Genomic DNA, 71928 nt, shown 5'->3' with positions numbered 1-71928 from the left:
AAGTTTGTTCAACTCATCAAGATCTACAATTCTTGTTTTGGTCAACTTTCCATTTGAGATAGTTTGGATGGTTCAAATTTGTGATTTTTAAATTTTGATGCTTACAAACTAGTTTTCGGAACCCTAGATTGTCTCAAATTGAAAAGTTTTGAATACCAAGTTTGTTCAGCTCATCAAGATATACAATCCTTATATAGGCTATTTTTCATTTGAGAAAGTTTGAACAAAATGTAGTTCAAATTTTACAAGTGTGTGACATAGTTTCAGAAAGTCTATATGAGATTCAAGAATTTGTGACTAGTGTTTGATAAAACTTTCTCAAATGGGAAAATGAGCTATGTAACAATTGTATATCTTGCTGAGACGATCAAACTTGGTATTTAGAGTTTTTTCATCTGAGGTCATTTAGTGTCTCATTTGAGCAAGTTTAACCAAGTTAAATTTGGTCAAATGAAAAAACAACACTTTGACTCTAGTATTATGAACTCTAAATGACTTCAAATTGAAAAGTTTTGAATACCAAGTTTGTTCAACTCATCAAGATCTACAATTGTTGTTTTGGTCAACTTTCCATTTGAGATAGTTTGGATGGTTCAAATTTGTGATTTTTAAATTTCGATGTTTACAAACTAGTTTTCGGAACTCTAGATTGTCTCAAATTGAAAAGTTTTGAATACCAAGTTTGTTCAGCTCATCAAGATCTACAATCCTTATATAGGCTATTTTTTCATTTGAGAAAGTTTGAATAAAATGTAGTTCAAATTTCACAAGTGTGTGACATAGTTTCAGAAAGTCTATATGAGATTCAAGAATTTATGACTAGTGTTTGATAAAACTTTCTCAAATGGGAAAATGAGCTATGTAACAATTGTATATCTTGCTGAGACGATCAAACTTGGTATTCAGAGTTTTTTCATCTGAGGTCGTTTAGTGTCTCATTTGAGCAAGTTTGACCAAGTCAAATTTGGTCAAATGAAAAAACAACACTTTGACTCTAGTATTATGAACTCTAAATGACTTCAAATTGAAAAGTTTTGAATACCAAGTTTGTTCAACTCATCAGGATCTACAATTGTTGTTTTGGTCAACTTTCCATTTGAGATAGTTTGGATGGTTCAAATTTGTGATTTTTAAATTTCGATGTTTACAAACTGTTTTCGGAACCCTAGATTGTCTCAAATTGAAAAGTTTTGAATACCAAATTTGTTCATCTCATCAAGATCTACAATCCTTATATAGGCCATTTTTTCATTTGAGAAAGTTTGAATAAAATATAGTTCAAATTTCACAAGTGTGTGACATAGTTTCAGAAAGTCTATATGAGATTTAAGAATTTGTGACTAGTGTTTGATAAAAATTTCTCAAATGGGAAAATGAGCTATGTAACAATTGTAGATCTTGCTGAGACGATCAAACTTGGTATTCAGAGTTTTTTCATCTGAGGTCGTTTAGTGTCTCATTTGAGCAAGTTTGACCAAGTCAAATTTGGTCAAATGAAAAAACAACACTTTGACTCTAGTATTATGAACTCTAAATGACTTCAAATTGAAAAGTTTTGAATACCAAGTTTGTTCAACTCATCAGGATCTACAATTGTTGTTTTGGTCAACTTTCCATTTGAGATAGTTTGGATGGTTGAAATTTGTGATTTTTAAATTTCGACGTTTACAAACTGTTTTCGGAACCCTAGATTGTCTCAAATTGAAAAGTTTTGAATACCAAATTTGTTCATCTCATCAAGATCTACAATCCTTATATAGGACATTTTTTCATTTGAGAAAGTTTGAACAAAATATAGTTCAAATTTCACAAGTGTGTGACATAGTTTCAGAAAGTCTATATGAGATTTAAGAATTTGTGACTAGTGTTTGATAAAAATTTCTCAAATGGGAAAATGAGCTATATAACAATTGTAGATCTTGCTGAGATGATCAAACTTGGTATTCAGAGTTTTTTCATCTGAGGTCATTTAGTGTCTCATTTGAGCAAGTTTGACCAAGTCAAATTTGGTCAAATGAAAAAACAACACTTTGACTCTAGTATTATAAACTCTAAATGACTTTAAATTGAAAAGTTTTGAATACCAAGTTTGTTCAACTCATCAAGATCTACAATTGTTGTTTTGGTCAACTTTCCATTTGAGATAGTTTGGATGGTTCAAATTTGTGATTTTTAAATTTTAACGTCTATAAACTAGTTTTCCATTTGAGAAAGTTTGGACGGTTTAAATTTTGAAGCACTAAATGATTTCAAACGAAAAAGTTGTAAACAACAAAGTTTCATAACTTTTTGAGATCTATAATTTTTATTTTGATCATTTCTCCATCCAAGGTCGTTTGAATAATATCCGGATAATATCCGTTTTTAAATATCCGGATATATCCGATACTTAACCGGATTATCCGATATCCGCCGGATATCGATGATATTACATCCGTATTTGATATCCGCCTAAGATATCCGTTTTAGTATTCGTATCCGAAAAAATTTACGGATATCCGAGTAACTATCCAGATAAGTGTTCATATTTGTTCGGTCGAACGGACGATCGAATAAATATCCGTACCGTTTTCATCCATAGGTACGGGGCAGGCTAGTTTTATCACTTGGCTAATAATTAATGGTGCCTGTGTTATGGGCTCAATCAAAGGAGATGTAATTCGTGTAGAAATATTACGCTGTGGTTATTGTCTATTACATGGAATGACGTTGAGTGACACCTTTTGATAAATGGTAATGCTGCTTATACTACTGTCTCCAACAAAGAACCCATATGGGCACCTAAACTCAAAATGGGTAGCAAGAGACCCAAAATCAGCCTCCAACAGAGTATCTATACAGGAGACCTATTTTGGGTTGCCTGAGAGGCACAACCCAAATATGGCACTACACCATGACACACTTTTCCCCACTATTATCTGTTGGTAAAGGGTTAGTATCGCGGACACTTTATCTGATGGCAAAAGAACGATCTTTTGGTGTCATCTCATCTGTCGGCAATCATATAGTAAGACTACAAATTATCTGTCGGCGTTTCTCTGATGACTGATAAACTGTCGGCCAAACTCAGTAGACAGACTACTTGTCGGCGTAGCCATAGCCTAGCTACTGGTCATCTGTCGGCCAAGGGTATGAGTACGAGTCCAGCCTGCACCCAGAGCACATGGTGCCATGACACAGAGCAGAAAAAAACGCTTCTCGCTGAAACGAGGAGACGCAGGAAGGGAAATATTAGCCTGGTGCGCGCGGTCTTTGCAAAGGGCGGCGATGAAAATTTGACTCCGTGCCACACCTTCCCAAGTTCCACCTAAATAAATAAATAAAAAAGAAAAAGAATCACTAATCAGACGCTCAACGCCGCCGCCCGTCCGTCGTAGCAGCAACCCCGCGGCCACGCATGTGTTCCCCGGACTCGCTCACACATCCCCGATGCTGAGCCCCAGCCGCCACCCGTGCAAGCTCAGCATCTAGCCCCGCTGCATCGCCACCCACCGAGCTCCGCACACCTCGCGCCACCCGATTCCAATCCCGTGCTCCCGCCCTCCGCCTTCGCCATCCTGCCCCGGCCACTACCAGTGCACTCCGTCGACGTCCGACACGGATCCCCATCGCCTGCAGTTCCTCGTCGACGCAAGATGTGGCCCATCCTCGCTCCCCATCGGTTGCAGCTCCGGATCTACGCGCAGGATTCGTTAGGGTTTGGAGTTCCAGCGGCTGGCACCAAATCCTCCCGCCGCTGCTCGTGCGCTGGGCTCCACTCCGGGTGCTCTCCTTTGTTCCAGGTAGGGATGAAAACGGTACGGATATTTTCCGACCGTATTCGAAACCGAATCCGTTTAGAGGGGTTGAGATCTGTCCGTATCCGAGTCCGGATATCCAACATCCGATACCGTATCCGTATCCGAATACTCAAATCGCATATTTATGATGTCGATATCCAATCGTATCCTATCCGATATAGTTGACATTATCCGTATTCGAATTCGAATCCGGACAGAAATATGAAAACAAATGTAATATCAGTGATATCCGTCCGTATCCGATCCGTTTTCATCCCTAGTTCCAGGTAAGAGCCCCCTGCTCCTAGAGGCCGCACTCTCCTCGATTTGGCCCCTTTCACCCGATTCTAGGATTTACAATATCCCTAGATCTGAATAGATCCCTCTTTTCAAGGAGGTATATATGTCATAGAGGATCCTGCTACTGCCTGTGCTCTCGAGAAAGCTGATAATGCACATGAAAAAAGACAGAAAATTTAACAAATGGCTTCACTGGAAGTGCGCTTAGCCTTTGTTTTTTCTTGCCCAATGATTTTGGAATTGACTTCTATCCATCAGCATAACCTAAAATTCTAATCAAACTAGAGATTTTATAAAATATAGTTTTCAAATTTCTATCAGCGTGGAAGGGGGGCTCTTTTTTCAGCATTGTTTCTGAAAATACTTTGCAGACATAGTCTAAGTAGCGTACCATTGTTTCCCTTGTACTGCAGTGGGTCAAAGAAACTGGTAGACATGAAAAGCTATGTGAAAAGCTTCTTAAGCAAAAGAAAGGACATAAACTTCCAACATTTATACCACCAAAGGTATTCAATTTTTGTCTCAGTTTTCAGTTCAAGTGGAATGTCTAAGTCCACTAAGAAATTACTGCCTTTATTCCTGTTTGTCTCAGCAATATGATTTGAACTCTATGAAAGAGATGATAAGGAAAAAAACCATGGTTGCTGCTAGGTACTATAAGCCATAGTCTTCATGTCTGCAACAAAATAGGTAATGGCCATAGTCATGTCCGCAATAAAACAACTAATGCTTATCCATGTCTATTTATTTTTTTATAGATGCTGATCTCAAATAATTTCAGCCAGACGTGGAGTAGATAAACTATGTGAAATAATATGTTAAGGCCATTAAGGCTAATGGTTGCTGCTGCACTTTTCATGTGTGAAGCATGTTCTGAAATGTACTATCTTAATTTATCCTATATATTTCAGTTTTAAGTTAATGCTAGATGGGAATCAGGTGTGGGTGGTCATTGCTATGGCTGTCATTGAGTAAAGATCTCAGGAAAAAAAAAACATCTGAGCAGCTTCAGAAATTTACCACTAGGATTTTTTTATATATGTTGGCTTCCCTTAGAAAACAATCTTTAGCCATTATTTTTTAAATCATTGGTTTGGCTGTGGCTGTTTGACATGATTTTGTCTACTGTTCCATGAACTCGAGTCTCAGTAGTTTTGCCAGTGAAAGCTACTTGTATTATCTCTATACAGGTTCTTGTTTTATCTCTGAACAGGTTCTGAAATGTAGTATCTTAATTTATCCTCCTGGTGAAAGTTACATTCCTGAGCCTGCTGATGAGTATTGTGATGTTTTCGACTAATTCTGATAGCAGTTTTGGTGTGCATTCCATCATGGAAGTGATGTTGTCATCAATGACTCCACTGCTATTTTCTATTCCTGATTAGTTCATAGATCACATTGTAGCAAAAGACAAATAGTAGGTTTGAGAAGTTCATATTATATATGCCATATCTTGAGATGTGTTACATTATGGTATGATGTTCACAATAAAATTGTCTTTGCCTATGACTTTTAGTTATTTATTCTTTCTTTTCTTCTAGAAGTGCGGCTATGGCTTAGCTCCTCAGAGTGTTTAGTTGATGGTTATGTGGTGCTACTGAGAAAGTTAGCTCATGTTGAAATGGTACCACTCTGCCTTTCGCTAATGGCTTCAAAATATTGGAGTTACTAATGGGTGGGAATTAGCCAATGAGATGTTTGGATGACTCCTTGCACTGTCAGATTTGATGTGTGCCACTCAGTCACTATAGATCATTGTCTATGCATGCATTCTCAGGTTTGGGTGTTAGGATGATTCATATCTGCAACTAGCTATTCAGTGCAATTGAAAGTTATTTTGTTTTTCCAATTAACCATTGGCAACTAGGCTTTACAAATCAAAAGATGCAGACTGATTCATTGTGAAGTTGTTAGACTTTGTTGGCTCATAGTAGCCCTTGTTTTGGTACACTTGGAACAGATTCTCATGGGTTTGGAATTTTTAATTTTAGGAACAATTGAAGGAGAAACACATGATGCTGATGATCTGTATAAAATTTCAGTAAAGAGAGACCAAATGTTCTATAAATTTTTTTCAGTGTTTCAAGATCAACAATGAGTTAAAAACTTTGATTTTATCATTACTTGGATCTATCTTATGTTTCCACTGAGCAATCTAATAAGTGCTAACTGAGTGCGAAAATGACATATTCCTGATCTTTCTTATTACCTATGTGGCCTTTGCAAAAAATTGTAGCAGAAACTATATGGCCCTTGTTAATTTATGTACAAATTTTAATGATAAACCGGGACATATATGTATGAAACATACTATCACCATTATCTTTTTTTTTCCTGCCTTCTAGATTTCCGGATCTGTTATTTAACTTTAGAGTTTTGGTTAATGCTGTAAGACAGTACGTGTTGTATACATACCATCTTGCCTCCGAGATCGGCAGGATTCTGATTATTTCAAATGCCCGAATATGACCATGAAGTTGAAAGGTTAGCTATAAATAAATGCAGTACTTATGACAATTGTTTTAAGTCTCCAAAATCATGTATGTTATGTAGTGTTTAAAATTACTAATGGTGTTCATTTATGTCATTATGAGATATGCAACCTGATTTGATTTATCCCAGTTAATAATACTTTGCTTATGTAGGACTTACAAGTTACAAGTGCTTCACTACAAGGGTGCCATAGCCTCTGACTTCCATATCAGCATGCTAAGACAAGGACACCTATTGCTGAACTTATTCATTTTTTTCTTGAATTTATTCTAGTTGCATCTATGTTGATGGGATGTAAAATTAGAGTGGGCTGCTCATGCATTGATGACACAAAGGGTTGGCTCTTAACGTGTGTGAGATCATGCTTTGTTGACTCAAAAGTTCATGTCTCTATGTATTTGTTTTGTTTGTTTAGATATATTAGTGTTGAGAGATGTACATGGATTTGCAGATAAGACATTGATGTGTGTATTGAAAATATTTAATATGTTTTGCCTATAAAATCAAATGTATTTGATGACGTGATGTTTTCTCTGTATAATTAAGTGGATTTCTAAAATTATCTAGATTGTATTAATATGAATATCTATTAAATAGTTTTGCCAACAGATTAGTTGCCACAGAGGACATCTTTCCAACCATGATATGGAAAAGGTCTCACAAACATATAAACTGTCGGGAAATGTATTAACTGTCGGCGTATGTCTTACCTGTGGGCATAGGGTTAACTGTCGGCGTAGGTTTTGACTGTCGGGAAAGGTATACTATTTAGCTACACCAAAAGTGTCGGCGATTCTTTAAACTATCGGCAAAACTTTCGCCGACTGCTTCTACCGCGACTGTTTCTAAACTGTCGGCAAAACTTTTCGTGGCAGGCTATCTGTCGGTAGAAGTGCCCTTTGCCACTGTAGAAAGTGTCGGCAAAGGTATGTTTTGTTATGGTGTGGGCATCCTATCTCCTGGAAATCCATTTAAAGAAATGATTCTCTTTTGGGTCTTGTTGGAGAGGATGCCGAATATGTATTGAACATTTTGCCTGTAATGCTACTGAAAGGACAAATAGGTCTTATATTTTGGGGGGTGCAGTTGAGATAGCCTAGACGGACTACTGTTCACTCAGCGTGTTGTGCGCCTCTGCTCCAGGGTGGACCCTGTCCTCAGCCTTGAAAAAACTTTATGAGGGGTTGTTTTGAGAAAAAAACCGTCTTCTTCCTCTCATCCAGTCTGCGTGGCACCGCCGCTTGGGCGCGTGCGCATCGCCCTCGCTTGGCCGCGCGAACTCATCATCACCTCCTGGGCGCGTCATCACCACCAACGACGGCGCCGCTGTCTGCCATAACAACGACGACATGGTGGCGACCGCGTGCTAGAAGGCGAAGAGCCATGAGGCGTACCACTACCGCGGGCTCAGGCTGACAGCGCTCACCAAAGAGTTCTGCGAGACAACGCTCCGGTCAGACACGCGGAGTGCGGCGGCGAAGGACACCCAGGAAGCTGGCGCTGGTGGCCACGCAGTGCGCTGCGGTCCGGCGGCGGCAAGGGGAGCAAGGAGTAGTGGCGCGGCCAGGCTTGGCAGCGGCTCACGCGCTTGCCTGCCCCTGGCGCGGCAGCGTGGCCCGTGGCCCGCACGCGCTCTCGCTTCCCCAGACGCGACGGTGCAGCCCACGGCCCGCGCGCTCGCCTTGCCTGGTGTGGTAGCGGCGGCGGCGCACACGCGTGCCTTCGCGGTCTCGCGCGCTCTCTCGCTTCCCTCGACGCGACGGCGCAGCCCTCGACCCACGCGCTCGCCTGCCCGGCGTGTAGCGGCGGCGGCGCACGCGCTCGCCTTCGCGGTCTCGCGCGCTCTCTCACTTCTCCGAAGCGACGGTGCAGCCCGTGTCCCGCGCGCTCGCCTGCCCGGCATGGTAGTGGCCCACGCGCTCGCCTTTGTGGTCTCGCCAATGCTGAGCTCTGGTGCTGCGGCTTCCCCGGCGCGACTGTGCCGGCACGGGGAGCAGCGCAGGGCGAAGCTCGTCGGCGCGGGCTCGCTGGTGACGAGCTCGATGTGGCGGCTTCCCATGGTGAACAGCGGCGCACCGGCGAGATGACCATGGCCGTGAGAGAGGTGAGAGATGAGAGATAGAGCTGACATGTGGGGCCAAACCCGTTTAGACAAATACTGAGACCCAAACAAAATTTAAGGACCAAAACGACACACTTCCTGAGTTCGGGGGCGGCTTGAGGACCGGCCATGAACTTTACTCTTTTCAAAAATTTTATACTATCCCAGATGGAGTCAAGCCCCATACCAAAATTATTGTAGTCGAAAAGATTTAAAACTTTATAACTGAAATGTTTTCCATTTGAAATTGTTTGGGAGCTAAAATATTAAATACAAGATTCTAAAAAAGGATAACTTCATATTTCTTGTCATAAATGAGTGTGTAGCGTAGTAGGGAAGTGACGTGCAAGGCATGAACTCACAGGTTCAAATCCTAGGTGTTTGTCTCTGTTAATTGAATTATAGATGCGGTTCATCCTACTGTCTTTATAACTGGCCCATTAACAGAGACTATTTGACAGACAGTCAGGCGGTCCACATCTATAATTAAAAAACAACCACATGTGAAAATCACTTTTTTTTTGTAGTGTTAATATATAGTATGTCAGAAAAATACACTATCAAAATATATTCCATGGCAGTCCACATCTATAATTAAAAAACAACCACATGTGAAAATCACTTTTTTTTTTGGTAGTGTTAATATGTAGTATGTCAGAAAAATACACTATCAAAATATATTCCACCGTGTATCGCATAAACCTTGTTTGATGTTGCAAATATTTATAATTTTTTCTATAAATTTGGTTAAAACTAGAGAAGTTACCTCCGATAAACCTAAAATGATTTACGATTTGAAATGGAAGAGGTACCTTCCTCTATAAGAACAACCGCTCCAGTGTCATAATCCCTCCAGGCCTCCATGCAAGCCTCACGTCCCGTCACGTTTCATCAGTTTGAGATTGATGTGGGGTTATGTTTTGTCTTTTTTATTTTTGAGACGGGTTATGTTTTACTATACTATGTATTATTACATTCTACAAGACTGTCTTACAAGTATCACACAGCAAACTATATGTTTATCATGTTCCACCATAAAGATCGTGGTTTAATAGAATTAGAAGAATGCAATGTCTTACTCTGGCTCGATACACCTGCCCGAATACATTAATTTCTACATTGAATCTTAGATAGCATTTTCTGAAACTTACATGAATACATGTACCCAACTTCTAAGCCAGTGTCGTTGTGGCCACGACTGCGCGTTGTAGCTTGTCAGATGAATGCACAACCCACAACTTAGCAGGTCCTGAGACACCTGCTTCCATTGTTCTATGTCTTGCTGTAGAGTTGCCATTCTGTTCTGTGCATGTCTAGTGGCTTCGTGTTGAACCATAACGGCTGTTTGAATTTTTACGCTCGACTTCTCCAAGCAAATGTGAGCAGTACCATGTCTAGACTTCAAAGACATTTGTAGAATGTACAGTGCTGTACTAGCGATTGCTGGCTTGCTTCCGCCTCTTGGTATGTCTCGGATTCAGAATTCTGATGTAGGTACTCTATGGCCTTGGGCAGTAATTCCTCACCCAAGTCCCGTAGGTGTGCATTGGTGTGTATTGTTGGTCCCTCGACTGCCCTGCACAGGTAAGCAGTAAGCTTACCAGCACACTCACTCACTATGACTAGAGGTAGAAGAAGATATTGAGAACAGCTCACACACAGCACAAGCCCAACGCTGGCTGAAAGCTCTGCTGCTGGATGTGGCAAACTGAACTGATTTGTTGTATTGCATTTGGATAGAATATATACAACTCTAGCTGTACCTCTACTAGGTACATAGTTGTTGATGAGTACACTAACTACCTACTACCGGAGTACAAGAGTAGACCAACTATCTACTCCTAAAGTACAATGGTACACCAACTACCTACTCCTAAGATACAAAGCTTAGCTCAACCATCTCTACACTACAAGGCTGAAAGTAAGCCATGCTGGCAGTAGTGAGTGGTCAGCCGAGCCGACCAGTTCCATCTCCTGAACCAGAAGAGGATAGCTGTGCTGACCAGTCAAGAGAGATAGGAGCAGCAGATTATGTCTAACAATTCTTTCCCTAATCCTGCTGCTAACCTGATGCCTTGACCTCATCCATGCCAATCATCTTCCTCAGCTCCATGAACCGTAGGCGTCCGAGTGACATGGTGAGGATGTCAGTGAGCTGTCTGCCGATCTCGACAAACTCGATGACGATCTACCCTCCATCGATGCAGTCCCGGAGGAAGTAGAACTTGATGTCGATGTGCTTGCTCCGGTCGTGGAGGACAGGGTTCTTGGCGAGGGCGAGGGCGGGCTGGTTGTCTACCATCAGAGCTGGCAGGTGAGCTTCCTTGCCGGTCAGCACGCCCAGTAGCCGGCGTAGCCAGACAGCCTGGCACGCCGCCGTGGCCACTGCAATGTACTCCGCCTCACACGTCGACAACGCCACGATCTTTTGCTTCAGCGACTGCCAAGCAATGGGGGGTGCTCCAAAGAAGACGAGCATGCCAGAGGTGCTCCGTCGCCCATCAATGTCGCCCGCCATATCCGCATCGCTGAAGACAGTAAGCTCCGGCTCACCTTCCTTTGCCTTGGGAGGTGCCTCACTGAAGACCGTGAGCCGCAACCCACCCTTGCCACCACTCTTGGGAAAGATGATCGCTTGATCGAGCATCCCCTTGATGTAGCGCAGCAACCTTTTCACTATCGACCAGTGATCTTCGCGCGGGTCCTCCATGAAACGGCTGACGTACCCAACCGCGAACGCAATGTCCGGTCGGGTATGAGTGAGGTAGAGCAACCCGCCGACGATGCTCCGGTAGCGCGTCGCGTCCCGCTTCGCCGCCATGCTGTGCTTGGATAGCTTCAGCCGCTCCTCCATTAGAGTTGCGCATGTCTTGCACTCTGCCATGCCGCCGCGCTCCAGCAGCTTCTCCGCGTAGGCGCGCTGACCCAGGGAGATACTCTGCTTCCCCTGCTTCACCTTGATGCCAAGGTAGTAGGAGAGCACGCCGAGATCGCTCATCTTGAAATGAGCCGCCATCTCACGCTTGAAACCGTCGATATCCTCTGCTCGCGCTCTAGTGACGATTAAGTCATCCACGTACATGTTGACGATGAGATCCTCCTTCCCTCGTCACCGCATGTAGAGCGCGTGCTCTGTAGCGCAGCGAGTGAACCCAAGCTCACCCAAGGTGGCGTCGAGCTTGGCGTTCCACGCCCGAGGGGACTGCCGCAGCCCGTAGAGCGCCTTGCGTAGCTTGAGCACCTTGTGCTCAGCGCCCTTGACGACAAAGCCTGGAGCTTGCTTGACGAAGACCGTCTCCGCGAGCTCACCGTTGAGGAATGCAGACTTGACATTGAGGTGGTGGATGGGCGAATCCTTCACCGCTGCCATGGCCAACAGCAAGCGAATGGACTCCATTCGCGCCATAGAAGCAAAGACTTCCTCGAAGTCGATGCCCTCACGCTGCATGAAGCCACGGGCGACGAGCTGATCCTTGTACTTGACAATGGCACCGCGCTCGTTCCGCTTCACCTTGTAGACCCACTTCAAGCCCACTGGTGGATCTACCAACTCCCATGTGCCATTGTCCTTGATGGCCTTCATCTCTTCCAACATCGCCCGTGGCCAATTGGCGTCGCGTTCAGCCATTGCAAACGTTGGTGGCTCCTCGGCACTAACAAGGAGCAGCTCTGGATTGTCGAGCTGCCGACTCGCTAGGCCTATGGCCCCTATATTTCTGATGATGTTGTCCAGCTTGTGGAACCGCACCTCCTCGTCATCGTAGAAGGCATCCACGAACTCACTGATGTCGCTTGGAGGAGAGGTGAACTCGATCGGTGGTCCCTAGCCTCCCTGTTCTGCCGGAGTGGTCGGCATCGCTGCTGGACCGCTCGGCACTACTGCCGGAGTGGTCGGATCCACTGCTGGAGTGGTCGGCACCACTCTTGGAGTGGTCGGCTCCACTGCTGGAGCGCTAGGCACTGTTGCTGAAGTGCTCGGCACCCCTCCTAGAGTGCTCGACACTGCCCCAGGAGTGCTCAGCTCTATTGCTGGAGTGGTCGGCACCTCCTTTCCAGCGTCTCTACCACCGTGGATGACCAAGTGCTCGATGACGAAGGTGCTGGTGAAGCCACCAGCTTCCCCCATGCCCAGACTATTCCAGTCCTAGGCCGCCTTCTCATCGAACACCACATCCCTAGAGATCACCACCTTGCCTCTCTTGGGATCAAAGAGCCGATACGGCTTGGTGCCCTCCTCGTAGACCAAGAGCACCATCAGCGTGCTCCTGTCTTCCAGCTTGCCAAGGTGAGGCTTGGTGTTCTTCACATGGCCGATGCAACCAAATGTCCTGAGGAAGGACACATTCGGCCTGCGTCCATGCCAAGCCTTGAACGACGTCTTGCCCTTCAGGGCCTTGGTGGGTGCACGGTTGACGATGAACACCGCCGTGGTCACCGCCTCTCCCCAGAACTTTGCCAGCATGCTTTTGGCCTTCATCATGGATCGAGCCATGCCGAACACCGTCTGGTTCCACCGCTCCACCACGCCATTCTGCTATGGCGAGTACGGCATGGTGTGGTGTCGCACCACACCCTGATCCACGCAGTACGCAGTGAACTCCACCGAAGTGAATTCACCGTCGCGATCAGTCCGCAGCACGCGCAGCTTCTTGCCGATCTCCGCCTCCACGAGCGCCTTGAACTTCTTGACCGCTTCCGCCGCATTAGTTTTGCTAGTCAGAAGCTACAGCCACATGTACTAGCTACAGTCATCCACCAGCAAGATGAAGTACTAGCGCCCGTCGGGCATCGCCGACGTAATCGGCCCACAGAGGTCACCATGGACCAGCTCGAGTGCCTCTGCCGCGCGGTACCTCGCTGTCTTCAGGAATGGCAGCCTTCTTTGCTTCCCGATCAGGCAGCTGTCACACAGCTCGCCTACGTGCTCTATGTGAGGCAGCCTAGTCACCATATTCTCTGGTAGACCAAGAGTGTCGAAGCTGAGATGTCCATACCGGCCATGCCACAGCCACGGCTCCTCTGTGTGCCGTGCAGCCAAGCAGATGGGCTGCTCCACCTTCAGGTCGAGCAGGTACAACCGGTTCCGGCACCTCTTCACCTTGGCAAGAAGCCGCTGCTCCCGGTCCCTGATCCTGAGAACGCCGTCCTTGATCAGTACCTCACTGCCGCGCTCATCCAGCTGGCCAATGCTGATCATGCTTGAACACAGCTGTGGGATGTAATATACATCTGTTAGCATGCGGTGCTCGCTGTTCTAGCACCTGAAGATGATGGTGTCGCACCCTCGGATCGCCACCCTTGAGTCGTCACCAAACTTCACCATGCCGGCCATGTCGCCGTCGAGCTCGGAGAAGGCTGCCATGGAGCCCGTCATGTGGTTGCTGGTGCTGGAGTCTAGGTACCACCGTTGCTCCTGCTCGCCGCCCACACGTCCGAGGTGGACTTGGGCGCGTGGTTCGTCGAGGTTGACAGCCTTCAGAGCCTTCCTAGGCCCTTCCACCGCCATCATCTCTCCCTTCTCCTTGGCCTCAACGTTGTGCAGTGCACAAAATGTCACCATCAGGAGAGTGGCTTCATCATCATCATCAGCCTACGCCAGATGAGCCTCAGGCTTCTTCACCTGCTTGTGATTTGGGCACTCCTTTGCTCAATGGTCCGTCTTCCCGCAGCGTCAGTAGGTGTTGGGGTCGACCTTCTTCTTCTTCTTCTCCGAAGAAGCCTTGCCGCGGCGCTTGCCATCGCCACCGCGGCTGGAGGAGGCTTCCCCGGACTTCTTCTCCTTCATCCGGGCAGCTCACTCCTCTGTCAGCAGCAGCTTGCCGCCAGCGACGAAGCCAGGAAAAAATTTAGGTCGGGCTGAACAAAAGTCTACGGCGATTTATCTCTACTATGGCCCCACACAATAGACATATATATAATAGCTTGAATTAATATTATATTGAAAACTTTGACCAACGACGAAATTCACAAAATACAGCATGAAAAAAAGATGAAGTTCATTCATACCGAAAGGACCAATTGTGAAACTAATAAATCCCCCCCCCCACATTATTCCTCCGAAGTAGCAACCTACACAAAATAGACATAATCGATTAGTCATACATATATTGATATATAGACCTCCAAATTATAAATTTAGAAGAGAATAGAGCATACCACTACTTTTTTAGGCAATAACATACGTCGCTTTTTCATCTCTTGAAACCGCTTTTTGATCTTTTCATTATCAATCTTTCTAAATATCTCCTTCTCAGTATAACATATCATCAAATCATTGAGCCATTCATCACCCATTTTATTACGCAAATCTGTCTTTATAATGTTCAAGGCTGAAAATATCCTCTCAACTGAAGCTGTTGCCACTGGTAGTATCAAGATTAGCTCAATGAGACGATAAACCAATTTATAAGATGTGTGCATTTTAGTCTTGACCATAATTTCAGCAACTTTTCCAAGCTCAGTGCATCCAAGAAAGTTTGGAGTTCTTCTAGCACGGTTGACAAATTGTGTAAGATGATTTGGCAAAACAGCAAGTTCACCAATATCAAAATCATCGGCATAAATTTCAGCAAGCCTCACAAGTTTCTTCACATCAAAATTAGAGGAGTCCCTTGGGTTAAAAGCAGCCATGCATACTAATAATTCTGAACTAGTTTCACTGAACCGATGATTCATCTTAGTCAAGAGGGCATCAATGGCAACCAGAAAAAGCTCAACATGATAGTAATGCATATTTGTTACCTTTTGCTTCCTTCTTCTAGGTGTCCCTCTAACATTTATTTTCTTATCCATATCTGGCACTTCAATCTCATTCTTCTCATAGAATGTTATCACTCTTTTGAGTAATGGCTCCCATCCATTTTCCCTCATATCCTGCAAGCCATCTTTCACATCTGAGATCAAATGCATTGCTTCAACTATGTCTTGATCCTTCCTTTGCAAAGCTTGTGACAAAATATCTGTCATGCTCAACAATTGTATCATCAAATGCAGGATGAACACAAAATCAAAGCTCTCCATTTTTTCAATTAAATCTAAAGCTCCACCATTATTTCTTGGTTTAATAGAATCTTTTTTCACTATCTCAAGCACATCTATGATAGCCTCCCACATCACCAAAATGCGAAGCAAAGTTTTAAGATGTGAACCCCATCTTGTATCTCCTGGCCTAGCTAGGCTACTTTCTTGATTTAAACCTTTTCCAGTCATAATCTCACCCTTCTCAATCTTTTCTAGCAACACATCCTGATGCTTTGCAAGCAAGGCATCTTTTCTCATACAAGATGCACCCACATTGCTGACTATTAAAGGAACATAGTTAAAGAAATCTGCAATGTCTGCACTAGAAGTGGAAACAGCAACAACCACTAATTGTAATTGATGGGCAAAACAATGCACATAGAAAGCATCAGGATTTTCATCACGAATCAATTTCTGCACCCCATTAAATTTACCTCTCATATTAGAAGCTCCATCATACCCTTGCCCACGAAGCATAGAGATAGACAAATTGTGACTTGAAAGCATATCAACCAAAGCTTCTTTCAATGCAATAGATGTACAACTCTGAACATGCTGAAGTCCAAGAAATCTCTCCACCACTTGCCCTTTATCATTCACAAACCTGCACAATACATTTTTTTATATGTTAGTATAATTGTAGAAATAATTGTAATAAAATCTATGCACAAAATAAGCTCTGACCAAAATTGCAATTGTGGAGTATTAACCTTAGAATGACTGCCATTTGCTCTTTTATTGATACATCCCGGGACTCATCAATAAGCACTGAGAATTTTCTACCTCGAATCTCATCCATACTGACAGCTGTGACTTCCTCTGCACAAGCTTTTGCAAGATCCTTTTGTATATCTGGAGATATCATCTGCCAATTTTTAGAACCTTTTTCATATGCATCATTGACTATATTTACCTTATCTTTATACTAATCAACCATCTCTCTGAACATACCCTTGTTGAGGGAAGTACAACTCTCATCATCTCCATGAAAAGGCTGCCCTTGATATATAAGAAATCTTGCAACATCTAAAGATGATGTTAGACGAATCTCATATCGCTTTTCTTCCTCCATGCTTACCTCAACTATTCTTCGACCCACACTAGTCCTTTGGTTCATAAAATCATCACACTTTAGTCTAGCCTCTGTATGATTCTTGGAAGCACTGTGCTTCTGAAAAGTATCCTTAGCATTCTTCCAATTTATATAACCTTGATGTGCAAAGACAGAACTCCCAAAATTTTCAGGCTTTCCCGAATTAAAGAAAAGATAGCAATATAAGCAAAAAGCAGCATCCTTGGACTCACTATACTCTAGCCAATCAAATTCATCAAACCAAGACTTTTGAAACGTTCTCCATTGATCAACCATCCATTTAGAAGGAAATTTAAATTCATGAGGTTGGGTTGGACCACTCAAAGCATATGCTCTCTTTAATTGGTCTCTAATTGCTGGATCATAAGAATCAATTGGTTTGCGTTGTGCAGGGTCAGCAATTAGGTTTGAATGACTAAACTCTTCCCTCAGTTTCTTTGGTTGACTTGTGCTCTCATTAGTATGTGGAGTTGAGCCACTGCCACTGCCACTTGCACTTGCACTTGAATAGTAGTTCATCAAAGTTCTTTTCGACATACTGAAAATCTAAAAAATTGAAATCTATCATAATCAAACATTCAACACACATCATGGACTGCGTACTCAATTTTACAGTTAAAAATGACCCTTAAAAAATCACCTACCTGCTCTGTTGCTTGGCTGATGCTCGCCTGCCTGCCTCCAAACTCCAGAGCTTCGCAGCGCTGCACGCTGCGGCCGCCGGCGCCCGCCCGCCCACCTTGCGTAGTCGCGTCCTTGCCTGCGGCTGGCCTCCTCGGCTCCCCGCCGCTGTCCAGCAGCAGCGCGCCCGCGTCGCTGGGGCAAGGCCGGCGAGCGCCCTAGCCGCTGTGCGTCCGCGCCGCTGGGCCGAGCGCCGTGGCCGCCTGCGTCCCGCCCCGCGCGAAGCCGCCAGAAGATGCAGCGACGAAGGAAGAGGAAGCCGCCGCCGCCGCCGCTAGAATGTCAAGCGAAGAGGAGTCGGGACGGGAGGGAAGGGATGCAGCGGCCGATGGTACCCCGTACCCAATAGGGTTTGTTTCACGATTGGATTTGGGCCTGTGTTGTGATGTTCTGTCTCTATGAATGCCCAATAACTAAAAGAGTCATTTTTCCATTTCTAAAAGATTTTAGCCCTTCCTAATCCATATAATTAGGCAAAAAAATTAAGGTGGGGCTGAGGAGGGGCTCCACGTTCCCTCGATCGGTAGCCCGGGCTGAAGCCCCAGTAGCACGGGCGCTGGTTCCATCGCTGCTTGCCGCGGTCCGTCGTTGCTGTGGCCTGCTCCATGCGCTCGTCCACCGCCCGCGGACGGCCTGTCACATCCTCAATGGTGAGGGTGGACAAGTCCAGCATCGTCTTTATGGAGAGAGCAATCTGGATGTACTTCCCAGGCTGTATGTCCTCTGGAGATTCATGGGGTATGACTAAAACTCCTAGCTTCAGAGTACGAACATCTGAAGTCTGAGAACTACTTTGTCCATGTACAACAGTTGAGCTTTTATTGTTTGTGCCCTGATCAGGCAACGGTATGTGCCACTTCAAAAGCAAGTTGATAACCTCCTCTGGAAATACACTAGACAACTGCCATGGATTGGCCATTGTGTTGGACCTCAGTGATCTGCCATCTGTCGGATACTTGGAGCACAGCCTCCATCTTGATGTGTGCCATCTCCAACCTTTCTATGTTTTCTTTTTGCTTGGACTTCTCTTCATCCTTGCCAGTAATGCTTGACATGATTCTATTCACTGTCTCTCCGACAATGGCAGAACTCACCATCTCTGCCATGATTGATCAATACTTTAATCTACCGAAATCTGCGCAGGGAAGATACAATATATTAACATGTATGAAATAGAAGGGGATGAGTGATGTGTGTATATAAAGAGTAGTGAAGTACATACTAGTTTCTTGGTGTTGCTGAAGAAAAAGGCAGGTGAAGACTCAGTTGGAGTGCAGGATGGTTCTAATTAGAAATGATATATAGCTTGCTTTATAGAGATATATTGCAATTAAGATGAGGCTTGACAATTCAATGGAAGTGAGGACAGCACGGAAGTCTGTTAGATTTTATTGACAAAATTAGTGGCAGAGGCCCCTGCTTCTTAAGATTTCTGAAGAAATAGCTTATTTTACACACCAGAAAAATGTTAGAAAGAGCATAATTTTCTTAACATTACTAATATATGTTTTTATCATGAAGCACTGCCACCTAATGGAAAGTTGACTTTACTGGTGTGTCATCTGACAAGTACTAGTAGTAAACAAGGACATAGCCTCAATCAGTTCAGCGCCCGAATATTTGACATTCGGGAGTATTTTTATTAAGACATGAAAGCTACTGCACTATGCTATTAGATGTCCCCAAGGCCACAGAATTTGCACTTAATAAGTTTCCATGTCCAAGAAATCCATCCCTTCAACTATTGTCGCATCTGGTTCTCTTGTACTGATTACTGTGTGGATGACAAGTACTAGAAGTAAACAAGGACCTGACTTTCTGGCTCAATCAGTTCAGATCCCTTTGAATATGTTAGCATCCTGGAAACGATTTGAGACTTTTCCCTGTGTGCCATTATAAAAGATCGTAATCCCCTGTGTGCCCCTGAAAAAATTCAGCGGTCTTCAGCGCCACTACTCCAACTTTTTCGTGTCATCTATGCCACTTCTGTCAGTTTTGGCTCTAACGCCGTTAAACTGAAGGGGTGAAAAGACGAAAATACCCTTAAGTTCAAATATGTTATTAATTTTTTTTGAGCATCTTAACGACTTCAAATGAAAAAACTCAAAACTAGAAAGTTGTAGATCTCGTCGAGATCTATAATTTTCATATAATTTTTTTTTCATTTAATTTCGCAAAAAAAATAATATGATTTTTCTAAGATATATTAATCATATCAAATCATTTTTTTTTGCGAAATTAAATGAAAAAAAAAATTATATGAAAATTATAGATCTCGACGAGATCTACAACTTTGTAGTTTTGAGTTTTTTCATTTGAAGTCGTTAAGATGCTCAAAAAAAATTAATAACATATTTGAACTTAAGGGCATTTTCGTCTTTTCACCCCTGCAGTTTAACGGCGTCAGAGCCAAAACTGACGGAAGTGGCATAGATGACACGAAAAAGTTGGAGTAGTGGCGCTGAAGACCGCTGAATTTTTTCAGGGGCACACAGGGGATTACGATCTTTTATAATGGCACACAGGGAAAAGTCTCAAAGGATTTTTATTCAGACAAGGAGTGTAGGTTGATAGGTCATTAAGACGAGGCGTGACAATTCAATGGAAAATGAGGATAGCATGGCAGTGTAATAGATTGCGTTGACAAAATTAGTGGCAGAGGCCCCTGTTTCTTCAGATTTATTGAGAAAATAGCTTATTTACACAAAAGACAAAAAATCAGCAGAGCATGATTTCTGGTAGATTTACTAAGCTATATGTTCATCATCAAGCTCCACCGAAAAATGGAAGTTGACTTTACTGTTCACTAGTAAACAAGGACTAGACTTATTGGCTCAATCAGTTTGGCTCCCTTTGATTATTTGACATTCTGTAGAGTGGAGAGGATTTTGGTTGGGACATGAGAGCTACCACAGCTGACTATCAGATGAACGAAATGCAACACTGACAGATAGGTGTACCATCCCTCAATTATTGTTGCATGTACCAAAGCCAAAGAAATCCCATCTATTCATTTACTGTAGCAACTAGTGCTCCTGTACTACCAATTCTACAGGCTACTGTGGCATCTACTACCCTTGTGGTACTAAGGGGGTGATTGGTTTGTACAGGGTCACCTAAAATTCCTGTCACATTGAATGTTTAGACATATATATGGAGTATTAAATATAGACTAATTACGAAACCAATTACATAACTTACGACTAATTTGCGAGACGAATCTTTTAAGCATAATTAATCCATGATTTGACAGCTTGGTGCTACAGTAAACGTGTGCTAATGACAGATTAATTAGGCTTAAAAAATCGTCTCGCAAATTAGCCTCTATCTATGTAATTGGTTTTGTAATTAATCTATATTTAATGTTCTTTATTAATATCTAAATATTTAATGTGACATAAATTTTTAGAGCGACTAAAGAACTTCTAGCGGTTAGTGTAGCGACCAGTACTCTTGCATTAGTATTCCTATCGTTTACTGTAACATCTAGTACTCTTTCACTACGAATTCTATCAGTTACCATTCAATGATAATTAAACTTGAGAGTTCGTTTAAAACTAATTAAATGTAGAGTAAAATGCACCGGAGGTTCATTAACTTTTGTTGACGTGTTATCTAAGTCCATCAATTTTGAAACTGCATTTTTGGTCCATGAACTTTTAAAATGGTTCACTGCAGGTCCATGCTATTTATTTAACCTTAAATCCAACGTATATTTACAGAAAACCCCCCGCCTTTTTTTTTATCTTCTACGCGATCAGAGAGCACACCACGTGATTCATACTTGCGGCCTCCTCACTCCCTTCTTCATCACCCGCACCCCTCTCGCGTCGCAGCTTCGCAGCTACTATATCAGCAAGCACACCAAACACACCCAGCTCCGGCCGGCCTCTCGTCTTCCCGGGAGATGGTCGAGGCGCCGGCCGTCGTGGTGGTGCGGACGTACGACGACGACGACGCGCGCGACCGCGCCGGCGTGGAGGAGGTGGAGCACGCGTGCGAGGTCGGGTGTATGAGCGGTGGCGGCAAGATGTGCCTCTTCATGGACCTCCTCGGCGACCCGCTCTGCCGCATTCGCCACTCGCCGGACTCCCTACGTATACACGACCACGTACGTGCTGCTCGGTCTCTCTGTCTGCTCTGTCTATACACCCACGTTGTGGTCGTGCCTGGCTGGGGGCTGCGGGCCGGCTGCGTCTAAGCACAGTAAGCAAGCACCACAGGCCCAGCGGCTGGCCGGCCAGATGCAGCAAGGTGAGGTGGTGAGCTGCTGGGCTCGCTCGACCAGTCGACCTAGCCTACCACCTGTCCGAGCTGCTGTACCGCTGGCACTTCGCCAACGTCGAGTTCTTCCCCGCCGACATCGACGCCGTCCTGTCCAACGACCTGTCGCTGGGCACGTTCCTGGCCCTGCCGTCGGGGTCGTCGTCGCGGACGGGACCGGGGAGGCGTTCCTGGCCGCGCCGCCGCCGTCGTGGGCCGTGCTCAGCGTGTGGAACTGCATGGACGCGTGCTGGCCGCGATGCTGCTCCTGAAGGGCGACGACGGGCGGGCGCGGTACATGGCGGCGGACGCGCTGGCGTTCGTGGCGGCCAGCCTCGGGAGGCCCGGTGGCGGGTGGGGCGGCGGCGCCGGCGTGGGGACCGGGGTCGGCGAAAGGCTCCGGAGCAGGTGGGCTGCGCTGTTCCGGCGCGCGGGAGCTCGGTGCAGCTGCGCTGTCGGGAGAGAGCGAGGCCGGCCGGCGTCCTCCTCGCGCGACCGGCCACCGCTGTCTGTCTCGTGTCTCGTGCGAGCACCCATGCAGTGGCCAACCATGCCACGGCGCCGAGAACCCATGCAGTGCGCGCGTGCGACACTTGGACGGGCGCGTACACGTCAACAGGGGGCCATCCCATCGCCCACCGGCCACCACTGTCTGTATCATGTCTCGTCACGGGCTTTGCTTTGCTTCGCTGCCAGTGGCCAAGCGGGTGATCCTCTGCTCCGTCGTCGAGTTCACCGGCCAGCGCCCATCGCGCTCGCGTGGCCGCACCGGGCCGATCGGTTCCTGAGGAAAGCTAGGGCCGAAAACCATACAAGTGCACAGTTAATCAAAGAAAAACCACAACACATCCCAAGTGACGAACCAACGAACACAAAAGGAGCCAACAACGCTACAGAGTCCACCGAGTGTAATCTTCTACAGTATACAAGCACTTGTATGTCAAGTTTAGATCCCAATGAAGCGTGAAATCCATATTGTGATCCAAACAGCCTAACTTTTAGTATAACTTTTACAATTCACAAACTAGTTTTCTATGGGTAAAACCGTTGTCACTATGCAATGATAGAAAGGCAGTACAATTGGCAAGAAAAACACTGTATCTGCACTGCAGTTACACTGTAGCATTCGTTTGTATTTGGTAATAATTGTCCGATCGTTGACCGATTAGGCTCAAAACGTTCGTCTCGCATAGTACAACCAAACTGCGCAATTAGTTTTTGATTTCATCAACATTTAGTACTCCATGCATGTACCGTAAATTTGATGTGACGGAGAATCTTCTTTTTTATACTGTGTCAAAGTTGAAAATTTAAGGTGAACTAAACATGGCCTTACCAAATACATGCTGCCTTGTTTTCTGGATTCCGGAACACTTATGACAGAAGTTGTTTTCATGCTTCTATAAAATTGCCTGTTTCAATTTCAGATGCAAGCAAGCATGCATTTGCCAGCTGCAAGCTTTGCTATCATCGGCGTATGATTCTAGGTAGGTACTTTGTGCTAAGCCCAAGACTAGAATAATTGATTTATCAAGTGGAAGTGCATGTCTTTGTCATGGTCATGTATTATCATGCGACACAATCTCATTTTTATAGTAGTCACGACTCATGAACTGCAAATCCTATGTTTTGCTGCCATTGCCCTGTATGTAAGTACTACTATGGCCCCATTTGTTGATCTGAAACTTGGCTGAAAAACACTATTCCGGCAGGTTTGTTGTGAGAGAAAAACACTGTTCGGCTGGTAGGCACAATAATTACTCAAAAGAATATTGTGGGTCACTGGTTAATTCTGTTCTGTGAGTGAGCTTCGAGTGGAGGTAGTTTCTGCAGCAATTATAGGTAAGATTGCCAATAGACAAGTACTGCCTGAAACCACTCTCACTATGGAGGATTAGATGCTACACAAGTCATCGTTCAGGAGAGGCAGAGTGTCACGCGTCCGATCCAGACCCCACACGTCAGGCCTAGCGGGCCAGGGGAGGCCCGAGACCTAGCCCTGGCCGGCGCTAAATCCCCCCGCATGCAGAAGGGAAGGCGCGGCTAGGGGGTTGAGCCACCACCGCCCCCTCAATATCCCGATATTCGGGGGGATTTAGAATAGAGGAAAGCTAATAATAGAAATTGGGAAAATAAGTGGAGAATTGTTTAGGAAATAGGATCGAGTTTATTTAGGAAATAGGATGGTTTTGCTTAGAAATAAGAAGACCAAATCTATAGGGACCCTTCTTATAGTTTCTTGAAATACACAAGTCCACAAGGGACTATAAATATAGGGACAATGTAACTATTTCCATGTAAGCAAGAAAAAGGGCCTAGTGCCTCCCCTACTTCTCCCTCTCCCTTCTAAAGCCTCGGTCATCTCTATACCCGCCGCCGCCGTCCGCACCCTGCGCCACCCCAACCCTAGCCGCCGCCCTCACCTCCCTGTGCCAACGCTGCCACCACGCCGCCCCCCTGGCCTAGCCCTTGCCGCCGCCGCCACCACACCAGTAGTAGCCCCAACAACCGCCCCCTTGGGTAAAGACCCCGATAGAGAGGTGTGTGATATCACAAACTGTGCTATGGTACACCTACTAAATATATTGAGAAAAGAAATGTACATAGGTTATTTAATCGTGGATAGCATCAGATGCCAATCCAGTGGAGAAGAGGGATCCAAAGATCATAATGTGAGTCACCCTTTTGCTCTATCTAAATTCAACTCTGCCAAGCGCCTCTTTTTTCTACTGGCAAGACAGATAGACAGAAAGAACTATGTCAAGTGCTCAACAATTTAAACAACATCATTATAGATGCTGTTGGCCCAAATAGATCTCAGATTCAGATTTGGGAGCTACCAGGGCAGCTTGGCCCTTGGCCACTTGGATTGAAGGAAATGCAATGGCTTGGTTTTTACAATGACACTCTCTTGCCTTTTATAGGTAGGGGGACTCTCACTTGCTACAGCATATTCTAACCACTAAAGTGGATGCTGAGCATATTCTTACCACTAGACTTGGAAGCCAAGGAAAGTAAAAGTACAGAAAAAGTAAGATACAAGTGCTTTAGCACTAGGCTTATCTATCCATTCTCCCCCTAAGCCTTGTGCCGAGCACTGGAGGTGATCTGCTGTAGCCCAATCCTCTCCCTCATCTCCTAGAACTTGGACTTCCCCAGTGACTTGGTGAAAATATCAACTAGCTGATCAGTAGTGGCAATATGGCTGGCCTTGATGCTCCCATCCTAAAAGCTCTAGTTTGGTTTTGGTTAATTGATGAAACCCTAAGTGCTAACCTAGTTTATCAAAGTGATTATGAGATAGGTAGCACTACTCCAAGTGATGAAGCAATGGTGAAGATCATGATGATGGTAACGGCATGGTGATGATCAAATGCTTGAACTTGGAAAAGAAGAAAGAGAAAAACAAAAGGCTCAAGGCAAAGGTATAAATGGTAGGAGCCATTTTGTTTTGGTGATTAAGACACTTAGTGAGTGTGATCACATTTAGGATTGATAGCCGTACTATTAAGAGGGGTGAAACTCGTATCGAAATGCGGTTATCAAAGTGCCACTAGATGCTCTAACTCATTGCATATGCATTTAAGATCTAGTGGAGTGCTAACACCCTTAGAAAATGTTTGTGAAAATATGCTAACACATATGCACAAGGTGATACACTTGGTGGTTGGCACATTTGAGCAAGGGTAAGAAACTTCACCAACGGAGTGTCCGCCCGTAGAGTGCGGACAGTCCGACGGTGCCACCGGCGCCCTATATAGAAAAGATAGGGTTTCACTAGAGTGACCGAACGCTGGCCTCTACTAGACCGGCGCGTCTGGTCAGTGATAGCAGTGAGCTCGCGTCTCGGTCTTATGACTGGATGCTAGCGCGAAATCTGACCAGACGCTCAGGATCTGAGTCCGGTCAGTGCTGACGTACGTTGATGTGGGGCGCACAGATGAGACCTTGAGTGACCGGACACTGGGAGAGTCCGGTCGGGCATTACTGGACGCATCTAGTCGTGAAATTTCGCATTTGGAACCTTACTGGAAACAACCGGACGCTGGGGTCCTGCGTCCGGTCACTTTCTAGCGGCGCGTCCGGTCATCACTTGACCATTGAGATCGGTCGATCGACATTTGAAGAGAGGGGACACGTGGCACGCATCGCGTGACCGAACGCTGAGGTCCAGCGTCCGGTCAATATGACCGGTGCGTCCGGTCACCCCGCGTTGTGCCCAGTGAAGGGGTACAACAGCTCTATTTCGTGGGGGCTTTTATTTAAGCCCCATGGCCGGCTCTAGCTCAAACTCTTAGCCATTTGCATTGATATAGCAACCTTGTGAGCTTAGCCAAAGCCCTCCCACTCATCTCCATCATTGTTTCATCATCATTGTGAGATTGGGAAAGATTCCAAGTGCATTGCTCGAGTGATTGCATCTAGAGGCACTTGGTGTTCATGTTTTGCTGCGGGATTCACTTGTTGCTCTTAGTGGTTGCCACCACCTAGACGGCTTGGTGCAGCAGAGGAGGATTGGCACGAGTCGGTGATTGTTCGTGGCCATCTCCGGTGATTGTGAGGGGATTTATACCTTCCCCGGTGGAGTGCCAAAAGGTAACTCTAATGGATTGCTCGTGTCATTGAGTTACCTCACTCGTGGGTAGGTTCCTGCGGTGTCCAAATTGTGTGGACGAGGTTTATGCAACACCTCTTAGCCGCTGAACCACCAAGTGTTGGTCGATACAACGGGGACGTAGCGTGTTGGCAAGCATGTGAACCTCGGGAGAAAATTGGTTGTCTCTTGCCATTTGGTATTCTCTCGGTGATTGATTTAGTATTCATCTTGTGATTGGTTCACTCCTCTACACAGCGGTATAATCACCCTACTCACTCATTTATATTCTTGCTAACTAGTTGTGGCAAGCTCTTTAGTGTAATTAGAATTGAGAGCTTGCTTTGTTATTTTAAGTTCATCTAGTGGAGCTCTTTAGAGTAGCAAGATTGAGAGCTCTTAGTGAGTAGTAACATTACAAGTTGTGTGCCTAGTAATTATTGCAACTAGAATTGTTGGATAGGTGGCTTGCAACCCTTGTAGAGCTAGAGCTAGTTTGCATTTCGCTATTTGTCATACTAATCAAATTGCTCTAGTTGATTTGTAGATTTTTAAATAGGCTAATCACCCCCTCTAGCCATATTAGGACCTTTCACATCCTCCAAGCAATCTCTGATGAAGTGATACTTGATGCGAATGTGCTTGCTTCTTCGTGGAAGACAGGGTTCTTGGCTAGAGCTAGAGCAGACTTACTGTCCACCTTTAGCTCAACCACATCTTGCCAAGGAGCTCTGCTAGCATCCTTGACAGCCATAGTGCTTGAGTTGCTGCAGTGGTGGCGGCGATGTACTCCGCTTCACAACTTGATAGGGCCACCACCTTCTGCTTGAGGGACTGCCAGCTGACCAAGCAATCATCGAGGAAAAACATCTTCCTGGTTGTGCTCTTGCTGGTGTCCATATCGCCGGTGAGGTCGCTATCGCAGCAACCGATGAACCACATCGTGTTGGGGGCCCTTCCGTAGTGGAGACCATAGTTGAGGGTGCCCACCACATAGCTTAGGATTCGCTTGACGGCCTGTAGATGCTCCATCGTCGGCCGCTCTATGAACCAGCTCAGCCACCGATAACGGGTTGGATCGACCTCCTCCGCCATGCTCTCCCGACTCAGCTTGAGCTTCTCCTCCATCAGGGTGTGGGCCGGATTGCAGCCTGTCATGCCATCGAGCTCTAGGATGCGCTTGGTGTAGTGGGTTTGGTGGAGGGCGATCACGCTGGCGTCCTAGCACACTTCGACGCCGAGGTAGAAGCAGAGGAGGCCGAGGTCGCTCATGTCGAACGCCATTTTCATCTGTGCCTTGAACACCTCCACCTCCTGTTCTTTAGCGCCGGTGATGATGAGGTCATCGACATAGACATCGACCAGTAAGACGTTGCGTCCGCTGCCCCGCCGGTACACCGCCGCCTCATGTGCAATCTGCTTGAAACCCATCTTCTTGAGCATGGCATCGAGCTTCGTGTTCCAGGCGCACGGTGCCTGGCGTAGACCGTTGAGTGCCTTGCGTAGGTGGTACACCTTCCCTTCTTCTCCGACGATGGCGTAGCTAGGTGGCTGGCACATGTAGACCTCCTTGTTGAGGTCGCCGTTGAGAAAGGCGGACTTCACGTCCATGTGATGGACTTGCCACCCCTCTTGAGCCACCAGCGCGAGGAGGACATGAACTGACTCCATGTGCGCCATGGGGGCAAAAGCATCATCGTAGTCGATCCCCTCCTGCTGGACGAAGCCGCACACCACCAGCCGCGCCTTGTGCTTGATCACCACGCCTAGCTCATCCTTCTTGAGCTTGAACACCCACTTCTAGGTGATGGGACGATGGCCGTCAGGTCATGGCACCAGCTCCTAGGTGTGGTTCTGCTCGATGGACTTGAGCTCCTGCTCCATTGCCGCCCACCATGCTAGACCACCCTACGCCTCAGCATAAGTGGTCGGCTCACCGGCGTGCGTCAGATGTAGCTAGGCGAAGAGCCTCTCAGGCTGGTTCGGTGGAGACTGCTCTCCGAGGATGTTCGCCACCGTGTGGTACCAGAGGGGCTCATTGTCATAGTAGGCGTCCAGGCAATCTTCATCATTCTCCAGCGGCGTCGTGTACTCGACCTCCAGCTGCCCTGCGTGCGCTGGTGTCACAGCGGGCAAAGTAGAAGATATCGGAGTGGTTAGCTGGTGCACCGGAGAGGTCGGCTGCGGTGCTAGAGAGGTCGGTGCTGCTACCGATGAGCTCACGACCGCTGCCTATGGGCTACCGACCACCGCTGATGGGTTGCCGACCACCGCTGATGGGATGCGGACCATCGCTGATGGGCTACAGAGCTCCCCTGGATGTGGTGATGGCGAGCGCGGTGGAGCTGATGAAGAGGTCGACGCTAGTGATGAAGACCCAAACATCGATGTGGATGCACCTTGTGCTCCCTCGGCACCTCTCGCCCACACATACTCGACGGCGAAGTCACGGAGCGTGGTCATTGACCCATCATCCATCGCCTTGTCCCATGCCCAGCCACATCCTTCATTGAACACGACGTCGCGCGCCACATGCACGCACCGTGTCATCGGGTCGAGCACGCGGTAGGCCTTAGCCCCTTCTGCGTAGCCGATGAAGACCCTCGGTGAGCTAGGATCGTCGAGCTTGCCGACGTGGTTTAGCTCCTTGACGAAGGTGAGGCAGCCAAAGACGCGTAGGTAGCTGACCGTCGACTTGCATCCATGTCAGGCCTCATATGGCGTCTTGCCATCGAGAGCACTGGTCGGCGAGCGGTTGAGCAGGTGTACGATGGTCATCACGGCCTCCCCCCAGTAGACCACTGGCATACTGCGCTGCTTTACGAGGGCGTGTGCCGCTGCCACCACCATCTGATTGCGGTGTTCGACCATGCCGTTCTGCTACTGAGTGGGGCACGGAGTAGTGGCACTGAATCCCCTCATTGGCGTAGTATGCCGTGAACTTGACCGCCGTGAACTCCCTACCGTTGTCCGTGTGGAGCACCCAAAGCTTGCGACCGCACTCCTTCTCCGCGGCTACTTGATGGTGCTTGATGGCGTCTGCAACTGCCACCTTGGAATCGAGTAGCATGGCCCACATATAGCGGGTGGCGTCATCGACGAGTAGTAGGAAGTAGCATCGACCTCCAAGAGTGGTCGGTGACACTGGACCGCAGAGGTCGCCATGCACCAGCTTGAGTTGCTCGGTGGCATGGTAGGAGGCTTGACGCGGGAAGGGTCAGCGCTTTAGCTTGGTCACCACACAGGTGTCACAGAGCTGCTCGACGTGGTCGACGCAGGGCATGCCATGGACCATCTCCTCCTTGCTAAGCTGCTTCAGGGCCTCAAAGTGAAGATGCCCAAAGCGCTCGTGCCAGCGCCAGGCCTCATCATCCCAGCGCATGGTAAGGGAAAGGGGGTGCGCCACCTACACATGAAGCACGTAATGGCGGTTGCTTCCCCAGTTCACCTTGGCAAGAAGGCGGCGACTTCTATATCAGATTCACAACACGCCGTCCTCGATCTCCACCCATGAGCCATTCTCATCTAGCTGCCCGACGCTGATGATGGATTTCCTCAAGGCCAGGATGTCATACATGCCGGTGAGGAGGCGGTGCTCCCCCGTCTCAACCTTGAAGATGATCGAGCTGACTCCCTTGATCTCCACGACGGAGGCGTCACCAAACTTGATGGAGCCCTTCACGTCAGAGTCCAGTTCAAAGAAGAACTCACGTCGACCAGTCATGTGGTGCATGGCACAGGTGTTGAGGTACCAGCCGTCGATCTTGTCATCATCTGCGCCTTTGCTGAGGAAGGCGTGGGCACACAGTTCGTTGAGGTGGAGATGTGCGGAGCTAGCCGACGCGAAAAGGGGAAAGCTTGGACCTTTCACCCCCTCCTTTGCTTCTCCCTTTGACTCAACGCACCCGTGCACTAGGAATAGAGCAGCATCCTCCTCCCCTGCTTGCGCGATAAGAGCCTGCGCACCACGGCATGGATGAAGGTGGCAGTCCTTGGCCTAGTGGCTGGACCCACCGTAGTTGTTGCAGGTGTCATCCCGGGTCGCCTTGCTCTCGCCAGCGGTGCCACTATCAGCGCCTACCTTACCTCGGGGCCCCTTGTCCTCCTCTTTCTTCTTGCTGCCACGAGGACGCCGACAACATTCCTTAGAGGAGCCAGATGGTTTGGATCCTTCCTCCTTCTTCTTCTTCTCGAAGGCACACCACTGCTCCATCGTGTAAAATAGCTTGCCTTCGGTGGCGCTCAGCTCAGTGTGAGGCCCCTCCTCGCTCGTCCTACACTGCCTTGAGCCTCTCGGTCACATCCTCGACGGTGAGCTGCTCGAAGTCAAGGAGCGTCTCGATCGACATGACGATCTGCGCGTACTTCCTCAGCATGCAGCAGAGGAATTTCTCCACCGCGCGCTCCTCTGTGAGGTCGGTGTCGCCATTGCACGCCATCTGCTCTATTAGGTTGGTCAGCCACACGGCGAAGTCCTTGACTTGCTCACCGGGCTAAAAGGTGAGGCCTTCCCACTCCCCTCGAAGGCGCTGTAGCGTTGCCCGGTGTACGTGATCTCCGCCGACGCGTGCCGCGGCGATCGACTCCCATGCCAGCTTCGCCGTGGCCTTGTTGGCGATGGAAGCGCCAAGTTCGGTGGGGATGGCGGTGCATAGTGCCTCCAGCGCCCGGCGATCGTCGTCGTAGTCGACGCCGCCGACGTGGACCGCCTCCCACAGCCGCCGAGCTAGCAACTTGACCTTCATCAGCAAGCTCCACTTGTGGTAGTTCGACTTGGTGAGCATTGACCATGGCGTTCCTGCTCCGAAGTCATGGTAGACCGTCTGCAGCACCGGGGAGCACACACAGCGACCATAATGCTGCTTTGGTGACGGCGACTGGCGGCAGCGCCCGTCCGGGCTACGTGACCCTCCTCCTGCTGGCTCCGACTCCTCCCGCTCCATCTCTGCACGCAGCGCCGCGGCTGCAGCCACCGTGGCCCGGCCCACAACCGCTGCCTGCCTGGCCGTCTCAGCCGCCGGGGTAGCCTCTGCGGCAGCAAGGTGCGTCGCGCGGTCGTCGGCTCCTACTCCAGCCCTGATCACCTTTTGCTCTATCTAAATTCAACTCTGCTAAGCGCCTCTTTTTTCTACTAGCGAGACTGATAAACATAAAAGACTATGTCAAGTGCTCAACAATTTAAACATCATTGTAGATGCTGTTGGCCCAAATAGATCTCAAATTCAGATTTGGGAACTACTAGAGTGCTGCTTGGCCCTTGGCCGCTTGGATTGAAGAAAATGCAATGGCTTGGTTTTTATAATAACACTCCCTTGCCTTTTATAGCACTACAAGGATTCCCCCTAATGCCACGGCACACGATTGCAACACCACTAATTTGGTTGCCATAGGGGAGTTGTATTGCAACCTTTCCATAAAATGGTTGCAATATGTGCCTATAATGCAATGGACTAAATGTGTTGCAATATGTGTGGTTTGTCGTTGCAACAGAAGTATGCTACTGCAACCATTTTAGAATTGTGTTGCGATTAGTTGGCGTTATTGCAATGGCGCTTTGGAGTTGCATTAGTATTGATTTTCGTTGCAATTACTTGGTGTTATTGCAACTATATTAAATTTGGTTGCTTTTGCTTGTAACTTTGCCATGGTTATTCTGGGTTGCAATAGTCTTCAGTGGTGTTGCAATTGTTAGGTGGTTATTGCAACAAGAATTCTGAAATGGTTGCAGTAGCATGTTCCTATTGCCATGGTTTTTTTGTTGTAATAATCTTGTATGGCGTTGCAATTGTCAGGTACTTATTGTAACTGTAATCCTAAATGGATGCAATATCATATTACTATTGCCACGGTTTTTTTGTGTTGCTATAGACAAGTATTTGGTGGGCCTTTCTTTGTCTAGGACCCAACAACATATGTGAATGTTATGTTGGTTAGAGATGCATGCGACTCTCTCCATAGATCGGTCATCGTCATCTGGATCAGGCGCGCCTGGCCAGCAGCCTTCGGCCGGCGCCCTAGATGTGTCGTCTCCTAGAACGCCAGTCAGGCCCGGTCCTAAGGGGGGTCGAGCTCTACGACCACATTGGGCCCTCGAGGCCTAGGGACCAACCCCATATATATCATCTATTAGATATGTTCCCATGTATTGCATATTGTCACGAATTTTTTCCACACCTATAGCAACCTACGTAATATTTTACTTTGTTTATTTAATTAATACTCGTAAGCTGTTTTAACCGTTTTAGAAAAATAATAGAAAGCTAATAAATAATAGAAAACAATAGTAAGCAAGGGGTCTAATCCTATACATGTATACTCCGTTTTCTAAAAAAACGCCCAACTAATCTCATAAGAGGTATGCCTTAAAAAAAATCTCATAACAAGAACCTTCGAGACCCGGTCAAAAAAAAAAAAACCTACGAGAGGTTTCCTTCTGAGTTACGCATGCAAAAAAAAAAAAGGCCCAACGAATGGTAACAGCTACGAGACCCGGTCAAGAAAAACCTACGAGAGGTTTGCCTTCTGAGTTCCGCACGCCGCTGCCGCTCCTCTCCATTGATCGGACGTTCGGTGATTTTGGTGGTTCAATTGTTTCTCGCCGAGTCGCTCCATTGCGGTGATCGTATCGCCGCTCCATTGCGCGGTCGTCAGCCGTTGCGACGTCGCCGGCGGCGGGCAGCCCAACTCACGTAGCCACGTACGTGACTCCGACATAGTCTACGCAAGCAACGAGTCCACATCAGGTGTTCCAGGTACCGTTCGTTTGCCCAGTTGCTCCTATTTCCCTTTGTTGATCTACGAAAAATAATCAATGTTTAATTTACCTCCAATTTTTTTCTCTCCTTTGGCGCTGCTTGCTGCCTTTGTATATAGGTAGTTCCCTAGCTTCCTGTCTTCCTTGATCAATCGGCTATTGGGCATTGGCCATCGCCAATCGTTGCCGGCGTGCTGTGTACTTCGCTGCGGACAATGCTCTGTATTTTGGTTCCTTCAGTTTTAATAAAATAGCTGGGGAGCAATGCTCCACAGTTCTCAGTTCAAAAAGAATTTACCTCCAATCATATATTTATTTACCTCCAATTTGTATTCTTCAGAGGACAAAGATTTGGCAATCCCATAAGACATACGGTTCAAAGTGCATACGTGCAGTTAGGGCATTCTGATCTAAGAGTTGAGATTATTTAGTGGATAATCATTATCTCAAGTTGTCAACTAGGTAATTTACTAACTTTTGATACCTCAGTATATATTTAGTTGATATATATATGCATGCTTGATGATGGAGTTGTTGCACCAGTTGTGGTAGAAAGCCTAGAAGATGATTTCTTTGTTTAAATACTTATTTTTTGTTCAACTGTGATGCGTACTTTAGTTGATTCTCATTCTTGCTGATTATTGATATGTCCAGACCCCAGGATTAAAATAAAATACAATGCACTATTCAGAGGTGTGACTTGCAAGCTTGAATTTTTTTGCTTATGTAATCTCTAGGTTGTTTTAAAATTTTTGGTTCTATTAACGAGTTTATATTCCATTCTTCTCCTGCTCTCTTTTCAGAACTTATTTTCAGAGGACTTATAAATTTTATTCCTTTAGATTGCATACTTTCTATAACATTGTTCACATTTACCTTATATTTGGTTCCACTTTTGTTGGTTAACCTTCCTATAAATTCTATGCTTACTAATAGATTTGTTCCTTTAAAGTCTTCATAGACTTTGGTCTGAAATCCAAAAAACATCTTATCTATAAATTCTTTTACTGGCATTATTAAATCTAGAGCTATATATGTTATTAACATGTTTTCATTCATATCACCTTCTAAAAATCCTAATGCTACTTTGTTTATTGAGACCCATCTTTTATCTAATAGAGTTATTAAAACCTTGGCTCATAATTTTTTTCTTGTCATTCCTTTAATTCCAATGATATAGGTTCCCTGATGTATATATTTATATCCTGAATATTTTAAAGCATTCTCAAATTATTTGCTAACAATTTTTAACTGAACAGGGTCTGTTAATACACTTAATTCTACTTCTCTAGATATTCTATATAATCCATTTTTATTTTTAAACCAACCCATTTGATATATTTGTTGATGCCTTATTTTTCTTAAAGTATCTTTGTGATATCTTTCAAGATCTCTTTCTACGTCTATCATTTCTTCTAAGGTTTCAATATCATCACATCCTCCCTTCAGTTTATCTATAAAACCTAGAGGTCTTATGTCTCTATTAACTAGGTGGAGTGACTTGTCTCTTCTAGAGAGGCTCTTAGATACTTCTATTTTTCTGAGTTTAAAGATCTGGTAGACTCAACTATTCATGATAACACAATTTCTTTGTTATGCTCAATAATATTAATATTATCAATCTTCTTATATAGATAAGTTAACTCATTTTTAATATAATCATTATTTTAGTTGATTCTTCCTAGGGAAACTTTACTTTCTTCTAAAGTCTGTAATGCTAATTCTAATTTATTATTGGTAGCTCAATATTGCTCTTCAAGGTGCTTATGTTTCTTGTGTAGTATGTCAAATTTTAGTTCTAGATCGTCTTGCCTCTTTCCCCAAGATATGTAAAAGTTATGTGTCAAATCAACTATTAAGTTTATCTGTCCGTGAGAGATATGCCAAGTATGTTCTTCAGAACTATTTAGTCTGCACCTTATATTTATATTCTCTTTAGTATTGACTGTCTTTCCTGTATTAACTTCTAAATTTAAATAATGTAACTTTTCAATCCTCAATAAATTATAGTAAATCCCTCAAATTCAAAATCTAATAACCAGGCTCCGATACTACTGTTACACGATTACGCTAAACTACTGCAACAAACTCGAACTCAAAATTCAGATTTAAAATTCTCGAGTTACTATTCAAAGCACTATTCAAATTCAGCGGTTACTATTTAATTTCGTGGCACTATTCAAAATACTCGTTACTATTCAAATTTGGAATATAAACAGTGCACGAGCACTGACCCGGGAGTGGCTCAGGCACTCAAACCCTTCACTATTTAAGGCACTAGCCTTTGAATTTATAGTGGGTGGACAGAGGATGCAGTATGCGTGCGTGATTAGTATGTGCGTGATTAGTGAATATGCGTATGCGGATTATGCTTCTCATGATCTTTTGCAGGCTGACGAGACCAATGTTCCAGCCGGTCATGTGACTATGCTTGTGTCAGTCCTACTTGGTACTCACCGTATACATCACTAGCTTGCTTCAGAACCAGGCTAACCCAGTCTTCTCCCTTGCTATCCTCAGCCACACACACATGACTCAGGCTCTATCGTCTTCTCAGACAGTTCCATCCGAAGGGAACACTTATCTGCACAAATAGGGTTCTCTACAAACGCCGCTACCAGGGCTAACACGAGAACAACACACGCAGAAGTCTCTCCTCTAGGGTCCCTAGCATAAAGACATCGCCCCATATGAACAAACTTAAAGGAAGGTAGGGATTAAAATAGGAAAGCCTAGTTTATTTCCACAGAGCAAGCTTACATACGACTTTTTCTTTCGAAAAAACCCAAGTACTTAGCACAAATCTTAGGGATTACCTTACAAGCGCAGGAAGATAACGGGGACTTCCTTTATTCTAATTTATAGATAGTGGTGGAGTAATACAACGGTAGTGGAGTATTACTATTCGTGGTGGATGATTCTCACAGTTCTTTCCTAAGGTTTGTGCTAAGTGCTTGGGGTTTCCTGAAAGGGAAAGCCGTATGTAAGCTTGCTATGTGGAAATGAATTAAGCTTTTCTGTTTTAATCCCTGTCTTCCTTTAAGCTCGTTCATATAGGCGATGTCTCTATGCTATGGACCCTAGGGGAGAATTTTCTACGTGTGTTGTTCTCGTGTTAGCCCTGGTAGCGGCGTTCGTAGAGAATCTTGTGTGGGCTCTATTGTCTCCCCAGGCTGTTCCACCTGAAGGGAACACTTATCTGCGTAAATAGGGTTCTCTACAAATACCGCTACCAGGGCTAACACGAGAACAACACACGCAGAGGTTTCTCCTCTAAGGTCCCTAGCATAGAGACATCGCCCCATATAAACGAGCTTGAAGGAAGGCAGAGATTAAAACAGGAAGGCCTAGTTCATTTTCACATAGTAAGCTTACACACGGCTATATATATTCGTGGAGTGGCAGCTCTCTTTTGTGCAATTTGGTGCACTCACAATGATATCGCTTTTGAGAAAAAAATGATATACTTCTTTAATTCAAGCTGGCTACTTTCACTGGAGCTTACTGGATACGATTCTAGACAATACTGCAACATGAAGACAAGGAAAACAATTCGCTTGGTGTGCAGAGCATTTGAGGTCGTTGCTTTGAATATTTTCCGTTCCCGCAGGAATGGATTGAGAAGCAAACAATAGACTTTTCTATGATTATTTTCTAGCTCAATGGATTACCTAGAAAAGTAGAAAACTTTTTGTGAGAGCTTGTTTGCGCTCAGTCGCAGAGGCGTGAGCTGGGCCTTGTTTAGATGCCATCAAAATTCTAAGTTTTTTCACTCTCTCTCCATCACATTAATTTTTAACCGCTTGCATGGAATATTAAATGTAGGTAAAAAAATAACTAATTACACAGTTTAGTTGGAAATCACGAGATGAATCTTTTGAGCCTAGTTGGTCCACGATTGGACAATATTTACCAAATAAGACGAAAGTGGTACTATTCATACGAGGCCCTGTTTTCATTTTTTAGAAAAACGGATCCTGCCTATGGAGTACATCAGAGACATATCTGTTTGCTTGTTTGTTTTAGCCGGGGCTTATTAACTATGGTACAGTGTTTTTCTCTCACAACAAATTAGTCGTACAAATCAGCACAAGCAGCTTATCGAACAAGCGAAAAGGCTGCCGGTAACACGTAGGTTGTATTGCTCGGCCTGTGTGCAGGACTGACGGATTCCTTGCTAGAACTGTGTTCCATCGGATCACCTGTGTTGTTTGTTTACGGGAGAATCAGGATAACTAGCAAAACAAAACTGAAAAGGACGACGATATGAAGACTAAGGAGGCTGGTTGGCTTACTGACAGGATTGTGAGAATCGGTCCGATGGAGCTGATTGGATTTCCTCCACTGGTCCTGGGGGCTGCTACACTGATGCTGCTATTTCCGGTATGACAACCCTGCGAACCAGTAAGCAACAAGTCATTTGCTCTGCACCATTGTATACTTACTATCAAGAGAGAAGGTAAAAGAGAGACGATGAATGGAGAGATTTAGGTAATGTTTAAATCAAGGGAGTAAAGTTTAGAGATTCCATGTTGGATGTCACATGGGGTATCACATGGAAGTGTTCGGACAGTAATAATAAAACAAATTATAAAAGTCCTCGGTAATTCGCGAGACGAATTTATTAAGCCTAATTAATCTGTCATTAGCACATGTTTACTGTAGCACTACATTGTCAAATCATGAACTAATTAGGCTTAAAAAATTCGTCTTATAAATTAGTCGCAATCTGTGTAATTAGTTATTTTTTAGTTTATATTTAATACTTCATGTGCCCAAATATCCAATATGATAAACAATGCTAGTACTCCGTGTATATAAGAATGACTGGCATGAGGCGGGCTGCTGATGATTTTGATCCCTTCCTTGGATCAGGTGCCGGCTGCGGTCAACTGAATTCTCTCCCCAGATCCTGTAGTACTAGGGAGGGATGCGCGCTTGCCCGATGCCCGCCTAGATGGCTGATGCTGGTGTTGAATAGCTCTACACGGAGACATCCCTACAGAGTCTGTTCATGTTTGGACCTATGTTAGGCTGCTGCGTCTGGATGCCGTAACGGAGTAAGTGAAGTTGGTGCGATGTTTCCTGTTCCTATTTGGGCTGTTATGTAAACGTCAGCACGCATTATGTGATTGTATAAATAACCAATTTCACCGCACACGCTACGCTCTGTTCGAGTGTTCGCGTTCTGGTGTCCCACCGCCCCGCGTGAGCCGCACGCGGACACGGCAAGCCAAAAGACCAATGGGCCATGGTACTTCTCAAAAAAAAAAAAAAAAACGCGCTAGGCAGGGAGATGGTCCTCGCCTTCCAAGATACCTACCGTGCGTAAAGACTAAAGAGTCTGCCTTTGGTCTCCCGGAAAAAAAGCTGAAATGAACCTGACCAGCAAGTTCCAACCTCGCAAAGTTCATGAAAAACGTGCATTTATTATGCTATAGAGGCACCCTCCCCAGTCGCGGCCGCCATGCGGTGATGAACACGCCACGCCCACGCGTTCTCTTGCGAAGTTCGCCCCCCATTTTTTGGAGGTAGCACGAATTTGGATTTTGAGCTACTGTAGCACGCTTATTTTTATTTGGTAAATAGTGTTTAAATATGGACTAATTAGGCTTAAAACGTTCGTCTCGCAATTTCCCATCCAACTGTGCAATTAGTTTTTCTTTTCGTCTACATTTAATGCTCCATACACGGACCGCAAACATTCGATGTGACAGGTACTGTAGCAAGGGGTCCCTCGGTGGCGTCGAACTCTGGGACTGATGAGACCTCCACTACACTACGGCCTTGTTTAGATTGCTGCTAGGAATTAGTATTGGGCACTGTGGCACTTTTATTTGTATTTGATAATTATTGTTCAATCATGACCTAACTAGGCTCAAAAGATTCGTCTCGTAATTTACAATCAAACTGTGTAATTAGTTATTTTTTTATCTACATTTAATACTTCATGCGTATGTCAAAGATTTGATGTGATGGAGAGAAAGTGAAAAAACTTGGCTGCTACTCCAGAGTCCAGACCAGCTGACCAGCATAAATCTCTCCCCAACCCCAACTCAACCCACAGTTGTGTGGCACACCGCGGCTCTGCTGAGCGCTTCTTCTCTCTTCTTGTTACATTACACGGCAAGCGAGCGAGCGAGAGAGAGAGCGCGCGTTATGGAGGGCGCGGCGCAAACATTGCTGAGCAACGCCGGGCAGCTGCTGAGCATGGAGTACCAGCAGCTCCGTGGCGTCGGTGGCGACGTCGCTGAGCTGCGGGACGAGCTGGACGCCATCAACGCCCTCCTCCTCATGCAGTCCGAGGCAGAGGATGGGGCCGTGGACCGCTTCCTCCATGTGTGCATGAGGCAGCTGGGCGAGGTTGCCTACGACGCGGAGGACTGCATCGACCTTTACAACCTGCGCATCAGGTCCCGGCCCACCGACGGCGTGCGCGCCTGGCTGGGACGCCTGCTCGGGACGCTCCCGTCTCGCCGCCGCCTCGCCTGTGAGATCAGAGCCCTTCGCGCCCGCACCCTCGCCATCAGCGAGCGCCAGGCGCGGTTCGGCGTCAACCGTGACGCGCTGCGCCGCTCCCCTCCTCTGCTACCCGCCCCCATGACAGTGTCCGCTCCAGCTAACGACGCCGACCGCCGCCACCGACTGGTCGGCATCGCGGAGCAGGCTGATAAACTGGCTGCACGGCTGAAGGCGCCGGTTGGCGACGAGGGTGAACGCAAGGCCGTTTTCTCCATCGTGGGGTTCGGCGGCCTTGGCAAGACGACGCTGGCCATGGAGGTGTGCCGGCGGCTAGAAGCGGAGTTCCCGTGGCAGGGGATGGTGTCCGTGTCTCAGGCGTTCGAGCCGAGCAGGGACCTCAAGGTGTTGCTCACGAACCTTCTTCGGCAGGTCGTGAAGCCCGAAACAGCTGACGACAGGGGCATCAAGGAAGAGGCTGCCCTGGGTGCAATCGACGACCTGGATGACAACGGGCTAGCCAAAAGACTCGAGGAGCTTCTCGTGGACAAAAGGTACTACTGTACTCCTCTGCTCCAAATTATACGATATTTTTAGCTTTCCAGATACTCCATCCGTTTCAAATTATAAGTCACTTTGACTTTTTTAGTTGACATGTATCAAAAAAAAAAAAAAGTCAAAACGACTTATAATTTGGTACGGAGGAAATACGTAGTTTTTGTTATGTGCACCTCTAAATTAAAGGAGCTTCCAATTTATACTATCTAATGATAAAAGTGACTTCCCACGGATCATGGTAGTTCTAATGATACCATATTTACACTGTCTATTGCTATTATAGTCTTCCTTTGAAAAGTTCACATTAACCCTAATTAGAAGTACAACGCCGGTAATGATTGTCACTATTGGATCTATTCTGTTTTTCTAATTACCACATCTGACATTGTGAAAAGATTCAAAAGTTACACCTTAAACTTAATTCTAAATTTCCCGCTTCTATTATTATGAAAATTGTGAAAATAATATAAGGCAAGCCCTTAATCTTCATCCTAACTAACCATGCATCTATGCCACTATGAAAGTATAGGCTCATAAATTTGCATTTAAATCACCGGCCCAACCATTGTTGTAAATAACCTAAAGTAACCTATAGCAATGTTGTTATACTAGTAGAGAACAAACTTTTCGTTTGATCGGTTTTTGGCTTTAGTCTCGGCCATATTTGGGCCTAGGACCAAAGAGAGGATTAGTCCCGATTGGGGCAACCAATTAGGACTAAAGTCACCCGCCCAACGGCCAGAGCCGTAGGCTTTTGCATGAGGGAACCTCTAGTCCAGGTTATGAAAAATAACATAAAGTAATTGTCTAAATTTGCATCTACCTACATCTATCATTTATAAAATACCAAAGTACTAATATATGTGCTTATACAATATCCATCTCTGACTTCTTAAATATAGAAACAAACTAACTTAAGTAATACAATCATGATGTCAGTCACCATTGGCACCAAGGTCACATTTGGTGGAGCTCTGGCCGGCTTGGCTCTAGCTCCTCCTTGGGTCGTGTAGCAAAAAGTTATTGTATCTTTCTTATCAAAATAAACTAAAAACCGTATTTTTTGCTTCACCTGCTCTGGTTTCTTCACGCACTATAGCAAGGAGTTGAAGTCGTGACAAACATGACCTTGTATACATATTTGTATAAGAAACAATGGTCACATATCTATTTCTAGGTCAAGCATATTAGTTGAAACTAAGGTTTTAGCTAAGTATATGTCAAATACACATAGAGACGTGTGGCAATCACTACTATAGAAAAATTGCTAGAGGCGGGCGGAATCGATTAACGGGGACGGGCATTGCAACCGCTTCCAATCAAACGCCTTCGTTAATGCAGAGTAACGGAGGCGGTTGCTTTGCCCACCTCAGGCAGAATCAATTAACGGACCTCCGTTAATGTTCTCCAGAAAATCCAAAAAACCAAAAAACTTGCAACTTTGGAGAGTTAAACCCACAACTTGGCACTCAACACTACCACATCTCTACCACTGAACCACACACTAATTCATGTCTATATATAATATGTTATTATTTTATATCAATATTTTGTAATCTTAGATTGAATACTTTGGCTACTAAATGAACTCAAATGGAAAAAACTTTTAACTACAAAGTTTTAAATCTTGTTAAGTACTACAACTTTGGTGTGGGATGCATCTTCATCAGAGATAGTTTAAAAAATTTTAAAAATTGAGTCTCAAAACATGTGAATTTCAAAAACACATATTTGAGACTCTAGATGACTTTAAATCAGAAACTTGTCAATATCAAACATGTAGATTGGGTCGGCCACTACAACTTTGGTATTAACTATGTGAACATTTGAGATCGTTTAGAAATTCTAAATTTTAAATTTCAAAATCTATAACATTCGAACATGTATTTGGGACTCTAAATATCTTCAAATTAAAAACTTTTCAACTATAAAGTTGTAGATTCTATTTAGAACTTTAACTTTTGTATAGACCATGTCAACATTCAAGATCGTTTGATAATTTTAAATTTTAAATTTCAAAATCTGTGCATTTACAACAATATTTTGGAACCCTAAACAATTTCAATTCAAAAACTTTCAACTACAAAGTTATAGATCTCATTGAGAGCTACAATTTTGATATAAAGTTTGCCTTCATCCGAGTTTATATGAAAAAGTTATGAATTATTTTTTATTGCAATCATTAATCGAGGCATACATCTTAAGGCACCCGCCTTTGTAAATTGATTTACGGAGGCGGACCCTTAGAACGGAGAAAGGCGTCTTAAGTTGTCCGCTTCGGTTAATGGATTAACAGAGACGGATGCTTAATGCTGCTCGCCTCTGTTGAGCATTAACCGAGAGGTGGGTGCTCGGGCGGCGGCCCAGCCACCTATTAACGGAGGCGACTGTCCAGCCCGCCCGCCTCAGATAATAAAATGGCATTGTCTCGTAAAATCTTTTCTATAGTAGTGAACGTGGAAAACAATGAATGGGTATTAAAAAGTATATAGTAAGTATAATTGGAAACTAAAATCTATCACAACTAGGGAAAGATAAGAAAATATCTATATAAATACCGTGTTAGAACATGAAGAATTAGAGAGGAAAAATGCAAGTAGTTTGAATAGATGCGGCCTAAACTTATCTATGAATTTCTAACACTTCCCACTCTTCTAATATGTATAGAGCATGAGTTGATAGACTAGTATAAGAAATAATAATAATTGCATTTCTCACTCTTGTAACCTATTCTGAAAAAATAAAGAGACTGCACATAAACATTTTCATACATTTTGCACATGAGGGGTCATAAATTACCTTCTCGATATCTGACTAAACTAACTTTACTACACATGCTTAACTAGGTACCTCATTGTGATTGATGATGTCTGGACCGTACGAGCATGGGAGGCAATCCAATCTAAGTTGCCAGAGAATAACAAGGGCAGTAGAGTCATCGTGACCACTCGCATAGAAACAGTGGCCAATGCATGCAGTCATGATAGTGCTAGTGGCCATTGCATTCATAAAATGCAACCGCTCAAGCTTGAAGATTCCAAGAAGTTGTTCGTCAGTAGAGTGTTTGGCTCCCTGGATGTCGCTTACCCCAAGGAGTTTGAAGATGTAATGAGCGACATCTTGAAAAAATGCGGTGGGCTGCCATTGGCCATTATCAGCATTGCTAGTGTTTTGGTAGGGTACAAATCACCAGGAGGCAAAGATAAGTGGGATAGAGTCTGCAAATCACTTGGTTCTCAAATGGAGATCCACCCTACCCTTGAGGGGATGAAGCATATAGTCACACTTAGCTACAATCACCTCCCACATGAGCTCAAGGGTTGCATGATGTACTTTAGCATTTTTCCTGAGGACTATGTGATCAGAAAGGGCCGACTATTGAATAGATGGATGGCTGAAGGATTGGTTCATCAAAAGCGGGGGTTGACTATGTGGGAGGTTGCAGAGTCTTACTTGGATGAACTCTTGAGTAGGAACATGATTGAAGAAGCAGGCCATTTGGGTGGTTATGCCTGGAGGGAGCAAACATACAGGGTGCATGACATGCTTCTTGAGGTCATGGTGTCCAAGTCCTTGGAAGCTAACTTTCTTAGCCTGCATGGAGGGCAGTATAAGGGGATGTTGTATGACAAGATCCGTCGCCTCTCCATCCATGCTGACGTAGAAAGTGTAGATTCTGTAGCAAAGAGAAATGTTGAAGGCCGCCGAGGCGAGGATAATTTGAACATACAACATGTTCGAGCACTGAGCATGTTCCAGCTCCATGGGCAACACAAACTCCTAAAAACGCTAGGCAACTTCGTCCTCTTGAGGGTGCTTGACCTAGAAGACTGTGAGGGCATAACAAACAAGCATGTAAGGTACGCCTGCAATCTATACCTACTTAGGTTCCTAAGCTTGAGGGCCACAAACATAAGCAAGGTGCCTAGGCAGATCGGGAATCTAGAGCATTTACAGACACTTGATTTAGGGACAACACTCCTTACTGGACTACCAAAAACTATCACAAAGCTAGAGAAACTCGAGTACATACTGTTCTCCAACAAGGATAATCATTGGGGTACTATGTGGACTATGCCCCGAGGAATAAACAAAATGAAGGCTCTACATGTGCTGCGTGGGGTATCTCTTGGGGATGACTCTAAAGTTGCCCAAGAGGTAGGTGAACTTGAGGAACTAGAAGAGTTAGAAATATCCATCGACATCAACAAGGCCATTGATGAGGAGGTTCTCAAAGAACTTGCTCTGTCCATAAGTAAGATGCACTCGCTCCGGTGGCTCAGTATCGGACAACATGGAAGTAGTGATGATGGTGTTAAGATACTAAACTTTCTCCATGACCTACCAACACCACCGCGACTCCTCCGAGTCCTTTGGATCACAAGTGACATCATTAATGGGTTGCCCAGCTGGATTGGGTCACTCGCACATCTTGTTAGTTTTACTGTGCTAGTTACAACCCTTACTGATGATAAGCTCTTTGGCGTCCTGTGTATGCTGCCCAACCTGAAGACATTGTACATGGATTGGGACTGCTATAGGGGTGATGAGCTGGCTACACGCACCATCCACAAATTTCCGGTGCTCAGGGACCTGATACTTGGAGGTTATCTACCCAAAGTTATCCGGTTTGAGGAAGGATCCATGGCAATGCTTGAGATGCTTGAACTTCGCTTTGACCGCAGGTCCAGACACGTGGCGGAGAGGAGCATCGTTGGCATTGAACACTTGACCAACCTGAAAAAGGTTATGCTTGAGTGTCGAGGTGACTATCATGCACTAGTCGACACAGTACTTGAGCAGATGAAGGCTGAAAATGACAGGCGCTCGAGGTCCAACCAGTTCCAAATTGCAGTTAAATATTGGTGATTGTTGTATCGTCTTAATTACTACTGTTGAGAACATCAAAGCTGGTTCTCTGGCCGTGTCTCTTTTGTACCCTTTATAGTACTGCTTCTTTTCCTCCTAATGTTATGTAGTCTTCCCAAAAAAAAAGAGTTCCCTTGTCTTTATGGAAAATGTACTAGTTTGTGTGTACACTGTTGTGCACTCGTGATTTCAGGTGAGCCTTCCACAGACTTGTGTTTGTGTTGGACATTACATGCGCTACTTGATGTCTGTAGGTACCTCCCGTAGTGCGAATTAAGGGACCCGACAACCAGAGCCCTACTTCCCAAATCTCAGTTCCCCTTCCTGCTGATGCCTGCCGCGCCCACGGTAGTGCCTATCCCGCCTAATTCGGCAGTTGGCACTTGGCTTGGTGGCTTCACGTCGGAATGAACGACTACCAGGCTACAGCGCAAGGGACCGTCCCCCTATGGTTATGTCTCTCTGTGTCTCTGCCCTCGTCCCGTGCACCGCCAAGCCAAAGGTCCAGAACGAGGGTCCTCCTCTGTCCTCTGCTTGACGACCAAAGGATGGCGGAAGGTTGGTTTTTCTGGTCTCTTAATTCATTTTGGGACCGTGCTGTACTTTCGCTTGCTGTGAAGGCGGCTGTACTTTCTGGTGTTTTGCTACCGATGCTGGAAGCGCATGCAGGGCAGGTCGCAGCCCAATCAACAACAACTCCAAGCCACAAAGTCGCCTAACAGGAGTGCGACATCTCCATGGACCGTAGTCCCGAGAGTGCATGAGCTGACGTGCAGCTGCAGCCTTGTTCTCCCTGGCATCGGTAGCAAAGCACCGTTGCTCCTACACGATGAGGAGGGTCTCCTGGCGTCAAAGACGGAGGGAGGGCCTGCCCAATTCGCATGTAGGGGAGTATCGCAACGGCTATGGCAGCATGAGGTTGCTGCTCTGCTTCGATGACTTTATGGTGAGTTGTGTTAGCATTGCTCGAAAGGATGATCCTAATCCTGTATCACAGAGTTAAGCAATGAATGCGAAACTGGGCCACGGCGAGGAAGTCGCACTAGGTGGCCCAGCCCAACTCACGCACTACCAGGCTAACGTGGATCAACTCATGCATCAGGGCTTATTCGGATACACTCATTATCTCAATCCACCCCTGTTGGAGTGCATTGAGATGAAGATGAAAATTAAAATAAGTTTCATCTCAATTCACTCAAAATACGAGTGTATCCTCACAAGACCTTGGATGGTGTCGCGTGGCCTGGATCAAGCCTAAATAGGCGGGTTGAGTCGTGTATGCCCGACGGACTGCCATCGGTCGCTAGTACTTATTCAAGCGAGTGATGAACACTACTAGTGCCTATGTTAAAGGTGGCACTCAAAATGGCTTGACAGAGGCGGACAGGGCATCGGCCTCCGATTAAGTGTATGCGTTAATGGTGCTTTACGGAGGCGGGTGCCTTGGCCGCCTCCATCAACCATATTAACGTAGACGGCTGCCTTAAAGGAGACCGCCTATGTTAATATGCTTTAACGAAAGCGGTCGTTAGAAGGCACCCGCCTCTGTTAAAGGATTAACGGAGATGGCCCTGTTTAAAAAATATTTTTTGCCATTTTATTTGAATTTCAATTCTGTTTTCACAATTTAAACACAGACAAAAATATATAATATTGTGGAGATCCCTTTTATGCTCCTTTTTAATATTGTCGTAGATATGTTAAGAGTCATCATAAAGAGGGTGAAAGATGATTGGCGGATCAATGGTATAGTACCACATCTAGTTGATGACGGCTTATCTATTCAATAATATGCAGACGATCAGTTAAAAAAATATGGATATGACACCATTCTTTTTATGAACATCATCTTGAAGAAAGCTCATAATATGAAGCTCTTGCTTTGTGTGCATTCGAGGAGGTGTTAGGTCTCAAAATAAATTTCCATAAAAGCGAGGTTGTATTGCTTTGGAGATGTCCAATATATTCTGCTGCAGAGTGGGTAATCTTCCAATCAATTATTTAGTTTTTTCCATTATAAGAAATAAAGAAAAAAATTTTGGAAGAAAGTGGAGGAGTGGTTTGAGAATATACTCAGTAGTTGGAAAGATAAACACCGAGTTCCTAATATCTTCTTCCTAAAAATATGAAGTTTTACAACTCCTAAACAAGTATTGGAAGGAATAAAGAAGGTCATCTCCAAAAGTTTTTAATAATCCACTCCTAAAATATAGAAGACAATTTTACATCCGGAATCCTATACTATTTCTAAATTATCCTAACCACTTTTATATATTCTTTCTCTCCTGTACATTTGCATCAGGAACTCTTTCCTACTCTTTATCCTTTCCACGCCCTTCCAACTTTAGATTGGCTGATAAACACGCGCGGGAGAGACAAGATATGCGCGACTCGGAAGCGCGTAACTTTACGCGGAACAGAGTGACTTTTCTCAAGTTCTAAAAGATTAGGAGGATGGATTATGAGTGGTTGGAGAGGGGTTTTTTCTCATCTTGCTAAAACCAAGGATTAGGAAGGGGTTTAGGGAACTGTTGGAGATGCTCAATGAAGATTAAGCAGGATTTCCTTCATTTTGGATCATTCATTCACTACAAGGATTTCCCCCCTAATGCCACGCCACACGATTGCAACATTACAAATTTGGTTGCTATAGGGGGTCGTATTGCAACCTTTCCGTGAAATGGTTGCAATATGTGTCTATAATGCAACGGACTAAATGTATTGCAATATGTGTGATTTATCGTTGCAAGAGTCTGCTACTCAACCATTTTAGAATTGTGTTGTGATTAGTTGGTGTTATTGCCATGGTGCTTTGGAATTGCATTAGTATTGATTTTTTGTTGCAATTACTTGGTGTTATTGCAACTATATTAGATTTGGTTGCTTTTGCTTGTAACTATTGCCATGGTTATTCTGGGTTGCAATAGTCTTCAGTGGTGCTACAATTGCTAGGTGGTTATTGCAACAAGAAATCTGAAATGCTTGCAGTAGCATGTTTCAATTGCCATGGTTTTTTGGGGTTGCAATAATCTTCTATGGCGTTGCAATTGTTAGATAGTTATTGCAACTACAATCCTAAATGGATGCAACATCATGTTACTATTGCCACGGTTTTTTTGTGTTGCTATAGACTAAAGTATTTGGTGGGCCTTTCTTTGTCTAGGACCCAACAACATATGTGAACGTTATGTTGGCTAGAGATGCATGCGACTCTCCCCATCGATCGATCATCGTCATCTGGATCGGGCACACCTAGCCAGCAGCCTTCGGCTGGCTCCCTAGACGTGTCGTCTCGTAGAATGCCAGTCAGGCCCGGTCCTAAGGGGGGTCGAGCTCTGCAGCCACATTGGGCCCTCGAGGCCAAGGGACCAACCCCATATATATCATCTATTAGATATGTTCCCATGTGTTGCAGGTTGTCACCAATTTTTCCCACGCCTAATATTTTACTTTGTTTATTTAATTAATACTCATAAGCTGTTTTAATCATTTTAGAAAAATAATAGAAAGCTAATAAATAATAGAAAACAATAGTAAGCAAGGGGTCTAATCCTATACATGTATACTCCGTATCCTAAAAAAACGCCCAACCAATCTGATAACAGGTATGTCTTCAAAAAAATCTCGTAACAGGAAGCTACGAGACCCGGTCAAAAAAAAGAAAAAGAAACCTACGACATGTTTCCTTCTGAGTTACGCACGTCACAAAAAAGGCCCAACGAATCGTAACCGCTACGAGACCCGGTTAAGAAAAACCTACGAGAGGTTTGCCTCCTGAGTTCCGCACGCCGCTGCCGCTCCTCTCCATCGATCGGACGTTCGGTGATTTTGGTGGTTCAATTGTTTCTCGCCGAGTCGCTCCATTGTGGTGATCCGATCGCCGCTCCATTGCGCGGTCGTCGGCCGTTGCGACGTCGCCGGCGGCCGGCAGCCCAACTCACGTAGCCACGTACGTGACTCCTACGCAAGCGACGAGTCCACGTCAGGTGTTCCAGGTACGGTTCGTTTGCCCAGTTGCTCCTACTTCCCTTTGTTGATCTACGAAAAAAAAATCAATGTTTAATTTACCTCCAATTTTTTTCTCTCCTTTGGCGCTGCTTGCTGCCTTTGTATATAGGTAGTTCCCTAGCTTCCTGCCTTCCTTGATCAATCGGCTATTGGGCATTGGCCATCGCCAATCGTTGCCGGCGTGCTGTGTACTGCGCTGCGCTCAGGCCTCCGCCGTCCTGGCCTCCTGCGCTGCGCGCCCTGCTGCTTGCCTGCTCGTGCCAACTGCCAAGAACCAGGGACGTGCTGCTTGCCTGATTGGCTGATTGCCTCTCTCTGTCCAATTCCATCAGGCATCGTCCGATCCAGGTAATTTAATTTATTCTGTATTTATATATATTTTTTGTTTGTATATTTCATGCTTTAGAGGACAATGCTCTGTATTTTGGTCCCTTCAGTTTTAATAAAATAGCTGGGGAGCAATGCTCCACAGTTTTCAGTTCAAAGAGAATTTACCTCCAATCATATATTTATTTACCTCCAATTTGTATTCTTCAGAGGACAAGATTTGGCATTCCCATAAGACATACGGTTCAAAGTGCATACGTGCATCAGTTTAGGGCATTCTGATCTAAGAGTTGAGACTATTTAGTGGATAATCATTATCTCAAGTTGTCAACTAGGTAATTTACTAACTTTTGATACCTTTGTATATATATATATATATATATTAGAGTGGATTTTCTGAAACGGATGGTAACTGCCCACCGGGGGGTGGTGGAAGCTGCCGTCGCTGCTGGATGTTGGACACGTGTCTTAGTAGCGCAATCTGATGGACGATGTTGGTTCAATACAAATGGCATAGCAGTACGATGTCAGCCCCTCCTCTGCCGTTTGCTCAGTTCGCTTTTGGGGCATACGCATGCAATTGGGACCGTCGCTGCGTGTCTAGAGTTCAGAATCATTTCTGAAAGGACAAAGAGGCCATGCATGGGTGCGCCAAATTTTCATGTACTTTCGGCCAAAAAAAAAATGATGTGCATTATGGGGTCGGACTAGGACCACTACACTATGTAGCGATGCAGAGTTTCATGGGGTGACCCACTGACCCGGTACCCAAAACGTTTCTTCTTCCTCCTCACTCGTCTTCGTTTCTTGTCCTGCACTCGTAGTGTTCTTTGGTGGAACAAGTACTAAGGACAGAGTGGGTTGGGTTGATAGGAGGGTTAGTGTTTGGGTCTAGTAACTCTGACCCATTTGCATGCCTACCACTGTGGCATGCACGCACAGGGTTGGCCGGTCTTGTATGCTACAGCCTGCCTGTCATTACGCGGGCGGCGTGCTTCTGCTGCCTGTATGCTTCATTCGCCATCCATGGCCGCAGTCTGCAACCCCTCGAAGGACTGCTGCATGCAGTCTACCACGGCACATCATCCTGATTCCCCCCACAACCACAAGCATCCTGAATTATGGCTAATGATTTGAGTAATGCAGACTGCTAAATACTGTTCAAACGTGTAGTAAGATCAAAGAAACATGAAAGGTTTTGGCGTCTACTTAGATTTTCTTTATTTTGAAGGCACCTGGGTCTCTAGACTTCCGAATCATTTCTTCAAAGGACAAAGAGGCCATGGGTGGATTGCTGAACAAATGTGATGAAGGTCCCTGACAACCACGTGGCTTTGCAGCTTTTAGATGTCCTTGTATGGTGCTCAGACACTCCATTCTCGTCTTTCTCACATTTTGTTTGCACAAAGAGTTCAAAATTCTTTAAGCTTCAAATGCTAATATCTACATAACCACATGTCTGATTTGTAATTTGTTTTCATCATAATTTTTTATGATTTTATCTACAAAATAAGATCCCACATAACCATATTTCAATGAAGAAAACAACAATTACCAGAGAAAAAATGTCCCCCCACAACCAAAGAAACGTTTTGGGAAAAAATTATGTGCCCTACTTAACAAGATTTGCTGCAGCTTAATTTAGAAAAAATTGCTTTAGAAACAAGTACGATGTCACACTGTAATGAACTTGATTGGATTAAAATCAGGTAACTAGAACAAAAGGGACTACGACAACGCCACAGCCACGTGTTCATTAAAATCAGGTAACTAGAACAAAAGGGACCAGTGGAAGCACAAAAACTTTTTCAGGTTAAGTGCTTGCACGGTATTAGTAACAGAGCATTGGAGGAGGTACTTAATCTGTTCTGAAGGTTTCTCCCTAAAGGCCACTGTGTCCCAAACACAATGGAGAAAGTGCAAAGGGTGGTTCGAGATCTAGGCTTAGGACTATGTAAAGATAGACGCATGTAAAAAGGATTGTGTGTTATTTTGGAATAAAACGCAAATCTGGATACATGTCCCAAATGTGGCGAGTCTAGGTGGAAAACGCTCGACGACGGTGCTCATGATCAGTGGGGCGATGCGGATGGTGGTGCTAATACAACAAATAAGAAGAGTGTCCCACATAAAATCCTACGGCACTTTCCTCTTACTCCTCGGCTACAAAGATTATATATGAACGAGAGCACATCGTCACAAATGCGATGGCATAAGGAAGAATTGGTCATGATGGCAAAATGCGTCACCCTGCTGACTCGAAGGCATGGAAGCACGTAGATAGGAAGTATGAATGGTTTGCAAAGGATGCTCGTAATATTAGGCTGGGTCTTGCTTCTGATGGCTTCAACCCCTTTGGCATGCAAAATGTTACATACACCACATGGCCTGTTATCCTAATCCCTTACAATTTGCCTCCTTGGTTGTTTGAGAAACAACCTTATTCAATGATGTCGATGTTGATACCCGGTAAAAAATCCCCTAGAATGGATATTGATGTATATTTGAGGCCCCTCATTGATGAGCTGAAGGAGCTTTGGGAAAAGGGTATTGATACATGGGATGATAAGGTAAAGAAGAATTTTAAACTACATGCTATTCTGCTTTGGACAATTAATGACTTTCCAGCATATGCGATGCTTTCTGGTTGTAGCATAAAAGGCAAATTTGCATGTCCATACTGCCACAAGGATACAGATTATTTGTGGTTGAAATTTGGGAACAAGCACTGCTACATGGGACATTGTCGTTTTTTTGCCCTCAGACCATCCATGGCGCATGAACAAGATCAGCTTCAACAATGAGGTGGAAACCAGGGAGGCTCCAGTACCACTGTCTGGTCAACAGGTATTGGAGCAGTATGAAACTTTTGATCAAGTGAGTTTTGGAAAGGCGACATCAAAAAAGAGGAAGCGTGATGAAGATAAAAGATGGCACAATCGGAGGAAGAAGAGTATTTTCTTTGAGCTCCCTTACTGGTCTTCTTTGCTCATAAGGCATAATTTGGACATGATGCACATTGAGAAAAACATATGCGAGAGCATATTGGGTACTTTGCTTGAAATGGAAGGTAAATGTAATGACAACGAGAAGGCCCGGCTTGACATGGAATAGCTAGGGATAAGGCAAGATCAGCACCCTATGATTGACGAAGATAATTATACCTTACCACCAGCCTTGTACTTTTTAGATAAGGATGATAAGAAAAGTTTATGCCAATTTCTACAGGGAGCGAAGATGCCTGATGGGTTTAGCTCCAATATAAGGAGATGTGTTGACGTAAATGCATGCAAGGTATCTGGACTCAAAACTTATGATTACCATATTATTCTATAGAAATTGTTACCCTTAGTCATCAGAAAGATTTTGCCAGAAGATGTTGTCATGCCATTGATTCATCTTAGTAGGTTCTTCACTGCACTTTGTTCGAAGGAACTGGTGGAAGAAGATCTTGACAAACTTAGTAGTTCAATTAAAGAGACTCTTTGCCGGCTTGAGATGGTATTCCCACCTGCGTTTTTTTGATATCATGATTCATTTGCCGTTTCATCTAGCTGAAGAGGCTAAACTTGGAGGGCCCGTGTGTTATAGATGGATGTATCCAGTTGAGAGGTATCTACGTATTGTTAAAGGCTATGTGAGGAACAAGGCGCACCCATAAGGTTCAATAGCCGAGGCATACATAGCTGAGGAGTGCCTTACATTTTGTTCTAGATTCTTGGACGTTGACACCAAGCTGAATCGCGCTGATCGTCATGAAAGTACAGCCGTGAATGAGCCGCCGTCTGGTTTGAGCATATTTGGTGAAATGGATTACAAGAGGACAGGACAGACTATCGAGATATTTGGTGGAGATGAGGTTCGGAAGATGAGGCACTACATAATTAGTAACTGCGATGAAGCCAGACCACGGGTCGAGTAAGTTGCAATATACCAACATTAATTAGTGTACTATTTGTTTGTGGCATCAACTAATTAATTGGCTATTTCGATGTAGGGAGCATATGGAAGAACTCAAAGAAATAGTATAAAGAATCTTAATAAACGACACGAGGAGCACTTTGTAAGGTGGTTCGAGGACAATGTTAGTTCTATTTCTTTTTTTTATTCCATGTGATGGTTAGAACGATGTACTAATTAACAGAGACATTTGTTTTCAAACCGAGTTTGCAGATCACCAAACTATATGAGAAAGGGGAAGCAAGTGAACTGAGGTATGCCCTTTCTCAAGGACCGGACCATCGAGCTCGTGTGTTCAATAGATGCTACATCAATAGCTGGCTATTTCGAACGACTGCCATTGAGAGAAACCTCGTCACACAAAACAGTGGTGTGCTTGTGAGGGGTGATGGTACTACTGGCAACATGACCTGGTATGGAGTGATTAGAAGAATTATCTCACTCGAATTCCCTACACAAAAAGAAGTTGTATTGTTTCAGTGTGATTGGTATGATGTGCCGGCTACCAGTACTAGTAGAAGTAGAGGATACAATAGGGATAAATATGGTGTTATCGATATCGATACTTCTAGGTTCCGATATTCAAATGAACCTTACATTCTGGCGACACAGGCTGAACCGGTGTTTTTTATCAACCTCGTGAACAAGCCGGGATGGTCCAGTGTTGTTGCGGTGAGACCAAGAAATTTGTTTGCCATACCAGAAGCAGAAAATGAGGGTGACATGGAAGTCAATCTACTTGATGTGGGAATCCAAGACGTGAATTTAGTAGGCTCAAATGAGGATTTGTCTAATTGGACAATAGCAGACAAGGAAGGCACAACTGGTGATGCATCCATTATTAATCAGGTGCGTGGCGAAGCAGTTCCCGAACCAGATGATGCAGTCTTACTTGATGAGGATGATGACGACGAAGATGACACCTACATTGACGATGGAGTTGTTGCACCAGTTGTGGTAGAAAGCCTAGAAGATGATTTCTTTGTTTAAATACTTATTTTTTGTTCAACTGTGATGCGTACTTTAGTTGATTCTCTCTGTATTCCTGCTGATTATTGATATGTCCAGACCCCAGAATTAAAATAAAATACAATGCACTATTCAGAGGTGTGACTTGCAAGCTTGAATTTTTTTGCTTTCTTCTGAATAATTTTTGGATAAACAAGAGCACACATTCGGCATCTGAAAATAAAAATAGCATTATGTTTCTATTTGGTATGCAAATGCAACTGTGCAAGTGCGCGGCTAACGCGAATGTGTGCGTTTGAAGCTTTCAAATAACTCTTGTTTTCCATGAAAGGCCACGGCTGGACTCTTTTAGTGTTTGCAAAAGGTAACTGCAGGTCGATTGGTTCCTGTCATAAGCACAAATATCAGGAAGCTGGACAATTTTTCGTTTTCTGAAATGCTTACAGCTCCACTAATTTACTTATTCAATTGTGAAACTACGCGGACGGTGATGGTAAAATTGTCATGGAAGATGCACACAAGCAGCAGTGCAGTACTATTCAGACGGCAGCATGTCTTTTATATTGCTCCGTCCAGACATATCTTACTCCAAATTCCTAACTCCAATTCCCTTCTTATCGTCTTCTCAAATTTCTCACTGAGGTTCGTGTTTTTTTAAGTAAAATACCAGGAGCTTTATCTTTCAATTAAGACCGGAAAGAGAGCTTTCAGACAAAATACAATTTACAGCCCAGGCTGCAGCAGCACAGCAAACCGGAGGACGAAGATAAGGCTTAGACAGGCCTCAAACACAACCAAAGCAAACGAAGTAGTGTTATCATCTTCATCCTAAATAACCTTGTATACAAGTTTCAGATAAAAAATTACAATGTGCATACAACATCTTATAGCATATCTATGATCAACTCTTACAGATCAATTTCAGAACAAAAGCCATTGTCTCAAGTAGGCTAAAAAAATTGTACGATAGTCTATTTGGGTCCTTTGCAACCTCTACGAGGTATCCATCAACTTAAGTTCACAACAGGCTGATGCTTCTTCCAAATGGCATCCGAAGCTCACTCGTGCACATCTGTCCACACTTCAGCAAATTATTGTTGCCTTCAGTACCTCTGCTGGTGTTCAGTTTTTCTATCGATCTTCTTACATATCTGAACTGACTGCAACATAAAAGAAAGAATAAACATCATCAATATGTACTGAACAGCAAGACCTCAAAAGGCTCAGAGGGTGTACTGTAACAGTAGTATACATTAACATGATATCCTGTTAATGGAAATTGCTTTCACATGTGAATAAACGAATTACAGAAACAGGAGAGGGAGAGGGTTGCTTTCACATGTGAATAAACGAATTACAAACAGGAGAGGGAGAGGGATTGGGCTTCCACCACGATGAGGAGGAATTCATGATTTGCGTTCAACCAAATTGTGTCATCGTCGTTTCAAAATAAAATAAAATAAAATTGTGTCATAAAATCCATGTGTGCCTGACCAAGCAAATTCAGAATTGATCGTGGTCCATGTGTGCCTGACCAAGCAATTTCAGAAACGGTCACATGCCACCTTGATAGGCAAAAAGGGGTGCACACCAGTACATTTGCATACCTAAGAACTTTCGCCGGTGTTGGTGGCGGAGGGAAGGGCGCCGGCATAGGTCGCGGATCTGAGAGGGTCAAACCGTGCGAGCCGAGGTCGTAGTCCTTGGGGCCGTCCGCGGGGCCGGCTTCCTCGACTCCGGTGTGGAGTCCTGCTCCTCGACGCCTTTGGCGACGGTCGCCTCCGCGCCTTGGACGGCTGTCTTGAACGCGAGAGCCAACCAAACCTAAAATGGGTGTCCAATAGAATATATATAGTCTCCAATAAAATACGTATATAGAAAAAATCTATTTTAAATGTCAGAAGAGGTATGATCAAAATTTAAGTATTCTCTCTTCTGGAGATTTATCTATAAAAAAAGATTCTTTTTTAGATCTTGTTATTGGAGAAGACCAAAATAAATATTTGGGTAGCGGTCCTGGAGACAGTCGAGCCGAGCAAATATGAGAGTCGCCCGTGACGAGGACGGGCTGTGGCGCACGCTTTACATACCCCTCGCCCGCCGCACCCGACCCACTTAAGAAAATCTGCTCTACATCTGTACAAGAAAAATAAAGGCCGCAGTTACCATCGAACAAACCTTAGTAACCAATGGTAGATGATTCTTTGTGTGAACTCTAGCCCCTGGGTTCGATGCCCTCGTGGAGCAATTTTTGTTAATTTTTAATCCACTTTTCCAAAATCCTTTCTAACATTGTTGCTTTTTACTACTTTGATTGATGAAAAATATTTTTTGCTGTTTTCTTACTATTTTTACCTCCCTATGAAACTTATGTTAAGAAACCTTTCACTACTACTACTACCTATAGAATTTATTCACCATGGAACTATCTCCACTCACATTAAACACGTACTACTACTACTACTACCACCACCACCACCACCACTACTAGAGCCGCTGTGATTGCAAAGGCGCGTGCCCTCCTCCTCTCGCCCTCGCTGTCCTTCTTGCTGGAGCGGCCACGATTCAATGGTCGGTGGTCGGCGCTGATTCCCTTGGCGCTAGGGCATGCCTCACGAGAGGCAGAGTGAGGCGCGCGCAGACGGCGTCGAGGACGACAGCGAGCTCAACAATAGGTGTAGAGAAGAGGAATCACCGAAGTCGAGGTACTGGGCGGCGTCCCACGAGTGGCGGAGCGAGGCGGGTACTAGGCGTGGGAGAGCGTCGCCATGCCGGGATGAGACAAGCAGGGGCTACCTTCTTGTGCGGCGGCGCCGTGCTACTACTACTACTACTCTGCTGCTGCTGCTACTACTAAAATCTTGAAATACAAATTTTAAATTGTCCTAGTTCAAAGTTCGTGAATTTTTAAAAAAGTTTGAAATTACAAAGTTTTAAATCTTATAAAGTGTAAAGTTTTAAAGGTGCTAGTATAAGTTTTCTGAATTTAAAATGTGGACCAAGTTTTTTTTTAAATTACCAAGTTTTTTAAAAATTACCAAGTTTTTTGAAATTACCAAGTTTTATTTAAAATTCATCTGTTTTCCGGTAGCAGCATAAAAAAATAGATATGTCGTAAGGCTCTTCGTGCACTTTTTTTTTTGAATCGAGCTAACTCTTTGTTTATTGGAATCTTAGTAAAACTTGTTCAAATATCATCAAATCGTTAGTGGACCTGGACCATCAACGTGATGAGACGACAACCAGCTTATAAGCCCTTGTTTAGTTTCACCCTAACTTCCAAAAAGTTGCTACAGTACCTGTCACATCGAATGTTTGTGGCCCGTGCATGGAGCATTAAATATAGACAAAAAGAAAAACTAATTGCACAGTTTGGTGGAAAATTGCGAGACGAACGTTTTAAGCCTAATTAGTCCATGTTTGAACACTATTTGCCAAATAAAAACGAACGTGCTACAGTAGCCCCCAAATCCAAATTCCTACAACTAAACAAGGGCTAAGTTTGAAAATTTGGGAAACCTGGACCGCTGTCACAGATCCCACCACATTTTCCAAATGAAACTCAGTGGCGCCATTCTTTAATTACAGCGAAATTTCTAGCGCCAAAACCCCCGCGCCCACGACTGGTCCCATGTTTTTCCCTCGCCACATTACGTGACTATTCATCACCCTTCCTAATACTCGCTAATCTAATCGGGTGGGAGAGCAGATAGCCGCACACGCCAGGCGCCAGTTAGGGTTTTGGGCTTCGACCAAAGGAAGAAGATGGCGACCCCTCCGGAGGGACCGGCGAGAGTGGCAACGGGGACACCTGCGTCGTCGTCGATGCCCACACCTGCAGCGGCGACGGTACCTGCGTGCAACACGGCAACACATTCGTCGGCGCGCGCACCTGCTTCCACGATGTCGAGACCCAAGGCGACGATGTCGCTTTTTCGGACACCTTCGTCCAGAACGACGACACCTTTTGCTGATGAAGATGGAGGTGACGCCAGCCAAGGACGAGAAAGCGGCCGACATTCCTCTCAGACAGACGATAGGTAAGGTTACAAAATATCCCCTCCCTTCCCAAAAGCGCACTTGGCTATGCAGTTTTTCTCATATATTTGTAACCATGTTCCAGCTTAGAAATGGTTCAGATTATGTCTACTTGGTATGAAAGTGTCTGAACTGTAACCTAAAAATAGGCTTAGTTGTATTAGATTCATGCTCTCTTTTTAACTGGCTGACAGAACTCCTTGATTTTATTCTTCTCATGTAGTACTTGTGAGATTAATTTCGCCATCTCTGTTTGGATGCTTGATGCATTCCTTTGGAGCCTAACAGAGTAGAAAGAAGTGTCTAATATTCATAAGTATAACTATAATACATCTGTTATCTGAATAAAAGTTTCAGGTTACACTTTTTTTTAAAAAAAAGTCTATTAGAGTACAGACTTTTGATGTTTTCAGCTGAACCATGAATTCGCCAAACAATGCACATCATATCCTGCCCTAGAGGCTCTTTCTGATTTATTTTTCTCAAAAGTACAATCCACATAGCCTAATATGTTTGCTTTCCACTATAAGTGTTGCAAATGCCAAGGCTTCTGCAACAGCCCAATCAATTCCTTCCGCTCTAAGTTAAATGGTTTTGCAGTTTATTGTTAAAAGATTTTACAGTTTATTGTAACCATGTTGCTGGAAATTGGAAAGGTGAAACGCAAGCTGAGACTATATTTTTTGCTGACATGCTTTGGCTCAGCGGCGGACCTAGAAAATATTTCAGGGGGTTGAATAACACTGCTGTTCGATCTTAAGTCTCAGCCCCCTACACTATAGAACTTTGCCTAAAAATTCATGGGGGCTCCACAGGGGGTTCCACTGCTGTGATATGGGTAGGAGGGGCTTGAGCCCCCCCCCCCCCCCCCCCGCGCTGTGCCCGCCCCTACTTTGGCTGATTTATGCAATGCCTTTTCGTATTAGCTAAAGTTCATAAAATAGTTTCGGTTAGAGCACAGTTGTTATTCCAAGTGTCGGATACCATAAAAAGGGGTACCCTAAGCGGGAACCGAAAAAAATTGCTTAGACCTTTTAAATATCGAAGCCAAGGGACAACCACGAGGCCTCGGCCGATTCTCCGATTCGCCTGAGGCCCACGCCGCAAGGCCTCGGACGAGGTACCAACTCTCCGCCTCACCCGAGGCCCCCTCGCCCGAGGCCCCGCCCAAAAGGCCTCGGACGAGGTATCGATTCTCCGCCTCTCCCGAGGCCGGCTCGGCAGCTACCCCGTCACCGCCGCCTCGACCGGGACGTCACGTCCAACTAACGCAACCAACCACTCCCGCAATATCAGCCGCACGACGGCACAGTGCATCGGAGTAACTGACAAGACGGAAGTCGCATCAACGCCCTACCATCCGGGACAGGACGGGGCAGGGGTTACCGGCCGCTATGCTCGGCACTGTGCCCACGACTGACGCCCGTACTGCACTGTGCTGCCTAACCCCTGCTTCAAGGACAGCGCGGCGTGGAGAGTCAAGTCTAGGTCCCTGTAGCCTCGGAATCAATGAACAAGACCAACTGCTCCCTCCGAGCATCGGCTATCTGCTCCCGGGTTTCCTGTAGCCTCAGGACTTGTGCCTGCCGAGCCCCCCACGATGGTTCAGCCTCTGCATCGATTGGGCCTCGGCTCTCTACGTTATCAGCACTCTGGGACCGACACGTCGCCCGCAGAACGCGCCATATCCTGCGTCAGGCTGCAGGAGCCCCCGCATCGCGCACAAGGCCTAGCTCCTGTAGCCTCGGAATCAGTGTACCCGCGCCATCGCATCAACCCGGCCTCGGCTCTCCGCGCCGGTCAAACCCACAGCGACCAGCACGTCTCCAACGCGCGCCTGCCACCACAGGAACTGGCGTGACCGGCGCGTCGCTCCAGTGCACCAAGGACAAGACCGCTCCGTCGACCATGCCGCCATAGTGACAAGCTACAGGGCTCAGACATGCTGCCTCTGCCAAAAAGAGCACCATGTAGCAAACACATGTACCGCCCCTGTGTCTCCCTTCGACTATAAAAGGGAGTAACCGGGGCCGCTCCTAGGAGAGACCCGAGAAACCCACGCGCACTCACAGAGACATCGCTTAGATAGACACACACGCAAGCAACGAGCAACACTCTGTAATACACACGCCCCCTCACTGCAAGAGATCAACATCTCAAGCAACCCACGCCGCTCGACGCAGAGACCTGGGACTAACTCCCTCTCTTGCCCTGCTTGTAAACCCCTACTACGAGCACCTCGGTGCAAGGAATAAAAGATCGCTCTCCCAGACTAGACATAGGGCACCTATTGCCTGAACCAGTATAAACCTTGTGTCTCTTTGCATCACCATCCGGGATAGGGACACGCAGTACATTTTCACTCGTTGGTTGAGGACCCGCCGGTCCAAAACACCGACACCAAGTATGTTTAGATTCTGGTTGTGGCTTCCAGCTTGTGTATGCACCGGTTTTCAGCAATCAGTTTGATGAGGACTGGTATATGCTATTATCTGAATCAAGAAATGCCTTTTCCTTTCCATCTGATGTGTTCCATTATTTCATCACCTGTCCCAAAAAGATGTTAATCCTCCCCGAAGCTATTCTCAAGTTATTCCTTCTTTAAATATTGTTTCATCACCCGTGCTTATGTTTCTCATTATATTCCGTGACAGCTCGGAACGGACATGGACTATGTCTTTCACTTGCAAGGGGGCACCAGGGAAGAATTTGCTCAGTATACAATAGACAAGGATTCGATCACATTTGGTAACTTAATAACAATGAAGTCAAATTTGGGGTACGGTGCCAGGGACTACTTGTACTATAAGAGGAGATGTGGTAATGCTGTAGCAACACTAAACGAGATCGAATATGATGTTGATGCAAATGCAATGTTATCAAGTAATGCGGAGGAGAGGGAGGTCAGATTAGTATTGTTAAGGGATCAAATAATAGAGCGAAATGTAGAGATATCACCCATTAAATTGCCAAGAATGGCATCAATTAGTGAAGACTCCACAGATGAGTCAATTGATGATTACAAGGTGTGGCTTAACAATATGCAGGAAGAGGGCCAATGCATGAGTAAGTCATGTTGCTGCCCTATTCTAAATGGTTATATTATATTATATTGCAATGGCCACATCACTGATATCAACATGGTTTTCGCAGATTTTAAAGATATATACAGGGACGACACAGTCTAGACATACAAAGAATGGTTAAGGGTGCAAGGACAACTTGATGATATTAGTAATATAACAACTTTTCCCAAAATTATTATCAGTCCTTCGCAAACCATTTATAGCTTACACATGTGACCTATTGTCTGCAGGTGCATATGACAACCGTAGGAATCAGATAGATTTACTAAATTCAAGTCAAGATAGCAATCCAACACCACCTCTGAACCTACCATCTCATGCTCGGTGTAAGAAAACACAGGGAAATAGTAAGTAATGCTTATTGTGATTTTATTTTGAGGTTTAGTTCAGTTGTCTCTATGTAAATGATTTTCTTTAATCTCTTGCATTGTATATTGTTTCGATTGACAAGACTCTCAAAAGAGGAAGGCACGAGGTACCATGAAAGGATTGGCAGCCACCCACAAGAGATCTAGGTAGGGCAGTCAGAAGCTTAAACTCCAATTCTCTAGACTTGGAGGAGCTGTAGGTGAGAACACGCGCACATTTACTAATGAAATAGTAGTGTTTACAAGGAAAAAAGCACCACTCATTGGAGTGAGAACATGGAGAGATATCCACGAAGATGTAAAAAAAAATCAATAGCATCTGATATGATGGTAAGCTTCTGATTTGTTTTTGGTTGTGTACACATTTTTCTTACCAAATTATTTAAGAAGTGACCTAGTATTTATGTTTTATGTTGAACAGCATAAGTGGGACATTGAGGATAACGAGGAAAACAGGAAAAAGATATGGACCATCGCAAATGAGCATTACAAAGGATGGCGCTCAACATTTAGTGCTACGTACAGGGCGTACACCACCTATGATGAGAGAATGAGACACAAGCCAGAAGAGCTGGACATTGTTGAATGGCACTATCTGGTGTTGTATTTTGGTAGTGAAGAATTTCAGGTTTGACGACGTTTATTTTATTCTTGCCAATTGCACTTGATGAAATAAAAGCTATGTTTCGAGCACTGCACTATTTTTTTAGAATCAACTCCTTGTGCAGAGGATTAGCAGCAAGAATTCTCAGAATCAGCATAATGTAAAGATACACCATCTGACAGGATGAAAGTCTTTTCTCAGTGTAGCTATGAGCAGGTAATAACTTCAAAAGCACATGTCCATGCTTGCTTACAGGATGAAATATCACTAATTTGTTACATTCTTGCCAAATTAGAGGGACCCAATAACGGGTGTTGAGCCAAATGATTTGGAGCTCTTTATGTTGACGCACAGTAAGAATGGGTGATGGACAAGCTAAGAATCTAGGGATGTCTATGTGAGTATACAGTTTGTACAAACCTTATTAAGTGATGCAAAGTGAATGCCTACAATTTCATTTTCAATTAACTACTTTTACTGTACTCTCTTTGTTAGGATAATGCAAGCAGCAAAATTTCGGAGAGGGAAACAAATGGAGATGCAAACATCATCTCAGACGTGGAGCAAAACCAGATTTTCCAGTCAGCCTACAAGGAAACACGAAAATGCAAATCAACCAAGATCCTTGCAAATGGATACTTGGCAAGGTACCCAACTAGAAGGCAGCTATTGTCTGAGGAATACCAGTACCGCATCCGTCAGGATGTGGCACTCGTGGACGCGTTTTCAACGCTACAAGAAAGAATTGAATCTCAAGAGGTTGAAAGGGAAGCCAAAAGGGAAGAACATAGGCGTCAGATGGAAGAAATGATGAAGGCAAGAGAGGCCGATAGAGAAGCACTTAGGCAAGAGTTTATGTCAATGTTGCAAGCAGCACAAGGACAAGTATCATTACAACAGGTAATAGTAATATAAAATCTTAACTTGCCCAATAGATTTAGTTAATGTGTTTATGTGTCTCTAGGTTCTATACCTGCCCGCTGGTTTAATCTTTTGAAAGTTTGTTGAACTGAAATCAATGGCTCAGGTAGTTGGCTACAAACCATGCTGGTAGTAGTTTAGTTCTTATATATTGCAAAGACGTTGTTTTGGTGTAGACATTATGCATATCTGCTGAAATTTGAATGCGTAAACATCATTTTTGTACTTTCAAACTCCACTCATGATTTTTCTAACCAAAATTTAAATGTAGGCTAATAAAGATGGGGGACAAATTGCAGAGATTGCTGCTGCAACAAACATGGTGGAAGGAAATGTAACAACTACAGAAAGTGAAGAAATATCACATCAGCAGGTAGTTTGAGAACTGAAGAGTGTTTAATGTTGTCATGTGATAGTCCATAGTATGGCGCCTAATTTTTCCTCCAACTATTGATTCGTAGGATAACCTAGGTAGAAGCCCGCCGCTAACACAACTCGCAGCTACCGCAGCGGCAGGTACAAGTACTACTCGCACAACTAGAAGTAGTACTGCGAATAAGTCACAAACAACCCAAAACAAAGGAGAGAATATGACAGTTAGTTTTATTACTACAAAAGCACTGAAGGATAATGCAGCTAAGAAACGAGCATTGTCGTCCAAAAGGAATCAACATGCTGCACAGGTGATTTTTCTGGATCAGATTTCTATCTCCGAGAGTGTTTTTTGTATATACCTGATTGACTTGTAGGCTTGATCATATAACCTTTTCATGGGTAATTTTACTTTTGAATAATTCTGCAATTTTATTTGCAAACCTGCTAGTCTTTAGTAGTTTTTTTGTTTTCATTTTCTTCATCAATATGACTGGGAATGCAAGCAAAATCTATTAGTCTTTAGGAGCTTTTTTTTCTATTTTCTTTTTCCTCATCAATATGACTGAGAATGCAAGCAAATTATCTAGGGTTTTGATTGCAAGTTTTGTAAGCCAATCTCTTTATCATCTCTGTTCCTACTACTGCTTGTGTCATATTTATCAACGGAATTGGTTAGGCAGCTATTCTATTGTGCTCTGAAAATATTACGTACTTGCTGCTTCTTGTGTTTGGTTCTCTGATTAAATTAGTCCGGACTTTTGGCTTGCTGTGAGTGGATATCAGTTGTTCCTTTCTTTATTTGGCATGAACACCTGCTGCTAAGCCTGTGAACAATCGTGCTGGCCAAGAGCACCTAGTGCCTCCTGTCGTGACTGTCTCTTGATATTTTATTAGCTTGTTCTGAAGCTGCCTTGCTGTTGCTCACGTTAGTCACGGAAGGATTTTTTATTCCCGAAGATCATTCATTAACTGAAAGTTGGTCATTTGAGAAATAAAAAGGAATTGATCTCATTCATTAACTGAAAGTTGGTCATTTGAGAAATAAAAAGGAATTGATCATATAGTCTTTTGATGGATAATTTTACTTTGAATGAATCAACAAATTTGCAAACCCATTACTCTTTAATTTATGATTCCAAATTGCTTACCTTCAAAATTGTTCAGTCCATGTCGCTATTGCCAAAATAAAACAATTTTAGTTTACCTATTGCATATACTAATGTCAATGATTTTTTTTCTAGGAGCAAGATAGAGTTTGAGTGGAGCGCACAAGTGATGGGACGGTCAACGTCAAGCCAACCATTGTTATGGTACTAGATATATCTCATTACATTTTGATATGTTCAAACTAGCTAGTGTGTGTCGGATACCTTATGTGTTAAAGTTTTGCATGTGTTATCGACTAAGTTTGACGTTGGATGGTTTCATTAATGATTTGTACAAACAAAGCATATTTTGGTTTAATGGATGTCTAAATGCTTCATTCATCATATATTGTTCGGCGTGCAATTATTATTTAAAGCTACCAAACAACGTGTTGCAATATGGACCATCGGCATAATAATTTGACGTTGCAATATATGCTATAGCAACAAACAAATGGTGTGGCAAAAAACCTCATACCAACGAAACAGTGGGCGTGGCAATAGAGTCTCCAATCTGTAGCGCAACACAATAGTAAGCGTGGCAATAGAGGGTCCAAGTATAGCAACCAAGTATTGATCGTGGCAACAGAGAGGCAACCTCTAGCAACCAAACATTTATCATGGCAATAGAGGGTTCCACCTATAGCAACCGCAATGTTTAGTGTGGCAATAGAGAGGCTACCTCTAGCAACCAAATATTTGTCGTGGCAATAGATGGTTCCACCTATGACAACCACATAGATAGTGTGGCAAGAGAGGGTAACTATAGCAACCAAATATTTGTCGTGGCAATAGAGGGTTCCACCTATAGCAACCACATAGATAGCGTGGCAACAAAGGGTCTATCTAATGCAATGCTACTGAAGCGTGGCAGTAAGGTCTATTGCAACAACTATTTTCGTTGTTAGTGCACCTATTGCCACTATTTACATATGTGGCAATAGGTACCTCTAGCAACACCGGCTGTGGTTGCTTATACTATGGCTTGCAACACTACATGGTGTTGCAATAACACTCGATTGTGTTGCAATAGGGGAAAACCTATTGCAACACCAAAATGAATTGTGGTGCAAACTTTAGACCACGGTTACTGTGGCAATGCCTACCAACGAAATTTTTGTGTTGTAATTTTGTCTATTGCAACCATTTTTTGTATATTGCAATACTTTTAGGCCGTTGCATCAGGGGTGAAACCTTGTAGTAGGCATGTGGACTCTCACTTAAGCTACAGCATATTCTAACCACTAAAGTGGATGCTGACCATATTCACCCCTAGGCTTTGAAAGCCAAGGAAAGTAAAAGTGCAGAAAAAATAAGATACAAGTGCTTTTGCACTAGGCTTATCTATCAGATGCCACTGAGTTTGTCACATTTTTGAAGAGTTGTCCTCCACTGCATCGTCAACCCTACAGCATGCACTTCATTCTTAAAAAATGCAATTTTTGGTCGTCAGATGGAGATGGAGAGTATCATGAACTTTCTTATGCTAGTAGAGCCGCATAGTACAAAAAGAGGTGTTCTACCAATTCTTGGTCAAGCCGCAGTTGGGAAGAGTACTCTTGTTGCACATGTGTGCAATGTAGAAAGAGTGTGTAATTACTTCACGGCATCTCACCTAGGGCAATCACTGCATGCAAGATGACAAGCCCCCAATGATCCACTCCCTCCTTCCTTCCTCTTTTCCACCTCACGGCGATCCTTGTTGCTACCACCGGACCGTCGTTCCGATCGGTGCTATGGAAGACACGGAGGGCGAAGACGTGAAACCTAAGCCATCTCTTCCTTCTCTCCCTTCTTCTTTTCATTTGTTTGCTTGTAGAGAGACGGCCAGAAAGAAAATGGAGAAAGAGAATAAAAGGAAGGGACTCGGTCAGGCACACAGGATACAACTCCAACCTGGATACTGTATGATGGGTACCGTAGCATGTGGACACTGTAGCATTTGAAATTTTTGCCAACCAGCTTTTCAGCTTAAGCAACTTTATCATCCAACATCGAAATAGCGCATGTGAGTAGTCAAACGGAATACATTTGACGAGCCCTACATTCGACTAGCCCTATGTATCCATGACCTCTCATCATTCATTTGAGGAACGGATGATAATGTCAACTTTTGATCTCCCTTTAAAGTGCCTGGTCAAACCTCACTAAAAAAAGTTCATCAATCTTTAAAGCACATATGTATTCCTATATGTATTCCTGGGTGCTACACTTATATAAATGGGTCGGCCAACCGCCTCCGGTGAAAGGTCTCTAAAATTAAAATGCTCTCAGCTGTTTGAATTTGTATGCTTTTCTTATCCAAACAAACGTGAGCAGTACCATGTCTAGACTTCAAACACATTTGGTATGTCTCAGATTCAGAATTCTGATGAAGGTACTCTATGGCCTTTGGCATGAGCTTCTCACCCAAGTCCTGTAGGTGTGCATTGGTGTGTATCATTCCTTGTTCCTTTCCATCAATGACCTCGAAAGCGTAGCTCTCAGCTGCACGCTTTATGTCCTCTGGAGATTCATGGGGTATGACTAAACCTCCTAGCTTCATAGTAGGAATATCTGAATTCTGAGAACTACGTTGTCCGTGTACAACAGTTGAGCTTGTATTGTTTGTGTCCCCATCTGATAGCGGGATGTGCCACTTCAAAAGAAAGTTGATAACCTCCTCAGGAAATATGTTAGACAACTGCCATGGATTGAGCATTATGTTGCTGGTCCTAGAGGAAGCGATCTGATGATGCCCATGCTCATTGCAACAGAGTGGATTTGGACGGTGCCATTGTGCCAAAGTGTTTTGGACGTTCACCCAAACCTCACTTTGGCTGTAAGGAGAATCCCAGGTAAAATCCTGTGTAGGCAGTTGAACGAGTCCTTGTAAGACCTTCAGCGACAAACTTGAAATGAGGTGCGACTGGCTGAACACACTTGATTATGACATCAAATATGTCTGTGCTTTCAGAGAGACGCAGCATGCAGGCTACATAGAAACTCTTTATAGGATCCATTAAATCACGGCAGGCAAAACCCATCAATGCCTCTACACCACGCTCTGCAGAGCTCACGGGTCGAATGTTCAAGTAGTAAAGTTTGTCGTCCTGAAATGCTTGATACTTTACATACTCCCCTTTAAGAAGGTGTCTGATGAGAGGGTTGAAGAACGTATACCTCCATGGAGTTCCACCAAACTCGAGAGTCTTTAGGAATTCATTTGCACCTTTTGCATACCTCTCAAATCTATGAACATTGGCAGAGCTGCTGGACTCATCATTAGTTCCAATGAAAGATGATAATAGTGACTTGGTAGCATGAGCAATCCGTTTGGGAAATGGGGACTGGCTTAGCTGCTGCCTTGTCTCTTCCTGTTCTAGGGCACGCTGCTTGCATTTTAGCAAAGCATCATCACATTCCTGAGCAGCACGCTTAAGTTTGCTCCGCCATTGTAGCAGTGGCAACTCGGTGATCTGCCATCTGTCGGATACTTGGAGCACGGCCTTCATCTTGATGTGTGCCATCTCCAACCTTTCTATATTTTCTTTTTGCTTGGATTTCTCTTCATCCTTGCCAGTAATGCTTGACATGATTCTATTCACTGTCTCCCCAACTATGGCCGAACTCACCATCTCTGCCATGATGATTGCTCAACAATTTAATCTACAGAAAACATGCACAGGGAAGAAGACATTTATTAGCACGTGGGCAGGGGGGGGGGGGGGGGGGGGGGGGGGGGGGTATATGTGTATGTATAAAGAGTGATGAAGTACATACTACTCTCTTGGTGTAGTTCCAAAAACAAAGCAGATGAAGATTCAGTTACAGTGCAGGATGATATAGCTACGTTTGTATCAATATGTATATATTACTAGGTGTCTTGCAATTAAGACGAGGCTTGACAATTCAATGGAAAGTAAGGATAGCACGGACGTCTTGTAGCTTTCATTGACAAAATTAGTGGCAGAGGGCCCTGTTTCTTAAGATTTCTTAAGAAATGGGTTATTTTACATGCAAGAAAAATGTTAAGAGCAGATCCTGATTTTTCTTTACTTTAGTAATCTATGTTTATCATCAAGCTCTACTACATAAAGGAAAATTCGACTTCACTAGTGTGTCGTATGACAAGTACTAGTTGGAAACAAGGACCCGCGCTCAATCAGTTGAACTCCATTTGAATGTTTGACATTCTGGAGAGGATTTTCATTTAAGACATGGAACCTACAGCACTGTATTGTCAGATGAGCAAAGTGCAACCCTGACAAATATCAGTGAAAGGCGCATTTGCGCTTATTTTTCCAAGTCAAGGAAATCCCCTTTAGCTGTTGTTGCATCTGTTCTCTTGTACTAATTTGCTGTGTGGATGATATAAGTACTTTCTCTTGTACTAATTTGCTGTGTGGATGATATAGTAGTAAACAATGACTTGACTTATTGGCTCAATCAGTTCAGCTCCCTTTGAATATTTCAAACTCCGGAGAGGATTTCTACAGTGAGACGAGAGCTACTGCAATTGACTATCACGAACCAAATGCAACGCTTACAGAATACAGAGACACCACACTTGAATAATTGTTGCATCAATCAAAGCCCAAGTATCCCCTTCAATTACTGTTGCTTCTAGTGTTCTAGTACTATTGTACTACTGGGAATTCACATTATGATATCTCTTCGGTGACAACTTAACTTATTATGAGTTCCTTCAAAACCAATTAACCTTGATAGAGACTTAATACTCCCTTTTATCTCAAATTAAATCAACTTCTATAGTTGTCCTAACTCAAACTATTTTAAGTTTGACTAACTTTATAGGAAAGAGTACCAATACTTATGACATTAAATTAGTAGCACTAGATATATCAGAAATATATAGATGTATTTAGTTGGTATCAAAGATGTTATTACTCTTTTCTATAAAGTTGGTCAAACTTAAAATAGTTTGACTTTAGGTGATTCTAGAAATAGATTTATTTTGAGACGCGAGGTAGTATACACTACCGGATACAGGAGCTTTGGCGAGTGCTAAGGGCACTCGGCAAAGCCTCAAAAACACTCGGCAAGACATAGGTTTTAATGGCAAAGAGCTTTTTGCCGAGTGTCAATCGTCGGGCACTCGGCAAAGACTATGTCGAGTCCCAAAAAAACACTTGGCAAACATTTTTCGGGGAAAAAAAACAAGTCGCCGCCACCACCACGCCCCGTCGCCGACCACCACCACCACCACCACCCCCAAAGCCACCGGCGCCACCACCACCACCAAAGCCGGATCCGGGAGAGGGAGGGGCGCTGGGGCAAAGCAGAGCACATAGCATGGCATGGCTGGCGCTCGCGTGGTCGCAGCATGGTTGGGCGGCACTTGCTGCTTGCTCGTCCCGATGGCGGACTTGTCCAGGAGCACGGACGCATCGCGGCCCTGGATTGAGTCGTGAAAGTGGAGGCGGATCGAGGCGAAGGGGGCCATCAGGACCTTGCCATCGGAGGAGCCGCGCCGGCCGCTTAGGGAGGAAGGGGGCCGCGTCGGCCATGTAGGGAGCGGCCGTGCCGCTGGGGCCGGTGCCGCTCGACGGCCGCCGGTGTCAGTGAGGACGGAGGTGGCGCGACTGGAAGAGGCCGAATCCGCCGGAGCTGGTGCTGCTCGCCGCCGGGGCTCCGTCGAGGCGGTCGTGCTCGCCTGAGGCGACGCTTCGGGGAGGAGGCAGAGCACGCCCGCGGCGGTGGTTCCTCGTGACTCGCGAGATCCGGGAGAGGGAGGGGCGCTGGGGAAGAGAAGGGCGGTGTGCTCGGGAGGGGCGCTGGGGCCGGTTTATTAAGTAGGATTTTGTCCTTTGCCGAGTGTCTTAGATCTAGGCACTCGATAAAGTTTTTTTTTATTTTTTCCTCAGAAAAAAGATTTTATTTTTTTGCCGAGTGTCCTAGATCTGGGCGTTCGGCAATTTTTTTTTCATTTTTTTCTCCTTCTTTCCCAGAAAAAAGATTTTATTTCTTTGCCGAGTGTCCTAGATCTGGGCACTCGGCAAAGTTTTTTTTCTCCTTCTTTCTAGAAAAAAAAATTTATTTCTTTGCTGAGTGTCCTAAATCTAGACACTCAACAAAGTTTTTTTTTCATTTTTTTTCTCCTTTCCCAGAAAAAAGATTTTATTTCTTTGCCGAGTGCAAAAAAGAAAACACTCGGCAAACCACCCTCTTTGCCGAGTGTTTTTTTTTTGCCGAGTGTTTTTAGCGCAGCACTCGGTAAAGAACTTGTTCGCCTAGTGCCCGAGGAAACACACTCGGCAAATATAAAAACAGTAGACAAATTTGACGTTTTCGGCAGTGATACATGGAAATTTTGCTTCCAAAGAAAAAAAATATAATGACCAAACTGGGCCAGAAAAAGAAAAACATGAAGCAATGGAGTTGTACAGTAGGGAAAGAAAAGAATAAACCGACCAAACGCAGACATGTTGTGGCCCGCCGCCTGCCGGCTATGGAATTCCATGCTATCGCCTTGGGGGGGTGGCGGCTAGATGTTTTGACATTGACGTATATAGCCGGAGCACCGACCACGTACGTTCTCCCGCAGTCCATTCTCTGTTCAGAGTTTCAGACTACGATCAAGCTCTGCCGCCCACCGGACTGGTGGTGGACTTGTGATTGATCGACCTCTTCAGCGAGGTCAAGCGCGGCGGCATGCTCCACACATTGCACGGCGGAGCCGAGGCATGCCGTGAACGCAAGAGCCGGCAGCGGCCTGAGGCTAGCCCGGCCGAAAGGGTTGTGGGAAATGATTTATTGGGCATGTCCCTTCTCTAATCTCTAGCAGACCCATCGAGGTTGAAGCCCAATATGAAGTCCGAATAAAAAAGGCCGCATGATGCTCATTGCAGTTATTCCCCAGCCCCAAAACCTTCGTGCCACTAGTCTCTCATTCCAGTTAATCCCGAGCCCCATAACCTTCGTGCCACCAGTCTCTGCAATGCTCAGAGCTCACCACTCACCAGTCTGTCTGTCTATCTGTCGTTGGAGCTCTTCTCCTCCGGCAAGCCTGAGATGGCGAAAGGTGCGGTTGATAGAAAATGCAACATGATATCACGATTGTTATTGTTTCCTACTAGAGAATGGTGTCATGCATTTTTTTTAAGAAATGGATATAACCACGGCAATTACGGTTTCTTTCTCTTACATATTTCAATTGGTGT

General features: G+C 44.7%; 4 protein-coding genes and 1 pseudogene across 4 annotated transcripts; 2 read left to right on the top strand and 3 right to left on the bottom strand.

Annotated features, from left to right (window-relative positions):
* Window positions 1-7968: 7968 nt before the first annotated feature.
* LOC136543681 (uncharacterized) lies at window positions 7969-8631 on the bottom strand. Its single transcript, XM_066536064.1, has one exon. The coding sequence runs from the start codon at window positions 8629-8631 to the stop codon at window positions 7969-7971; it is 663 nt and encodes a 220-aa protein (XP_066392161.1).
* Window positions 8632-14721: 6090 nt separating this feature from the next.
* On the bottom strand, window positions 14722-16765 carry LOC136543679 (uncharacterized). The gene is made up of 4 exons (XM_066536063.1): window positions 16645-16765; window positions 16404-16545; window positions 14830-16297; window positions 14722-14742 (listed from the first exon to the last, which is right to left on the bottom strand). The coding sequence occupies exons 1-4, from the start codon at window positions 16763-16765 to the stop codon at window positions 14722-14724; spliced, it is 1752 nt and encodes a 583-aa protein (XP_066392160.1).
* A 10261-nt stretch (window positions 16766-27026) lies between these two features.
* Window positions 27027-27452, bottom strand: LOC136543678 (secreted RxLR effector protein 161-like). The gene has a single exon (XM_066536062.1). The coding sequence runs from the start codon at window positions 27450-27452 to the stop codon at window positions 27027-27029; it is 426 nt and encodes a 141-aa protein (XP_066392159.1).
* An 11710-nt stretch (window positions 27453-39162) lies between these two features.
* On the top strand, window positions 39163-45092 carry LOC136545644 (disease resistance protein Pik-2-like). Its single transcript, XM_066537643.1, has 2 exons — window positions 39163-40091; window positions 42942-45092. The coding sequence occupies exons 1-2, from the start codon at window positions 39238-39240 to the stop codon at window positions 44962-44964; spliced, it is 2877 nt and encodes a 958-aa protein (XP_066393740.1). The 5' UTR covers window positions 39163-39237; the 3' UTR covers window positions 44965-45092.
* A 16490-nt stretch (window positions 45093-61582) lies between these two features.
* On the top strand, window positions 61583-64980 carry LOC136545643 (uncharacterized; annotated as a pseudogene).
* The last annotated feature ends 6948 nt before the right edge of the window (window positions 64981-71928 follow it).

This window comes from Miscanthus floridulus, chromosome 3, assembly GCF_019320115.1.
Source record: "Miscanthus floridulus cultivar M001 chromosome 3, ASM1932011v1, whole genome shotgun sequence".
NCBI classification, from domain to species: Eukaryota; Viridiplantae; Streptophyta; class Magnoliopsida; order Poales; family Poaceae; genus Miscanthus; species Miscanthus floridulus.
This window is presented reverse-complemented; position numbering and strand designations above follow the sequence as displayed.

What these genes read in the sequence shown, in the direction of transcription:
- LOC136543681 (XM_066536064.1), bottom strand. Translation starts at nt 8,631, where the DNA reads ATGGGAAGCCGCCACATCGAGCTCGTCACCAGCGAGCCCGCGCCGACG.
- LOC136543679 (XM_066536063.1), bottom strand. Translation starts at nt 16,765, where the DNA reads ATGGAGGAAGAAAAGCGATATGAGATTCGTCTAACATCATCTTTAGAT. An exon ending in TTGTACTTCCCTCAACAAGG is followed by an intron (nt 16,546 to 16,644) that starts GTATGTTCAGAG and finishes TGATATCTCCAG; the next exon opens with ATATACAAAAGGATCTTGCA. An exon ending in CAAATGGCAGTCATTCTAAG is followed by an intron (nt 16,298 to 16,403) that starts GTTAATACTCCA and finishes TGTATTGTGCAG; the next exon opens with GTTTGTGAATGATAAAGGGC.
- LOC136543678 (XM_066536062.1), bottom strand. Translation starts at nt 27,452, where the DNA reads ATGGAGGAGAAGCTCAAGCTGAGTCGGGAGAGCATGGCGGAGGAGGTC.
- LOC136545644 (XM_066537643.1), top strand. Translation starts at nt 39,238, where the DNA reads ATGGAGGGCGCGGCGCAAACATTGCTGAGCAACGCCGGGCAGCTGCTG. An exon ending in GAGCTTCTCGTGGACAAAAG is followed by an intron (nt 40,092 to 42,941) that starts GTACTACTGTAC and finishes ATGCTTAACTAG; the next exon opens with GTACCTCATTGTGATTGATG.